Source organism: Miscanthus floridulus, chromosome 18 (genome assembly GCF_019320115.1).
Source record: "Miscanthus floridulus cultivar M001 chromosome 18, ASM1932011v1, whole genome shotgun sequence".
In the NCBI taxonomy this organism is placed as follows: domain Eukaryota; kingdom Viridiplantae; phylum Streptophyta; class Magnoliopsida; order Poales; family Poaceae; genus Miscanthus; species Miscanthus floridulus.
Window position 1 is genome coordinate 129,228,887 of NC_089597.1, and position 71,772 is coordinate 129,300,658.

At 44.0% G+C, this 71,772-nt stretch overlaps 3 protein-coding genes and 1 pseudogene across 4 annotated transcripts; 1 reads left to right on the forward strand and 3 right to left on the reverse strand.

Moving 5' to 3' along the window:
- Positions 1 to 7,245: 7,245 nt before the first annotated feature.
- LOC136520922 (PHAF1 protein At3g51130-like) lies at positions 7,246 to 11,617 on the reverse strand. Of its 2 annotated transcripts, none has more exons than XM_066514601.1 (14): positions 11,171 to 11,617; positions 10,907 to 10,989; positions 10,743 to 10,817; positions 10,284 to 10,351; positions 10,018 to 10,123; positions 9,853 to 9,913; positions 9,590 to 9,759; positions 9,100 to 9,162; positions 8,969 to 9,016; positions 8,532 to 8,645; positions 8,329 to 8,428; positions 8,171 to 8,244; positions 7,566 to 7,667; positions 7,246 to 7,483 (listed from the first exon to the last, which is right to left on the reverse strand). In XM_066514601.1, exons 1-14 carry the CDS (start codon positions 11,355 to 11,357, stop codon positions 7,436 to 7,438), a joined length of 1,299 nt encoding a protein of 432 aa, XP_066370698.1. In that variant the 5' UTR covers positions 11,358 to 11,617; the 3' UTR covers positions 7,246 to 7,435. The 2 variants fall into 2 exon arrangements, with proteins under 2 accessions (XP_066370698.1, XP_066370697.1); XM_066514600.1 differs by having other exon boundaries at positions 7,566 to 7,670; positions 11,171 to 11,615.
- A 498-nt stretch (positions 11,618 to 12,115) lies between these two features.
- LOC136522025 (NADH dehydrogenase [ubiquinone] 1 beta subcomplex subunit 9-like) lies at positions 12,116 to 14,508 on the reverse strand. The gene is made up of 5 exons (XM_066515808.1): positions 14,297 to 14,508; positions 14,145 to 14,186; positions 13,932 to 14,013; positions 13,197 to 13,252; positions 12,116 to 12,372 (listed from the first exon to the last, which is right to left on the reverse strand). The coding sequence occupies exons 1-5, from the start codon at positions 14,420 to 14,422 to the stop codon at positions 12,334 to 12,336; spliced, it is 345 nt and encodes a 114-aa protein (XP_066371905.1). The 5' UTR covers positions 14,423 to 14,508; the 3' UTR covers positions 12,116 to 12,333.
- Positions 14,509 to 30,330: 15,822 nt separating this feature from the next.
- On the forward strand, positions 30,331 to 36,013 carry LOC136519726 (CDPK-related kinase 3-like). Its single transcript, XM_066513101.1, has 11 exons — positions 30,331 to 31,081; positions 32,052 to 32,182; positions 32,473 to 32,514; positions 32,609 to 32,717; positions 32,904 to 32,982; positions 33,744 to 34,040; positions 34,209 to 34,318; positions 34,799 to 34,903; positions 35,030 to 35,092; positions 35,344 to 35,511; positions 35,649 to 36,013. Exons 1-11 carry the CDS (start codon positions 30,470 to 30,472, stop codon positions 35,784 to 35,786), a joined length of 1,854 nt encoding a protein of 617 aa, XP_066369198.1. The 5' UTR covers positions 30,331 to 30,469; the 3' UTR covers positions 35,787 to 36,013.
- Positions 36,014 to 54,814: 18,801 nt separating this feature from the next.
- On the reverse strand, positions 54,815 to 56,252 carry LOC136521387 (auxin-responsive protein SAUR32-like; annotated as a pseudogene).
- Positions 56,253 to 71,772: the final 15,520 nt, after the last annotated feature.

The following is a 71,772-nucleotide window of genomic DNA, read 5'->3' on the forward strand; positions in this document are numbered from 1 at the left end:
CACCCAAATTTTCTTAGGCCTACTCTTGTTGGGGGGACCTAAGAACATGACTTTCATCTTTCCACTCGAATCTTTTCTAAGCATGTAGTGAGCATTGAAAGCAAAGGGTCTAGCATGCTTGGGCAAGGGTTGTGGTGGTGGAGTTTGACACTCATGAGCAAAGTGACCTTCTTGTCCACACTCAAAACATCTCTTTGGCTTTGGCTTTGGCTTTGATTGTTGGTGTTGAGCTTGAGCCTTCTTCTTCTCTACACTTGCCATATATCCAATGCCACTTCTATCCATCTTCATGACGGTATTCATGAGTAGCTCACTTTGGAGATGCTTGCCTCTAGCAAACTTGCTCAATCCCACCTTGAGATGCTCTTTCTCCATCTTGAGCTTCTTGTTCTCTTCCTTGAGAATATCATTGTTCTTCTCCTCCTTGAGTTTCTTGATTTCTTCTTTTAGCTTCTCATTCTCAAGGATCACCTCTTTGTCATGATCAAGAGTTTCTAGCACAATGGTGTTGTGACTTTTCATCTTTTCAAGATCTTTCAAGAGCTTCTCATTGTCACTCTTGAGCTTGACATACTCATCATAGTCATTGCACTCAACCACTTGCTTGCCCTTGCTACTAGATCCATGCTCAATGCTTTCATCAATTAAATCATCACATGAGGTAGCTATATCAATCTTAACAACATGGTTAGTAGCATCATGTGGCTCATTTGGTAAGAATTCTTGTGCAATAATAAGGGTATCATGATTGATCTTTAGAGTTGTATATTCATCTTTTAGCTTATGGTGACTAGTGACAAGCTCATTGTGCACCCACTCAAGTTTATCATGTTTATCTTTAAGCTCTTTCTTAGAAGATTTGAGCTCCTTGAGTTTGGATGATATAGAATCATTTATTTCTTTGAGCTCATCATTAGCCTTTTCTAATGTATCACACTTAGCTAAGAGTGAATCATTTTTAGCATCAAGTTTTTCATTTGTAGCTCTACTTTTTCTAATGATCTTAGTATATTTTCTTAGTATTTTGACAAGATCATCATATGTAGGTGAGTCATCATCATTGCTATCACTATCATCATCACTAGCATGTTCATCATCACTACTATCATCACTCTTAGTTACCTTGCGTTCACCTTTAGCCATAAGGCATAGGTGTGTAGAGGATGATGGCGATGGTGGCGGTGAAGATGCAAGATCAATAGCAATGGCGGCCACCTTTTCATCGTCACTATCATCATCGGATGATCCACTTGATGAATCAATGTCCGTGAGCCAATCACCGACAATGTAGGCCTTGCCACTCTTCTTCTTCTTGTAGAAGTCCCTCTTTTTGCCATCTCTCTTCTTGTATGGCTTGTTCTTTTTCTTTTCATCTTCATCGCTTGACTCATCTTTCTTGCCCTTGTTCTTGAACTTGTCTTTCTTGGGCTTTGTGCATTGATGAGCTAGGTGGCCAAGTTCGCCACAATTGTAGCAATTCATCTTAGAGATTGGCTTTCTTCTTGAGCTAGTGAAGAACTTCTTCTTCTTGCCATCAAACTTGATGCCACTCTTATTTAGCCTTTTTAGCATCTTGGTGGTCTTCTTCACCATGAGGGCAAGGCTTTCTTCATCATCTTCATCACTTGAGCTCTCATACTCAAGTCTTGCTTTGCCCTTGTCTTGGCTAGCTTTGAATGCTAAGTCCTTCTCTTTCTTCTTTGTAGAGGATGAGCCATCTTGTGGTGTGATGTGCATGTACATCTCATGAGCATTGATCTTTCCCAAGATTTGTGTCGGTGTAGCGGCGGAAAGATCACCTTGATGTAGCACGGTCACAATGTGCCCATATTTATCAATGGGGAGGACACTCAAGATTTTTCTCACAACATCGGATGGTGACATTTGAGTAAGTCCAAGCCCATTGACTTCCTCTACAAGAACATTCAATCGAGAATACATCTCATTAGCACTTTCTTTGGGAAACATCTCAAAAGAATTTAGCTTTTTAATCACAAGATGATAGCGTTCCTCACGCTCACTCTTGGTTTCCTCATGGAGCGCACAAACGTCCGACCATAGAGCATGGGCGTCTTTGTGGTTCCTTACACGATTGAACACATCTTTGCAAAGGCCTCTAAAGATGGTGTTGCGAGCCTTTGCATTCCATTTTTCATAATTCACTTCATCGCCTTGAAGTTGTGCGGCATTCCTAGGTGCTGGGAACCCTTGAGAGGCGGCTCTAAGAATTCCAACATCTAGAGCTTCTAAGTATGCCTCCATGCAGATTTTCCAATATGGAAAATCATCTCCCTCAAAGATAGAAGGAGGTCCATCCCCGTGAGACATCTTGCTCTAAGCGATTAAGCTTAAAAACGTGAGCACGAGGCTCTGATACCAATTGAAAGGATCAAGATGCCCAAGAGAGGGGGTGAATTGGGCTAATTCGAAATTCTCTTGCAATAAACAAATCCTACGGATAGCCCAATTAACCCCTTGTGCCTAGAAAAGTGTTTCTATCAAACTAATGCACAACGAACTCACCACTTATGTTCCAACCTTACTCTAGCAAGCAATTCTATGGATGTAAAACAAGTATTGAATTGCTCAAAGTAAATACTCAAAGTAAGTGCTCAAAGTAAATAGGGAGAGAAAGGAACGCGGCGATGTTTTGCCGAGGTATCGGAGAGTCGCCACTCCCCACTAGTCCTCGTTGGAGCACCCGCGCAAGGGTGTAGCTCCCCCTTGATCCGCGCAAGGATCAAGTGCTCTCTACGGGTTGATTCTTCGACACTCCGTCATGGCGAATCACCCAAAGCCGCTCACAACTTGAGTTGGGTCACCCACAAGCTCCGCTGGGTGAACACCAAACTCCTAATCACCACCAAGCCGTCTAGGTGATGGCGATCACCAAGAGTAACAAGCACGAACTCTCACTTGACCACGCGAAGCCTAATGAGAAGATGGATGCACACTTTGCTACTCTTGATTTGCTAGTGAGGCTACTCTCTTGGATTCTCAAATCACAAACACCTCACTAGGACCTTGCTCTTCTTGGCACTCACAAACATGTTTCTCAGCTGTTGGAATGAGCAAAAGTCACTCCACTCACGAGTGGAGCTTCTATTTATAAGGCAGCCTGAAAAACGAACCGTTATGAGCTTCTGCGGGATGACCGGACGCTCTGGTCGTGATGACCGGACGCTCCGGTCAGTTCAACCCGTGAACCAGTAGTAAAGAGTCGACCGGACGCTGGCAGGGTCCGGTCAGCACTGACCGGACGCGTCCGGTCGCATAAAACCCTTACTGGAACCTTACTGGACTCGACCGGACGCTGAACCCTCAGGGTCCGGTCAGCACTGACCGGACGCGTCCGGTCACTCTTTCCCAAGTCTAGACCCTTACTGGAGTCGACCAGACGCTAGCCCTCAGCGTCCGGTCACACCAGACTTGATCACCTCAGTCAAACGAACTGACCGGACCCTGCGGCCAGCGTCCGGTCGCACCGGAGCCAGCGTCCGGTTAGTGTTTGACCCTCCATTCACTTCCAACTTTCGAACATATGTGAATGAAGTTTGCTCCAAAGGATCTTAGGCATTCATAGGAGCTACCTAGAGCTAGTTTAAACAAGTGTGCACCACACCTAACTCACTAGACTCAACTAGGTCAAGCTACCCGTTCATACCCCCCTTCATAGTACGTCCAAAGGAAAAACAAAGTCCTAAACTACTCTAAGTGTCTCTCCAACTTCAATCGACACTTAGAACTAGTTATCCTTAACCTTGTCGTCCATCCTTTGAAAACTGAAACGATTTCCATCGTAGGGGCATGACAACCTCGATTGCCCAACCGATCTCCATTACCATGACCTAACTTAATTGCCTCTGCAAAACACACGTTAGTCATAGTAATTTTGTATTGACATTAATCATCGAAATCCAACTAGGAGCCTAGATGCTTTCAATCATGCGTGCAACGTCAGCGTACATCAGCCGCGTTGCTTTTCTTCGGAGCGTCCGATCGTAAGAACGACTTAGCGTCCGATCACGCCACCGAGCACCGCCTCCTCTGGTTAGCATGACCGGACGCACAACTAGTGTCAGGTCACTGCATTCGGTCACTTCACTGCGCGCTCGGCCAGCCGCGCTGCACCTAGGGTTAGTGACCGGACGCGCAGGTCACTGTTGTGGCCTACGTCTGGTCAGGTGCCTGAGCTCCCTTTTCTTTTTCCAAGTCTAAAATGACTTTACCCTTGCTTCCAACTTGCTAACTTCAATGTGTAGAACTTGTGTGCACGTGTGTTAGTATTTTTTAAAGCATTTTACAAGGGTCAAAGTTAGCACACTAGGTTCCTAAATGCATATGCAAGAATCATGTCACCTAGTGGCACTCGATAAACCGTTTAGCCAAAGATTTCCCCTGTTTATAGTACGGCTATCAATCCTAAGTCACTCACACCCTCTATAGTGTCTTGAGTGCAAAACAAAAACCTATCATATACATTTGCCTTGATCATCTCGGTTTTTGTTTTTCTCTTTCTTCTTTTCCAAGTTGAGCACTTGATCATCATCAACACATGTCCATCTCCATCTCCATGGACCTCATCTTGCTCAATCACTTGGATTGCACCAACCTAGCTCATATCACACTCATGATAAAGGTTAGTGCTAGGTTTCATCAATTATCCAAAACCAAACTAGGGCTTTCAATCTCCTCCTTTTTGGTAATTGATGACAACCTATTTACAAAGATATTTAATGAAATCTTTTTGGATTCATGTTGCTTGCCCAAGCATATTACCATGTGTAAAGATTATGGACAAGTTTCATCAACCCAAATTGGTAGTATTAGCTCCCCCTACATATGTGCTAAGAGTTTGGATTTGAAAGCTTGCACATATGCATAGATTGGAAGTTTGGGAGAGTAATAGCTACCAAATGATGCTAAGGTGTAAAGAATGGACCTTTGAAGCGTGATACCAATCGGAGTTGCCATTTAAGCGGCGTGCAAAAAAGAGGACAATGGATGAAGAGCAACTCCAGCAATGGACCTTAAAACATGGCCCCTACTTTGGATTTGTGGGCCTCCCCTACTTTTAAGGGCCATGTTTTGTGAGCTCAACTCTAGCAATAGCCCTCAAATTAGGACTCTCAAATTCATTAAAACAGAGAATAACACGTATGACCCACTTGTCATTATCTTCTCTATCTTTATCCTTTGTCTTCTCCCCTATTGACAAACACGGCCATGGTGAGGGCGCGATTAGGAGGGTGCATGGACAGGAAGGGAAGGAGCTGTTGAGGGAGGTTATGGTTGCGTGGACAGGGGGGTGGTCGCCAAGGATGGGATTCGCTAGGAGGGGCTTCGGCTGGGAGCGGGGTGGCTCCAACGGGGAAGGCAAGGAGGGACAACGGGGAGGGGCGTCGTGGTTCGACGGGGAGGGTTGGGTGGCTCTGCCAGGAGATCATTGTGCTGGGAGAGGGGCACGCGGGCAGGCAAAGGGCGCACGCTTGAGGCACAGCTCTGGCGGGGAGGGCAACTAGGGGCATCGGGAAGGGGCAACGTGGCTCCAATGGGGACGCCCGGGAGGCTCCACCCAGGAGACCGCTGAACAGGGGAGGGCGCACGGACATGGGAGAGACCGTCGCACCGGGGAGAGGCACACAGATGTGGACGATCATCGTACCGGGGAGGGTGCGCGCGCTTGGGCGCTCAAGCGGACGAGGAAGATGTGTGGGAGGACCAACTGCCTAAAACGGTGATTTGTGGGCTTGGCCTTGGGTGCCCACTAAAATTTGAGGGCCCTAGTAGGGTCACGCTGGAACACAGTTTTTAAGCTAAGCACTCATATTTAGCTATAGGAGCTTAAGTAGGGACTCTGTTAGAGTTGCTCCTAACTGATATGGTTTGGATTTTGGATATCCAAGGTACTCTTTCGGTTGCTGCCATCTCAGATTACCTTGATCTCTGGGACCTGCTCTCAGAGGTGGTGATGCACCAAGATGTTGAGGATTCTCACATATACGACGATTCTCTAAACTGTAGTCTAGTGGTTATAAGAGCGTCAGTAGCACATCGGGTCTTGGGTTCTACTTGTCGTGGGAACGAATATTTTAGGATTTAACAACGTTGTGCTTTCAGTGGTAGATGACGTTCTTATCGACAACGAGGCGCATGTGGTGACTTTGTCAATCTCGAGGACCCAGTCTTCAAATATGCTCATAGATATAGGGTTTACGTGCGTGCGTTCATAGGAGTAAGTGTGCGTGCATTGTGAGTGCCTGAATTGTACTGTGTAATCGAAAAAAAGAAAAGAAAAATATGCTGCAAAATCCGCTTATAAAGGCTTGTTTATTGGTGTGGTGCAATTCAGACCGTGGAAAAAAATTTGCAGGACGTGGGCACCGTAGAAATGTAAATTTTTCTCTGTGGTCGGTTTGTCACAACAAATGCTAGACTGCTGATGGTCTCGCTCGTGGAGAGCTACCTCATCATGAACGCTGCATCTTATGCGATTGACCACTTGTTGGTAACTAGTGTCTTTGGAAGGCAAATGTGATTCGGCTTGCTGCATCTTCTGAGGACTAGTGGCACGAACTATAGAAAGTGTTCAAGGGTAAGTGCAAAAAGTGTCTTTGGAAGGCAAATGTGATTCGGCTTGCTGCGTCTTCTGAGGACTAGTGGCACGAACTATAGAAAGTGTTCAAGGGTAAGTGCAAAAAGTACTGACGTCGATCATAATTCTTGATGCTTGGTCAATCTAGAACCATCGGAATTCGGAACCGCTATATTATTTTTTAATTATGGAGGTCGTACAGTGGACGCTGCTCGGGAAGAGCTGCACTGCTGCAGCAATAGAGCATGGTCGGGGCTCCAGGTGTATCTCATCTAGCTTTCCTAGCGCGCGTATTGGAGGCTAGGCTGGGCTGTTGATGTCACTGGGCCAAGGTCGTGTGTATATTTAAAAGGAAAGGTGCGCGCCCCTTTGTAAAACTGTGAGTGTGTTAGATTTGTGTGTGTTCTAAAACCTTTTTTTTTAATATAGGATACGTAGCTCTTCTACATGTTCAAGGAAAAAAAATCATCAAATCAGTATTAGTCAGTATTAGGCCTCACGCAAGACGAAAGGAACTGGCTGACCTCTCGTAGCCGAGGTCCCCCAGCGTGTAGTTTAGTTGAGATACTGCACAATTCACTGATTCTGCTAACGATAGAGAAACTGGAATCACTATCAAACTACTGGAGTCTTGCGAATGACATCAGTACTCACATGAGGTACAACGTTCCATTACCTGACCATGTACAGCGTACAGCGTGTACTACTTGAGATACATGTAGCACCCTGTCAAAATGGAAAACTTCGACAGTTAACTGAAGTCCATGCTCCCCAATGATCAAACATAGCATAGCCGTGCTTCGGCGATGTGCATTATGGGCAACAGCTACATTACATACATCATGATTGGAAGAGAGTAACAGTTGCAATATATCCATTTTTCATCACCTATTAACCAATAAAATAACACGATGTCACATCTGATATACACAGGGAAAAGAGATTTGGAGTGCGATCGAATAACACCCACCTCGAAAGCAATATTCTGATATCCATATACAAAAGTCGATCCAAATGGATTGTTCATGGAGCCTTGTGTCTGGATTGCAGCTCGGCCACAATCACCGAGAATCTCCTAATACAGTAAAACCAAGGGTTGTTAAAAGGACAGAAAAATATATAACATATAAGCATGCAATAAGATAGCATATTGACACTCGAAGCGTTGCTAGATTGATAATACAGCTTAGACCAATATCTACTTAAAAGGTAAGTGCTCTAGAAAAAGCAAAAGCAAAGCTGACATTCTTAGTGCAAGAACATTAGTGTGATTATGCTAACAACCCAACTATGCAAAATAAAACCTAGTAGATCATTTTATGTCATAAGTTTACCATTCACTATTTAACAAGGATGAAAAGGACTCATGAAAGTAATCCATGAAGCCAATGAAACAAGATGCAAAAAGGGGTGTGCAGAAATTGTAACAAATGGCATTTCAAAGCAAAGATGATAACTTTAGAACTACAAGGCAAAAATCAAACGGCATTCTGAAGCCAAATAAAGACATCAAGGAGACAAGGACTACCAGTGGTACCATCAGCAGGTGTTAATAAGTTATGTAAAACACCATACCTTAACTTGTTCCCATTTTGTACTAGGCGTCATGCAATTTTTTGAGACATTACCGGGCTGACATGTACCTTCAGCTGAAAAAAGACCAGATGGATGATTGGATTGGATTATTCCATCACAATAAAACTATTTTTTTATTACAAGTACGTAGTCCAGACCTTCAGCATCATATATAACAAAGTTGCATTTCTTATATGAATTGAAATCTGAGTGGCCAGGGAAGTTTGTATGCAAAACAAACTTCTTTATCCTATGTGTCTGCAAGGACAATAAACTGTCAATATGCTATTTAAAATCCAAGCCAATAAAAAGAAGCTATTTACAGTGTTACACAATCCTAGTGTGATGAAATACTCCACACCTGTCCATCAAATAAGATATCAATTCCACGCGAGAAGTAGTTGTAGAAATAATCTCCACAAAGGGTTGTCCGAGGCCGGGGTTCTGATGCAGAGTGTATGACCATTTGGTCCACCTTACAAGATGGGAGAACAAACATAGTTAGCATTGCAGTTGAGAATGCACCAATAATTCCAGGGAGAATGTCATTCCTTTATATTGATCTTTACCAAACAAAACTTAACCATATGTCGCAGAAATACGGATTAATCTCATGCTCTCAATAGTTCTGTATAGACTAAAATGTTATCTAAATGCTTCCATGAGTAAGCAAAAAAAGTAAATTCACAAGGAAACCAGTTCAGCTTAGCTTATGTCATATGTTAAATAATGTTGGCAATTCAAAGAAATACATATATTATGTGAAATCTTTACTCTGATGCCTCAATTAAAACTGACCTGCTTCTGATGGATACCACAAGGACGACCCAAGTCAGTCCAGACATCCTGCAAAAGAAATTCAAGTAGAAGACAAATCTGGGCCAATGTAAAGTTATATTTTTACTTCAGCAAATAGATATGTGATGTACCTGTGGTGATGCACCAAAAGGAATATGTTGCCCCCCTATTGTGAACCAAAGTTCTTCACCAAGCTGAAAACAAGTATAAGAAAATGTTTACTCCACTGGTAAGACTTGGTAAGAGTCGTAAGACAAACAACATACAGAAATCATAACTTATTCATATACACGAAGAAGATACCAGTCGTTGTATGATTCTCACTCGTGCAACAAACAACAAATCAAAAAAAATTATTCAACATTAAAAAAGAGTCTAAAACAAACGTGTAATTGAAAGGCAAATCCCACGACCAGCTTTTTGTTTATTTTCTTTCGCTTGTTGGTTTCATACATTGTCTAAGAAAAGAGGTGCCTGGGTGGGTGGGGACAGGACTGGAGAGCTAAGAGGTAAAACTAGATAGTCTGGATCACTTGGATTATGAAACATCAAAATATGTTTACAGCTTCAACAAAACCAGTAAGCTGGAAACATTATCAATAAACTAAAAACATAGCATACCTTCGCGTGCACCTCCTCCATATACAGGCTGCCTGCAGGCAGTGCAGGTACAACTGCTTTGTCCATCAAAGATCCAACCCCAACCTTGCTATCTGTCGAGCTATCATATATACAAACCCGGCAAGTAACAGGGGTTGTTCCGTCTGGGAATTCCAGGGGCAAATCTGCCACTGCCATAGCAATTATAGAAGTGAGGTAGGATGTTACGTAAATATGGGTACTAATAGAACATTCACAACTGAATTGCCTCTGAGGTAGAATACCTTCCCCATTGGTGAATAGATTTGTATATTGGCTGGGAATAGGGAAAGCGAAGGATAAACCCTACAAAAGCTTACCAGTAAGACAAACCCACCAACAGACCAAGGGAAAGAAAACAAGATGAACTGCGAAAGAGGGGAAAAACAGAGCTATTTTTCATGACATACTGGGTAGAACAACGTATAAATTCCCCTCTCTTTGTCGTATATACCAGGGAAAGTTGGTCCAAAGAGTGCATACACAGCGGCAAAAGTGGCTAATGTTGACGGGCCACTGAAAGTGAAAAACAGAATGATCAGTAACACCACACAACCTTGCGCTGAAGGGTTAATGTAAATGAGCGCAACAACATATCTGAACAGGATTTATTTGAGTACTTCCACTGTTTCACACAGATTTAACAATGAAAAATCATGATCGCGAAGATCCTTACCCAATTAAAGCTGTCGCATATCGCAATTGCAATCTCTTAACATCATAAATTTCTACAAGACGGAGCCTCTGCAAGGATAATATACAAAGCATATAAGTTTAGTAATTCTGAAGCCTGAAAACAAGTTTCATTTCCACACAGCACACATTCTCAAAGATTCTTTTCCCCATATACATAAATTAGAATTATTAACCATGATGAGTTCCTTTTCTCAATTACCCACGTTATATTTCCTATATTTCAAGCATAACACACTAAAAAACAACAGCAGCTAACCCTTTTAGCCACAAGAGTTGGGGTATCCTAATGCAGAACACATTCCAGTTTGATTTTGCAAAAGTGGTCCGCTATATAGTCTTAATTAATCTCCACGAGCAACTGATTTCTCATGCATTCAATGCTGGCTGTTTCAAAATAAAAAAAAATGCCTAAAATGTAACAAATTAACCCCGAGCATACCTGCGACCAAGGATCAAAGCGTAGGTGAAATCCATGGTCCGGAAAGCTAATGACAAAGTCCAGCTTGAGAGGCTCCTGAAGACACAGAACCAACAACACCGATCAGTTAAGAATATTTTGGTAACCCTGGCATCCAACAAACTCGTGCACCTCGTCTCACAAACCTCGTCGAAGTACTTCACGTGCACAACGTCGTAGATATTCGGCTGGCGCTCTATCTGTGCAAAGGCATCGGAGATCGCCATCCCTGCACCGATTGCGACCTCCCAAGTCAGAATTGGCTCAAAGTTTGAAAATTTAGCTAACCTCTTGCTTAAAAAAACAAGTCATTTTTCCCTCCCGTCCAAACCGAGAGGAAAGCAAAGGAAGCAACCAACGACCGCCGATGCCTGACGGGGCGGCGGGCGGTGGGTGCTTAGGGTTCTCACCGAGGGTGAAGGGGCCGACGCCGAGGCCGGGGCGGAGGTCGAGCGTGATGGCTCCCATTGCTGTACCCTCGCACCGTCGCCGCACCGGCACCGTCCCCTGGGACGGCATCCCAACCGCCGTCCCCGCCGCCGCCGCCGCGGCGGCGCCGCCAACCCCCGTCATCGCCGGGGACCTCTGTGCCTGCATCCTGGTGCCCACCTCGCGGCCCCCCTCCTTCCTCCTCGACGGTTTATTCCTCGGCGTGCTGCTGGGTTCGATCCGATGGGATTCGCGTGGGATTGCGTCTACTCCACCACCATCTCGCGCGGTGCGGGCTTAGCTTAACGAGAAACCAACGCGGGAGTTGGCTTCGTATGACACGCGGGTCCGGAGCCGTCAGTGGCGGTAGCCTACAAGTGGGGCCCGGATGTCGGCGGGAGGATCGCCGTGTGCACCTGCGTCGTCGCCTCGGGCCCTTTTGCGCCGGATTACGTGCGACGGAGGAGGAACCCGTCGCGCGGCAAATAGGTGGCCGGCGGGACACGTGGCGGATTCGGAGCGGAGGGCACTGCTGTTTGCTGCGAGCGGTGAGTCGCGTAGGTTAGCTTCTGCTTCTATGGTTGCTTCTTGTTCGGAGTTCACGTTTACACGACAGGATCGGCTCCGAGTTGAGGACGCTAAGAACTCTGAATTTTTAGCTTAACACCGAAAGGGATTCAGACATCCGACTAACATTGAACGGCTGAGATCGGTTTCAAATTTCACACTGAATATGTAATCCGTGTCGATTATACAAACTTGGATCAACCCACACATCAAAATTGGATGGCAGCTTTGATGGTGCCAGCTCAATTCGTCAATTTTCAACCTGAACATCCGGATTCCAGATTCCAGGGGGGGAGTAACTAGAGAAAACTTAAAAATGCAGCAGAAAAGCCAACGAAAAACAGGGGAGGTGCGGCTCGTCAGTTTAAACTGCATGACAAAGATAGCATAGTTCCATTTTATGACAGCAAACATCACTTGAATATGCAGTAGATGAAGAGCACTGGGTTATCAGAAAAAGCAAATGAGAAGCATGGATGGAGTCCAGTAATTTTCATTCTTATTTCTCGTACAACTCAATTAAACAGGAAGTGATTTGGAACTCTGGAAGTTCTGCCCCCGCTCGCAGGACTCTTGTTTACTGGTCCTCCTTGCCATAATTGTAGATGATCTCGATCTACAAGACACAATTGCCATTAGTACAACATTTTGGTGTACAGAATCTACTACCCAAAGACAGTTTAGCAATGCTAAATGCTTGAGCCAGAATAAGATAATGTCGCCATTGAAAATGAAGTCATTTTGTAAACTCTATGCGATACATAGTAGAGGAAATCCTGTTATGAAAAACTACCTTTGCGAGCAAATCAGTATGGGAGGGTTAATGTGGCCATAGAAGATGAAGTCGTTTTGTAAAATCTAAGCCAGTAGCCCAGTAATATGATAATATGCAGCAGATGTTTGGCACGGTTCACCCCATCACGTCCAAGTAGAGAATATTCAGTTATGAAATACTCCTTCCATTCCAAAATATAAGCAATGTACTTTTCTAGATGCATAGTTTTTGCTATGCACTTAGATATACACTATGTCAAGATACGTAGTAAAAGCAATGTATCTAGAAAAGCCAAAATGTCTTATAACTTGGAACGGAGGGAGTAATTGTAAAACTAACTACCTTTGTGAGCAAATCAGTTGAAGTTCCTAACATGAATTTACAGTTTTGGCCAAAGCACTACAAATAATAATCCATTAACGATAAATAATAATTCTAGCTCTCTTATCCATTGAGAAATTACAGATGAAACCTTAAGTACTGCTGCATTTTTTGCGTTCAAATTAGGTTAGCTTAAACTATGAACAGTGTACCTTGTTTAGGCAATCACAGGAGGAAAGAAAAATCAAGTATAATATTATGAATGATAAGCATTGTGGTGAATCAAATTAGCATAATGCAAATACATTACATAGCATAAAGAGCAATGTAATCTATGATCTTACCCCTTGAGGAGGAGGGGGGTTTCTTGTGAATTTACTGCCACCTGGTGCCCATGGAACTGCAGAGATAAGAGGCATATAGAGATTATTAGGCTTTAGCATTCCCGTAGAGACTTCACCTCAAAAAATTGGTAATTCATACACATTAGCACAATCATTGTATCTAAGATTAAAACGTTGACGTCAATCAATTACAACTAACTTTTCAACTGTATCTCAGAAAAAAATGCTAGTATCTCAGAAAAAAAATGCTAGTATCTTCCAGCGTATTTGTTGTGGCCACTCATTGCTAAACAGAGGCATCAACATCAGGAACAGAAGAAATTGGTAAGTCAGACACTTAGGCTGAAGCCTTACAACAGAATTACAATACCGAATACCCACAAAAAATACAGCAGGTAGCAGCTTGCATATTTACTAATTAATCCATAACCATCGGTGTTACTAGGGCTGAACAAAGTTGTTCTTTTTTCAAACTGTTGGTACATCAAGTGTAAGCAAATGTAGCTGGGAAAGAGAAGAAGGATTGCATCCCAGTTAACTAAACTCTAGGCATTGAAAGGTCTTGACCAAAACGAAAAGTGTGGTTATCACTGCAAGAATTCTGAAAACTTCACTATGACGTTGATTACTCAATATGAAATGTTCTATCCAAACAAAATGTTAGTGCCAGCCTACATGATTTGATGCCAAACATTCAGTGCACAAAAAAGACCAGGATGACAAGAGAAAGCTTACCAATGTAGGGATCGGGGTGCTGGAAGTTCCTGTACTGAGCCTCCGCATCATCGATGAGCCTATCGATCACGTCCAGGTTATCCTGCACCACCACCCCACACAAAATCCAACATCATGGCTCACAGTCACAGCACCACACAGAAATCATCACCAAACGTAACTTGCGAGTTTCGATCGAGGTGTGAAAAAAGGGTCAGCAGGAGGAGGCCTTACCACGTGTCGGTTGGCCTCGAACTTGTCCCGGAGATCCGACGCCTGCGCGCGAGAGGGAGCACGAGGTCAGATCCGTCCGCGAGCGGGGAGGGAGATCGAGATCGAGAGGGAGAGGGAGAGGGAGGCGGAGGGGGGAAATGGGGGGGACTGACGTCCTGGTAGAAGAGGTGGCGGTGGACGGCCCAGTTGAGCGTGTCCTTGAGCGCCCTGCGGTAGAGCAGGCGCACCCGTTCCTTCTGCGCCGCCCGCCGCGCCAGGTACCCTGCCGTCGACGCCATAGACCTCGCCGCCGCCGCTCTGCTCCTTTCCTTCTCTCTCCTCTCGATGCAGTAGTCGGGTTGGGGGATTGGGGATCGGATTCGGACGGGGTCACGGTCTCGCAGGTGTGTATGGGCTGTTTGGACTGGATCGGCCACTTCTCGGACAATGGGCTGCAAGCCCACTTGGGCCCATTTTGTTGCCCATGCCTTTTCTTTTTGGTCCACTCAAAAAACTTATACTTTCCTTTCTTCCCTCTGTGGCTCTGTGCAGTGTGCACACCTCTTTTTTGGACTATTTCAATGTGCTTTTAAAAATATTTTTATTTATATCCATGTAGCGTGTGGAATATGGCAAAAATATTGTATAACTAACAGTGGTTGAACATTGGCACCAAATGACCAAATAGGGAGGAAAACGGAGTATTAAAAAATCCAAATATTTCACCTCTAGTCAAGCTGACCCTGTAACATCAATTGCTTCTTTATTTGCCAAATTGTGGCGGTGTTCTCACAGCCAGCCAGCTCGCCACACACAGTACTTAGCTTTGGTGTGTAGGTGCATATATGAAGTTCTGAAGATAGGATATTATGAGGATTGAGAGTTCAAATTTCTCAACTCATAGTCAATGGCATATGTAGTGCACTTCTTTGCAACATATGATAAACAAGAGGCGCACTACTAGCTACAGTTGACTGAAAACTCTGCATATGTCATGTAATAAAACTAGACAAGAACCATAGGCCCATCTGGAGTATCCTTCCGTTACTATTTCCACATTACCTGCTTTCAAAGAAAACCGCGGTTTGTATTCGTATGCATTGACCAAGTCAAAATTGTTGATATATTATGGGCTTGGCCTATATAATATTTAATAAATTAAATAAAATTCTATGCAGCCTGTTCAGCAGCCTGTATTCGGCTTATAAGCCTTGGCTTATCAGCCAACGAACAATATTTTTCTCTCACACCAAACCAGCCATCAGTACTTTCAGCCATGGCTTATAAGCCAATCTAGCCAAAACGATTTACTCCTGAGGAGGAGCAAAAGTTTTTGGCTGTCGATAACCTGTTTTGAGGCACCGTGATTAGTGCACTTCATAGTAAGTATAAGAAAAACTACATATCTTACACATCAGGCAAAGAATTATAGGATGCTCTTGAGGCAAAGTTTGGAGTTTCTGATGCTGGTAGAGAGTTGTACCTTATGGAGCAGTTGTATGACTACAAAATGGTTGAAAATCGTTCTGTAGTGGAACAGACTCATGAGATACAGACGCTAGCAAAGGAACTAGAACATTTTCTATGTTTGTTGCCCGACAAGTTTGTGGCCGGCGGTATAATTGCTAAGCTGCCACCTTCTTGGAGGGATTTTGCTACTTCTCTAAAATACAAGAGGCAAGAGTTTAGCGTGGCTGAGCTTATTGGATCTCTTGATGTTGAGGAGAGGGCGAGAGCAAAAGACAATCGTGAAAAAGGAGTTGAGTCTTCCGCTGCCAATATGGTGCAGAAGAAAAACTCATTTGCATCCCGTAATAAAAAGAAGAAGAACATGCAAGAGAACAACAATACAAAGCCTAAGCAAACTGCTGAGTTTAAGAAGAAAAACAACAAAAAATGTGGAGGTTGTTTTGTTTGCGGGAGTGATGAGCATTGGGCAAGTGCGTGCCCAGACCATAAATATATGCAAGAAAAAAAATCAGCAAACGTGGTGATTAGCGAGACTGGAGGAGAAACATCTGGGTATGGTAATTCTTTACCTTTTGTTCTTTCAGTTTGTCTTTCACCTGAGTGGTGGATGGATAGCGGTGCTAATATTCATATGTGTGCTAATATTTCTTTGTTTACTTTCTATCAGGCCGGCGGGACTAGAGCCTTGCTGATGGGAAACGGTTCGCATGCGCGTGTTCTTGGTGTTGGTACGATCGTTCTGAAGTTTACTTCGAGAAAGACGGTGCTATTAAAGAACGTGTAGCATGTCCCATCCATCAATAAAAATCTTGTTAGCGGTTCTCAAATGTGTCGCGATGGCTTTAAAATTGTGCTTGAGTCTAATAAGTGTGTTGTGTCGAGAGATGGAACATTTGTTGAAAAAGGTTATGATTACTGAGGCTTGTTCCGCTTATCTTTGCTTAATGATGTGTGTAATAAAGTAGTGAACAATGTTAATGTTTCGGATGAGTCAAATATATGGCATTCACGACTTTGTCACATTAATTTTGACTATCTCACGCGGCTTGCAAATCTGAATTTAATCTCGAAATTTAACTTAGTCAAAGATTCTAAGTGCCAGGTGTGTGTGCAATCGAAGGCGCAAGCCTCACAAGGCTACTGAGAAGAGGAGCTTGGCACCATTAGAACTCGTTCATTCTGATTTATGCGAAATGAATGGCGAATTGACTAAAGGCGGTAAACGATACTTCATGATATTTATAGATGATTATACTAGATCTTGCTACGTGTATTTATTAAAAGCTAAAGATGAAGCGTTGCATTATTTTAAAGTCTATAAAGCTGAGATAGAAAATCAACTTGAGAAGAAAATCAAACGTTTGTGGTCTGATCGCGGGGGAGAATATTTCTTAAATGAATTTTCTGAGTTTTGCGCGGTACATGAAATTATTCATGAGAGGACGCCACCATACTCACCATAGTCCAATGGGATTACAGAGAGAAAGAACCGCACTCTAACTGATTTGGTTAATGCCATGTTAGAGACTGCGAGACTATCTAAGGAATGGTGGGGTCAGGCTATATTGACAGCGTGTCATGTCTTGAATAGGGTGCCCATAAAGAATAAGAAATTACACCATTCGAGGAAAAAGAGATTAAATCTCTGTTACCTGTGAACTTAGGGTTGTTTGGCAAAGGTGAATGTGCCAATAAATAAAAAGCGAAAGCTTAGACCAAAGACTGTTGATTGTGTTTTTCTTGTTTATGCTATTCACAGCGTGAGTTATAGATTTTTAATTATAAATTCTAGTGTTCCTGAGATGGTTGTTGATACAATCATGGAATCTAAAGACGCTATATTTTTTAGAATGAATTTCTCATGAAAAATACACCTAACACGACTGGTCTTGAATTTATAATTCCCTATGAGCATAAAAATTTTACTCCGATAGAATAAATTGAGGAACCCTATATGTAAAATTCTGAGGAGGATGACACTATAGTCACTAGAAAAAGTAAGAGACAGATGACTGCAAAGTCTTTTGGTGATGACTATATTGTGTACCATGTGGATGACACACCAACGACCATTGAAGAGGCATATTCCTCTCCTGATGTTGACTTATGCAAGGAAACAGTACGGAGTAAGATGGATTCTATTATGTCTAATGAAACTTGAGAAATAGTTGATCGTCCTATGGGTGCAAGCCTATAGGGTGCAAATGGGTGTTCAAGAAAAAGCTTAGGCCTGATGGTGCTATCGAGAGGTACAAGGCAAGACTTATAGCCAAGGGTTATACTTAAATGGAAGGTGAGGATTTCTTTGATACTTATTCACCGGTTGCCCGATTGACTACAATTCAAGTTTTGCTTTCCCTAGCAGCCCCTTATGGCCTTATCGTTCATCAAATAGACATTAAGACATCTTTCCTAAACGAAAAGTTAGAGGAGGAGATCTATATGGATCAGCCGGATGGCTTTGTAGCAAATGGTCAAGAAGATAAGGTGTGTAAATTATTAAAGTCATTATATGGCCTAAAACAAGCTCCTAAGCAGTGGCATGAGAAGTTCGACTGAACTCTAATATCCGCTAGCTTTGTTGTGAATAAAGCTGATAAATGTGTGTACTATCGGTATGGTAGGGGTAAAGTAGTTATTTTGTGGTTATATGTTGATGACATACTGATCTTTGGATCCAGACTCAAAGTGATTGAGGAGGTGAAGAAATTTTTATCTAATAATTTTGAAATGAAAGATTTGGGAGAGGCTGATGTTATTCTTAATATCAAGTTTCTGAGAGAAGATGATGGTGGGGTAACTCTGTTACAATCCCACTATGTGGAAAAGGTGTTGAGTCGCTTTGGGTTTAGTAATTGTGAACCTGCTCCTACACCTTATAACCCTAGTATGCTATTGAGGAAATCGGAGAATAGCAAGGGATTAATTGAGATATTCCTAGATCATTAGTTCGCTCATGTATCTTGCTAGTGCAACAAGGCCTAACATCTCATTTGCTGTGTGCAAGCTGAGCCGGTTTATATCAAACCCAGGAGATAATCACTAGCGTGCTCTTGAGAGAGTGATGCGCTATCTAAAAGGCACTATGAGCTATGGTATTCGTTATACCGGACACCCGAATGTGCTGGAAGGCTATTGTGATGCTAACTGGACCTCTGATGCCGATGAGCTTTATGCCACAAGTGGATATGCGTTTTCGCTTGGAGGTGGTGCTGTTTCCTGAAAGTCTTATAAGCAGACTATCTTAACGAAGTCTACAATGAAAGCAGAACTCACAGCATTAGACACCGCTGGCTCTAAGGCCGAGTGGCTTTGTGATCTCCTTATGGATTTATCGGTTGTTGAAAAACACATACCGGCTATTTCTATGAACTGCGATAACCAGACTATGATTACGAAGCTTAACAGTTCTAAGGATACATGAAGTCCATAAGACATGTTAAGAGACGACTAAAATCTATCAAAAAATTGAGAAACTCTAGAGTAATAGCGTTGGACTATGTTCACACGTCTAACAATCTGGCAGATCCTTTCTATAAGGCAGGTTGGTTTTTACCTTAATGTGTTCAAAGTGGCTTGCTAAAGCAAAGATATTGTCTTACAGAACATATTTTAAGAAACACACCTATATAAGTCAGACTGCTGGTCATAGTCTATGAGATTTAGGTGATCTCTAAATACTCATGAAAGGCACTGAAGTATGACTTATATGCTTTAAATAGAGGGGATGTCTTTTGCAGCCTAGTATCAGCTAATGACTTTAGTGATATTCACCTCACATAAAACTATCAATTCAAGGCTTAGTCCATTGTTCAGTTGTGACTGGGTGAAACTATTGCTCTAGATGGATGTTGTGGGGGTATGGCCCCCAAGACATGGGCTGCGCTCCTAGGGGTGGCCCGACCCATAAGGTCAAGGCGTACACGACGCTGCTCGGCGTGTACCGCAAGATATTGTATAGTATCAAATAGGCTACTTTACTTGTAACCCTGTCCCTCCAGACTATATAAGGAGAGGCAGAGGTCCCCTAGCGGACAGGATACATAACGATCCATCATATCGGATCTACATACAGATCAATACAATACACCAAAGACACATGACATAGAGTATTACGTCGATCAGACGGCCCAAACCTGTCTAAATCGTTGTCTCTGCGCCCTGTGTCACCATCCGGTTCCTGATTACGCGCACCCCCACCGACAAATCTACCATCGCGGGATACCCCTCGGTGGACTGCCGAGCATATTCTGTCGACAGATGTTCAACTTAACAGTCTCCATCGAAACACTGGTATATAAAAGAAATGTGGTTCTGAGACTACTTTGTTACAAACCCTAGAGTTTGGTGGAGATTGTTGGATATATTATGGGCTTGGCCCATATAATATTTAATAAATCAAATAAAACTCTATGGTCCATAACATTAAGCGTTGTATGATTTAATATCGTATGAGATTTTGACTGAACGTTGGCTCAGCTTATTTGGTTAGAAATTATCCATCTTAATTGAGAAGCTGAGAAAAGAACACAGGAGTGCCACACGCGTGCGCGCGCCGCCACCGTCGACCGGGCGGGGCCGAGGCCGTGGGTGTGGGCGTGGTAGGTAGGCGATGAGCGAGTGGACGGGCTGGCGTGGCTTGCGTCAGTTACCATCTCTTCGTGTCTCCGTCTCCTGAGTTTCTCGACTGGCTTTCTCCCTCCCCGCCGCAGGCATAAAAGTAGAAGTCCTCCGTCAGTCCAATCTTCCCTTCGTTTTCGAGAGACCACATCTCAGCTGTCCTTTGGTTTTCCCCGTCCCGTACCTCTACGCGCACGGAGCAACGGGAGAGCAGGTGCCTCCGGAACCCTCGTCCGCCTGCGAACCTTGCACGGGGTGTGCGTCGATTAGGTTTTTTTCGGAGCGATTCCGCGACTGCTCGTCCACGTCGCAGACGTCTTCTTCCTGGTGATCGCTCGCAGAACAACAATGTGTCTTCTTCCTAGTGACCGTTCGTGGGACTGCACTGCGAACACCTTCCTGCATCAACTGTGGCCCACGACTTCGAGTAACGCACTATGTCTGGTGCGAATGGAGCCTCTGATGCCCTTGGCATGGGACCCTCTGCTGGGTACACTCTTAACTCTCTGATTACCGTACTTTGCGTACTTACTGTATCGATCGGTATGTCATAGTTGCATGTTGTAGCGTTTGTTAGTGATATACACATACACATATATGTCGTCACGAACCTGCTGATGTTTTATTTCTGGATTAAATTGACCATGAAAATACCTAATTATCTAACAAAAATACAACTATTTTTTTTAATTTAAAGCTACATTTCCACTGATGAAAAGAATATACATCCCCTCCCATGATCCTATCCCTTGTGAGCTGTGAGTTGACATTGATGATTCCTGGCAGATCAGAAAGAATGTTGGTCATCCAAAATTCCAAATCGCCTAGCAAGATGGATGTACGGCTACACCGGAAGTTGTTAGGGGTTGACATTAGCCTGCAGGTACATACACACTGGCCACTGGGTAGTTGGAACAGTAACTAGTATGATATCTCGGAATAAATACAGTTATGCACCACTGCTTGTACATAGGATATGTGTACATACATACCGGTACTGCTGTACTAGCAAGACACAGCCAGTGAGGTACAGGGTACATAGTACTATAGACAGTGCAACTTATCATTCCTCTTCTCATTGGTGCCAAGAAAAACAAAAAGAAAAGGCACCTTCCCTGATCATCAAAGTTTCTATGGGTACAAAGAAACTAGTAGCATCATTTACAGCCACAGCTAGTACAGTACCACGATGTGACGTGAGAACTAAGCAGGGTGCTGATGAGCCATGCCATTGGCATGGTATCCAAGGAGATAAAGGTTAAGTTTCAGAGTTTCAGGCGTCACCTTGCCCAGGAGCCAGGACCATGAGCCTGCCCAATGCAAGCTGATCGAAGCCGAAGAGTGAAGATGGAGAACGAGAGGCAGGTGATGGGGGGAGTGGGGACTGGACTGTGGAGGCCGTTGCTGTTTCAGCTCACAGGCAGACGACAGGCCCCAGCACCAGCGCCGGCAGCCATTGGGAAAACGAAAACTTGTCCCGTTTGCATTTACTCCCTGCACGAGAAAGACGAAGGCATCGACAGCGAGTTGGGTGAGGTGAGGCGAGCAGGGTTAATGGCGCTCGCGTCAGCGTCACTGACCTCGACCTCACTCCTCTGTCCTCTCTCTTTCTCTCTCAGCTCTGAGCTCCGTCCGAGGACGGAAGCCTGAAGAGAGAGGACACTGGAGTACGTACAGTACTGGACACTGAAGAACTCTGAAGAAAAATTACACAGGAACACAGGCGCCTCTTCTGAAACTTGCCACCTGCAGTTGGGGCGTGGTTTAATGACTTGGAACCTTCATCTGTCAGTCAGCCAGTGAGCCAGTGAGCGACGAGTCAATCCAGATGCTGCCGCTAATCAGACGCTAACCACGAGTAATACTTCGATTATTTTACGGCATCCAACAGCGTCTTGTTTTTATAGCACATCGTGATGAGGTGCAGTGTTGGATGCCAGTGCCAGCCACGGGCTCCGGCCGGTTTCTTTACTCCAGTGAAGCGCGGCAGCTAGTGGTACGCCGTTTCCTGCTGGATCTTGCCCGAACTGTTGCATGCGTGCGTACAACGTACTTGCTTCCACGGATCCGAGTTCTTTGCTCCTGATAAACTCGTCTCCGTGTGTCCAGCTCATCATAGATAGTGCTGGGACTGCTGGATCAGCTAGCTCCACGAAAACTTTCCAAATGCTGCTGCATGATTCTCAGCTTAATTGTGTGCCGCGTGACGGTGAAAATGGCAGTTGGTTGAGGATGCGATAGCTGGACTAGTTGGCAATTGTGGGGTGATAGCAACTAGCAAGACTCCTAGTAGGTAGCTGGCTGGCAGTTTAGGACAGATTAGTGCTGCTTGTACGGCAAATGGAGTATGATTTGAAGTGGTTCATCCCTGTGACCTGTTCTTTTGGGCTCCTCTTACTCGTAGGGATGCAACTAGTATGCCATTGAACGGAGGTTTAGGCTCTCTATGGTTTGCGAGAATTTTTTCTGTTTCTTGCATTTTTCTATGAACTTAATTTGATTCATGTAAAATTACTATATAATTATTGTGAAATTCATGCATTCCAAAAGGGGGGCCCTTCAAAAGAAAAGAAACCATCAAGAACTAACTAAATATAGGTTGAAAATGGTCTAAAGATTCTTGGATGTTATAGTGTTAAGAAGCCGTAGTATTAAAACACTATAGTTTTATTATAGAACCATAGATATGTAAAACCATGGTTTAGAAACAATAGGTATGCAAAATTATGCCACGTTTGGATCTAAAGTGTTTTTGAGATTTAGCCAAAAAAAATATGGTTTTCTAAAATACTTTGGTTTAAAAGTGCCGTGAAGTGTTTGGATGCAACAAACTATATGGTTTTAACAACCATAGCATTGTTAAAATTATAGAATTTTGAGGGTTTTATAAAATCCACTCTATACCTGTTTTGTGTAAACCATAATTTTGCACGTCTTTAGATTTTATAAGACTACAACATCCAGACAGAGCACTGGTCCTTTTTGAACATAGGTTTTAGAAGAAAGGGTAAAGTATAATTTACACCCTCCAACTATCGTCAAAGTATAGATTTCAACCTCGAACTTCAAAACCGGATAACTTTGGCCCTCCAACTCTTGAAAAAGTTCAACTTTCATCCTTCTGGGCGGTTTTGCGTATGAACAGTACTTTTGATATTTCTAGAAGGCGTCGAAATTTTATATTATTTTTTAAAACATCTTAACGTCCTCAAATGAAAAAACTCAAAACTACAAAGTTGTAGATTTCATTGAGAGCTACAACTTTGGTATAAAAAGTATTTTCATTTAACTCCATACAAATAATATATTAGTGCTCTAATGCGGCAAATGCTAGTTGACGATTATTATGGTGCTGAAATTTTATATTATTTTTTCGAGCATCTTACTGTTCTCAAATGAAAAAACTCAAAACTACAAAGTTGTAGATCTCATCGAGGTCTATAATTTACATATAAAAATTATCTTCATCCGCCATCGTATTGAAGGGTTTTCTATTTTTTGAAATTAGAGTCTCATCACGCGACTTGTATCGACTTGTCGCGTAATGAGACTCTAATTTCAAAAAATAGAAAACCCTTCAATACGATGGCGGATGAAGATAATTTTTATATGTAAATTGTAGACCTCGATGAGATCTACAACTTTGTAGTTTTGAGTTTTTTTATTTGAGGACAGTAAGATGCTCAAAAAAATAATATAAAATTTCAGCACCATAATAATCGTCAACTAGCGCTTGCCGCATTAGAGCACTAATATATTATTTGTATGGAGTTAAATGAAAATACTTTTTATACCAAAGTTGTAGATCTCAATGAGATCTACAACTTTGTAGTTTTGAGTTTTTTCATTTAAGGACGTTAAGATGCTTAAAAAAATAATATAAAATTTCGACGCCTCCTGGAAATATTAAAAGTACTGTTCATACGCAAAACCGCCCAGAAGGATGAAAGTTGAACTTTTTCAAGAGTTGGAGGGCCAAAGTTATCCGGTTTTGAAGTTCGAGGTTGAAATGTATACTTTGGCGATAGTTGGAGGGTGTAAATTATACTTTACCCTAGAAGAAACAGAAACATCAAACGCTTTTCTTTCAAAAAAAAAACAAGCCTTAACTAAATATAGGTTTAAAAATGATCTAATGGTTGCCAGTGGGTCATGACCGTAATTTACAGTTAGTGACGGGCCTGTTAAAGAATGATGGCACGGTCATCAGAAAGCTCTTTCGGTGCATGAAGTAAGCAGGCATTATTATACTTTTTTTCAAAAAGGCATGAGACAAAAAAAAACATAAAAAGGGAGCCAATTAACCAGGCATTGATTGAGAAACCTGGCGTCTTTTCCTGCCACGGAAAAAAGTCAACAACTAGTTTCTTCTTGTGCCGGCAACACAACTGCTACTCAGAGAAAAAAGCTGTGGCTGTTAGATGGCACAACTGTGCCACATAATTCCTGAGGATTAGGGCACGCGATTTGCTCCATGAAACAAGAACTGCCGATGAAATTGACCTCTGCTTTGTGAACAGGCACTGGTAGGTTTTACCTAACAACACGTATATAACCTAGATTAAATGCTTAATTAATGCTGCGATGAAGCTTAATCGTGCACGCATGTCGGATCGGATCCCCTGACATTACATTGCATTACATGATAATAACTCTCTTGACAGGCCTCGAATTGAAAATGCGGCGGTTATCGACAAATTTGCTGATGACACGAATTCATGGTGAGGTGGGCATTACTTGTGAGTGAAATCATCTGAAGAATTTAGAAGCCTGATGAAGCTTGTTCTGCAAATTGCAACCAAGAGCAGGTCAAAAGTTGTATATATATAATCAGGGTTTAGGGACGCAGCACACAGGCCAACCACGATATAAATAAAAGCAAAGATCTTGTGATGGAATTGGATTATTAAGAGTGGGTGTTCGTACCAAATACGCGTGCATAGATCGTGTGAATTGCATCACGGATGACATTATACATGTAATGAGGTTATACAAGTGTTGAAGCGTCGCCGTCCGACATCAACGGATCCACTGAATTCACACGTGCTCCGAGCTGGGGACTATCTGAAAAGTACTCGAGTTTGCCTAGAACACTCACACTATAATGCATGTTGGAATTGTTTATGACTGTTTGCGTTCTCTGGTGGGACATATATAAGCTGTGTTCTTGAAGAAGAAAAAAGAAAGCTTGATCTGAAAATGACACTATGTTCAGATGAGATGGGAAATGTAGTGCACTCTGTAAATTGATTGAGGAATGGCAAGAGAATATTTCCTCCTCTAGCTAGATAGAAAAGAAATGCTGTCTCTAGATTGTGTTGAATTTACCCGTTCCGTCAAGCAAAAAAAAAAAGGATCATGTACGTCTGACAGAAAAGCTACACATGTCCAATGCAACCCCAGTACACAGGATTTGAGATCACTTTCCAAAAATCCCTTGCTTGCGTACACTGATACACATATCCAGAGCCAAGACAAAAATTTCCCCTGAAAGGGATTTGCAAGGCAGAAAGCATATCCTACTTTTGCATATATTATCTAGAAGAAAAGACGTAAAAGTCCTATGGAAAAGGCACATCAGTATCCCTTTCAAGCTTTCACTGTAGTAGTTGACAGTAAGAGGATAGTAGAACTCCCTCTATCCTAAGCGCGTGTTTAGTTGCCCAAATTTTAGAATTTGGGCTACTGTAGCACTTTTGTTTTTATTTGGCAAATAATGTTTAATCGTGGACTAATTAGGCTCAAAACGTTCGTCTCGCAATTTTCAATCAAACTGTGCAATTAGTTTTTTTTTTCGTCTACATTTAATGCTCCATACACGTATCGCAAGGTTCGATGTGATAGGTACTGTAACACTTTTTGGGAATTTGGAGTGGAACTAAACACGCGCTAAAAAGATTACAATTCTACTCCAAAACTAAGTTAAAAGTATCTTAAATTTGATTATCTACATATAAAAGTATCGATATTTATGATATTAAATAAGTATAATTAGAGACGTATTTTTTCATACTATATGTATTTGTTTATATATTTAATTGAAAGTAGATTTTTTTTTAAAAAAAATGCACAATTGCATTCTTTCAGAACAGAGGCAGAAGAACCGGCCGCAGCTGCAGCTAGTCAAGCTGCCTGCCGCTGTCCATCAACGTACGGGAGCTACCATCAATTCCATCCCCAAACCGCGACCTGTTCTTGGAAGCTTGACGCATGGCCTGCCTGCTGGCTGCTGTGGATGGACACCCTTAAATCGCAGCGACAGACAGCGAAGGTGCCGGGCAATGCCATCCAGCCGTCCGAAGCCATCACGTCAGAATTCAGATATGCCATTCGCCTTGTGCAAGTACAGTACTGCTCATGAGCTCATCTCTGCATGTCTACGTGCTTATCTACTGCTAAAAGCCGCGCTCTTTTCTCTTTTCGCAAATCGCAATGGCAGTGACAACTGCCCATGCTGCCATGCAGGGGTGCCTGGGCTTCAGCCTTCAGTATTCTTTTCTTTTTTTTTACCAAGTATTCACTATTTGTTTCAACTTTGTTTTTTTATGTTTGCTCTTAATGAAATACAAAAAGGTTTGTTTTGTTTTTATGACAAGTTGCCTGGGCTTTTTGCCTTTTTTTCACACTGACATTTGATTGGGATACCACAAAGCTTCATTTTTTAAACAAAAAAGAAAAGAAAAAACCATGACTGTATTCTCTTCTTTATGTAGTCGTCAAATTGCACAACGAAGAAAAAAGTCAGTCAGATGGTAGATGAGAAGTCCTATACTATTTCTCCGCGCCTGATCTTTCAGAATTCAGACGACAGTAACTGTTAACATCATGCACGGTTCAGGTCTCGCCTGCTTTAGCTATCAAATCCTGCAGCTCTCTTTGAAGCGAACGAGTCAAGAGATGACTTTTTGACTAAGTGCTTGTTTAGTTCCCAACCAAATTCCTAAAAAGTGCTACAGTAGTCATCACATCGAATGTTGCGATATGTGCATGGAGCATTAAATGTAGACGAAAAAAAACTAATTACACAGTTTGATTGGAAATTGCGAGACGAACGTTTTGATCCTAATTAGTCCATGATTGAACACTAATTGCCAAATAAAAACGAAAGTGCTACAGTAGCCAAATTTCCAAAATTCACGAACTAAACACAGCCTAATACACACTCCAGATTATATCAGTTCTGCCAGTAATGGCAGCAGCCGGAAAATGTCAACACGGTTGCATCAAAGGCACGACACTGCAAGTAGCAACAGTAGTGTCCCATGAACAGACAGACAAACACCGAGAACAGCGGTGACCAACTATTCAGCGTCAAAAGACGAGCAATTAATCGCGCTTGGGCTGGGGTCAAGAACTTGGAGCGATTCCAAGTTGTGGAGAAGAAAGATGACGATGGGTGGTGCAGAGCGTCGCCTCGGAATAGTTCCAATCATGAGAAAAGTAAAGCTTTGTTCTTGTTCTTCAGTGGTAGACTGTAAAAGTAGCGAGAAAAGTAGTGTCCAATGAACATCCATCGAGGATGGGGTTTGACCCTGTACTGTTCCGCGTCGTCAAAAGATGAACAACCGTATGAACAGTCAAACCCCGAGAGCAAATTGCTCCCGAATTCCAAGCTGGAGTATATATTACTAAAACGAAGGGGACCAGTACAGATCATGGCCTTCAAAAAGGAAAGGAAAAACCCAACCATGTGGACAGATAAAAAGAAAAGAAAAGAAATCATTCGATGAACAGCAACAAAATACGATTTCGACAAGGTCCTGTTCGGTTTACCCCATATTTGACTTATTCGACTTCTTTTTTAAGCTGGAACCGTGTTTTTCTCTCACAACAATTCAGCTGGAACAGTGTTTTTCAGCCAAGTTTCAGACCAGCGAATGGGGCCAAAATAGAATTCAATTCAATTCATTCAATGATCCGAAATAGAAATGGGAGCACATCACGCCCCCTAAAACTAGGAAATATGTTAATGACCCAATCAAGAGCCAGATTAGCAAACTCCAACTACTCCTAGTACGTACTGAAAAAGGCTAGCGGGATTAAGGCTCGCGTCGCGCGGGCGCGCGGCCTGCAACGCGGCCGTGAAGCGTACAATGGAGGCGCCACCTGCCCCCGCCCACCCGCCGCCGCCGTGTTTCTGGACTGATTTTTTTTTTCAGTTTTTTTAAAAAGATTTTCACAAATACGTTTCTGGTAGTATCTTTTAAAAAATAGACCCTGACCTCAGCGTCGTGACAATTGGTGTCAAGCTTACATGTTTGGCGCCGAGGTCTAGGGTTATTTTCTGCGTGTCGTTGATCTAGCTGCTTGCGTGTCGCGGACGTGGCATGAGCTCGACGCTGAGCTCGGCACCGTAGATCTTGGCGTCGAGCTATGAAAATTGACAAATTTTGATTTTTATCATGACTTAGATATTGAGAAATATGGCTAACTCTAGATTTTTTACAGTGACTTGTTGTACGATCACTTAAAAAAGTATAGAAATACTTAAGATAAAAAATGATCTAGGGTTTATGTTTATGAACTAGCCTAAAAATACTTCTAAGTGTTGGATCAATAGTTAACTTCTTTTTTTATGATGCTGTTTTGATCAGGGTAAAACTATAGTTTCTATTTTATATATGAAATTTGATCTTTAATAGAAGTTGTAGTTTGAGTTGAGTACAACAAACTATGTTTTTAGACTTAAACCTAAATCAGTCTTTAACACGACCGAATTGTGATCACAAGTTTGAATACAATGCTGTTTTGACCCCTCTAAATCTTTCTAATTCCCTTATCGCTGGGAGTGAATTGACATGTTTACGATATTTTATCTTCCAAATTTGTATAGCAACTCAATTTGATACCGTACTATGAGTTTGAATACTCTCTAAAGAGATGACAACAAAAACAAGTCTCATCAAGTTTGGATTTAGCCATGTTAAAAAATCAGACTTAGCCACGATCATAAATTCTAGACTTAGCCATTTTTCCATATGCTTACAGGTGAGGTGTGTTGCGTTCGTGCTTGCATGCCTATACATGCACGTATGCATCTCCGGTTAGCAATGCAATAGACGTATAGAGCCGAGCCCTGCATCGCCCCGCCGTGCTGTAGGAGCCGAGCTTTGTACTCTGTCGCTCGGATGTGCTGTAGTTCCATTTGGTCAAGCAAATATTTTATCTTAATTATTTCTAGATTGTTTTAAATGATCAAACAGCAAGTCACTGTAAAAACTTTAGAGTTAGCCACATTTCTCAATATCCAAGTTATGGTAAAAATTAAAATTTGTCAATTTTCCATAGTTCGGTGCCGTGGATCTTAGCGCCGAGCTCAACGCCAATTACTACGACGCCGAGCTCGGCAGTAAGATCCACGGCGGCGAGCTCATGCCATGTCCGCGCTATGCAGGCAGCCACGTCAATGTCACGCAGCATTGGCGTCGAGACGTGTAAGCTCGACGACAATTGTCACGGCGCCGATGTCAGATTCTATTTTTTTGAGAGGATATTGTCAGGAACGTATTTGTAAAAATCTTTAAAACAAAGGGCTAAAAAACAAATAAATTCGGGTTTCCGGAGGAGGGAGCCAGGACCTCCCCGGCCGGCCGGCCAACCCCCCCACCCCCCCACCAGCGCGGCACAGCCAAACCGCCGACCGCGCCCCCACCCGCCTCGCCACGCGCGGTGGCCCCGCTTGTCAGCCAGCACCCCTGCCTGCTCCTCGTGCATCACTAACCTCCGCGCTGACGTCACCCGCGCCGGTTCCCCACGCACGCACGGCTGGCCTGCCCTGCCGTGTGGCGCGAGCAGGTGGGCCTGCGCCGCGCGGGGACCCCCGATCAGAAAGGCGTTTTCGGGTGAAAAAGGAAAAAGAGAAAGGGGGATTTCGCCGTACGCGCTGAGAAGCGAGAGATCTCGCTTTCTTTCTTCCTCCCGCGGGTTCTTTGGCGTCCAGACCCTCGGGGAGTGGGGGAATTCACGGTCGCCTCCCTGCCTCCCTCTCTCTCTGTCTCCCCTCCCAGCTGCTGCGCTGTAACCGAGGGAGGGGAGGAGAGAGAAATAACGGACGCCACCTCCTCCCCCTCGCTCGCTTCCTCCTCTTTCTCCCCTGCTGCTTCTTCCCCTTCCATTCCCAACGAGGCAACGACTCGCCAGCCTGCCCCGCCTCACCCTCGCACCCGCGGCGGCGCGGAGGGCCGGACCCCTAACCCTAACCCTAGCGGCCCGGGCGCCGCCTCCGGTCCCGCCCCGCCCCGCCCGGCCCCGCCGCGATGGGGCAGTGCTACGGGAAGGCGGGCGGCGGGTCGTCGCGGGCGGACCACGACGCCGACCTCGCGGGGGCGGGGGCGGTCGCGGTCGCGCCGCCGTCCCCGCTCCCGGCCAACGGCGCGCCGCAGGCGCCGCCGCCGCCCGCCACGCCCAGGCGCCGCAAGTCCGGATCGACCACGCCGGTGCACCACCAGGCGGCCACGCCCGGCGGGGGCGGCGCCTGGCCCAGCCCGCTCCCCGCGGGCGTGTCGCCGTCGCCCGCCCGGTCCACGCCCCGGAGGTTCTTCAAGCGGCCCTTCCCGCCGCCCTCCCCCGCCAAGCACATCAAGGCCACGCTCGCGAAGCGGCTCGGCGGGGGCAAGCCCAAGGAGGGCACCATACCGGAGGAGGGCGGCGTTGGCGCCGGCGCCGGTGCGGCTGTCGGCGACGCCGATTCCGCCGAGGCCGAGCGCCCGTTGGACAAGACGTTTGGCTTCGCCAAGAACTTTGGGGCCAAGTACGACCTCGGGAAGGAGGTCGGGAGGGGCCACTTTGGCCACACCTGCTCCGCCGTCGTCAAGAAGGGCGAGTTCAAGGGCCATACCGTTGCCGTCAAGATCATCTCCAAAGCTAAGGTGAGGCCGTTAGGGGATCATAGCTCTCGGGCTATGCTCATGTCAAATTCCACTTTTGGAAAATTTTAAAATTTCAAATATTAGCTCTTGCTGTTCTGTCAGGTAACTGGTATGTGTTCGCGCCAATTCTGTGCTAGTAACCGAAACTTAGGTGGTTAAGTGGTCCGAATTTTACGTACTGAAGGATACTTTAGGGATTTCCTATTTCAATTTTGGAATTTTGCTCTTAAGTTGTTTGGCATTGGCGGCTTGTTGTAAGAAGTAACTTAGGGAATTTCATGATTTAGCATGGTACTTGACTAGTTGTATTTTAGTGGTATGTTCTTTAGCGCGATATCTTCCCATTTTTTTTTGTGGTTTTAGGATTTTTTATTGCTTTTGAGACAATAGGGTTGTGCCATGAAAGCTTAGCATTTACTGTCCCATTGTTCAATCCCGTTAACATGAAGGTTCAGCTGATGCTGGAAATCATGCTAATCTTATTTTTCGTGGGGGGCAATGGGAAGGGATGCAGGTAGGAACTTTAGGATGTCAGTACAGCGATTGAAGGATACTTTAGGGATTTCCTATTTCAATTTTGGAATTTTGCTCTTAAGTTATTTGGCATTGGCGGCTTGTTGTAGGAAGTAAGATAGTTAATTTCAGGATTTTGCATGGTACCTGACTAGTTGTAGTTGTATTTTAGCGATATGTTCTCTAGCGCGATATCTCCCCATTTATTTTTAGTCTCATCCAGATCTGCATGGAAAAAGGAAATCATTTATTCTTGTCAACAATTCGCTGATATAAGCAATTTACTCTGTAAATATCTGTTGCCTTGATTATTATTTGGATATGTTTTGTGATGCTTTCTTCTCTTAAAGTTCTTTCCATCTGAATGTAGAATACTTATATTTCTTCTTTCTATGGATAATGTAAATATTGCCTCTACTTGTGACTGAAATGAAATATCATCTTTTGGTTTTGGTAGATGACAACGGCCATTTCCATTGAAGATGTTCGTAGGGAAGTCAAGATTTTGAAAGCTCTATCAGGGCACAATAATCTCGTCAAATTCTATGATGCATGTGAGGACGCCCTCAATGTCTACGTTGTCATGGAGTATGTTTTTTTGTGGCCTTTTGTATGTGACTTTATTATAATTCAGAAATACTAGATTAGGCTTCTTTAGATACAACATTTGATCTCTGGCTTCTGCTGGCATACTTTAAAAACTGATCTTCCATGCTTGTGCATTTCCTTAGATCACTACTGCTAACCATATACTTTTATGTGTACACAGTATAGTAGTATCTAGCATAGTGCATAAATGCTCTTCAACGCAACTAATGTAATAGTAATACCTATGACCTATTGGGTGGTAATTTCTTCAAATTGTTTCTTTTGGACAGATTATGTGAAGGTGGAGAGTTGCTAGATAGAATTTTAGCCAGGTACTTTTTACAACATAGTATATTCATCTCTAGTATCTGAGTAGCATTATCTCTTGTTAATGCTTACCAAGGATGCAAATTTGAACTATTGAAGAGGTGGGAGATATACAGAAGAAGATGCCAAAGCGATCGTTGTACAGATTTTGAGCGTAGTGTCCTTCTGTCATCTTCAGGGAGTAGTGCATCGTGATTTGAAGCCTGAGGTATGCTTGAACCACTTTGTGTATAGCTTGTATATATGAGCAGTCCAGTAGGTGTTAGACTGGGGTTACTTCTGCCATCTTATTTAACTGCACTTGCTGTTTTTTGTATTTAAGTGGCAGCAGCAATGCTTGTTTTGAAAGCTAGGCTGCCTTTTGTGACACGGTTGCTATATTTCATTGGCACAGAATTTTCTTTTCACAACAAGAGGTGAAAGCGCTCCTATGAAGTTGATTGACTTTGGTCTGTCTGATTTTATTAGACCAGGTAATGTACTAATATTTATCTCTTTACATGGCCCAGGAGTTTACAATTATTTCTGCTCTTGTAATTAAAAGTCATTGCTTTGTTCAAAGGTTCATTCTAGGTTTCTGATATGGAATTAGATAAGCAGCATACATTTCTCAGAAAACAGCTTAAATAATAACATTTGGAAAGTTGTCAGTCTGAACATTGATTGTTAATAAAACCTAAGTTTAGGTGAACTTCTTACAATAGAAATTGGGCAACACAGTGTTAGTTTCAGGATTTTTTGTTGTGTGCTCAGGGTCAAGGATTTCATCACGCAAGTTTGGATCGGATGTACATTATGTTATGGTTTTGCTTTTCCATACCTTTGTTCACTTTATAGTGTGTCCCAGTTAGCTCTTATGCTGAACAAACAGATGCTTGTCATATGCTGCATTTTGATGATTGGCAGGCGCAAAGTAATATGAAAAAGTTTGAAAGATCTGAACACATCTAACGAGGGAAATTGCATCTTGTTTTATTTATGCAGAAAGCATCTGCTTGTTAGTCTTGCATTTTAATTGTTTAGCTTGTGCATACATGCTAGGATCATTCTGTGTCTACATTCCAGATAAATAGTGCATACATTCGTATATGACTTCTGTTTTTGCATGTTTCTTTACGTTTGGAAGTTGGAAATTTGGAATACACTATCAATATTTACAGTTAATCATTTTTTCTGCTCACTCATTAACTCAATCTTATACTTAATTTTGTGTGTTCTGTGCTATGTAATGCAGATGAAAGGCTCAATGATATTGTTGGAAGCGCGTATTATGTCGCTCCGGAGGTTCTACACAGATCATACAGTATGGAAGCAGACATTTGGAGTATAGGTGTCATAACATACATTCTGCTCTGTGGCAGTCGGCCATTTTGGGCAAGGACAGAGTCTGGGATCTTCCGGTCCGTACTGAGGGCTGATCCCAACTTTGACGATTCACCATGGCCTTCAGTATCTGCTGAAGCTAAGGATTTTGTGAAGAGATTTCTGAACAAGGATTACCGCAAAAGAATGACTGCTGTCCAAGCACTGAGTAAGTCACTCCATATTTGTATTTTGTGTTGCCCCGTGATTGTGATATCACAATATCTCACTTCGGCTTTTTGTACTTTAAGCAGATTTTAGGAACTGCTAGTTAAACACATTATATGATATGATAATGAAAAACAGTTGAATTTACTTTTCCCTTGTCTCTTTGCAGCTCACCCTTGGTTACGAGATGAACAAAGGCAAATTCCATTGGACATACTCATTTTCAGATTAGTTAAGCAATATCTTCGTGCTACTCCTCTTAAACGTTTGGCATTAAAGGTACAGTAGACTTCATGCCCTTTTCTGTATTTGTAAACATTCTTTCTATTCTTCATCGATCTTTGTTGATACAGCAATATGAAACTGATAAATGTACATGTGCTGGATGTGCTAAAAAGGCCACATGATGGCTGTTTAACCCTCCCAACAGTAGAAGTTATAGAAGATAGGTTCATGAGCGGTGTATGTTTCTAGTTGTGCTAGATTGATAGTATGTGCCTTTGCAGTGTTTTTTTAGGTGTTTTTATTTATTTTATTTTACTTTGTGATCCTGTACCTTTTCAATTTATTATGAGGGACTGATGTTGGATGTTATTTTTACTGGTCATAATAGTGCTCCAAAACTATTATGGACTCCCTACAGAAGTCGTAGGTACAAATCTGTTCATAGTGGCAAATTGTGGTGTAACTGACAACCTGCAAAGTATCACTCATTAATGTAGTTATTGTAGTAACACTTAATATCTTTCTCTGTCACAGGCACTATCTAAGGCTTTAAGGGAGGATGAACTTTTGTATCTTAGATTGCAGTTTAAGCTGCTTGAACCCAGGGATGGGTTCGTATCACTTGACAACTTTCGAACGGTGCGTTATTTGTTGTTGCTGATTGCCTCATCATTATGAAGACATGTCAAAAGCAGAACACTTGCTCTTTCTTCCTATGCGCATTATGTTGACGTTCTAACTTCTAAACTCGCATGGTGTAACCAGGCTCTGACAAGATACTTAACTGATGCTATGAGAGAATCAAGGGTTCTTGAGTTTTTGCATGCGGTGAGGATTCATCACTATGACCCTAATCAAAGGATTATACAGTGATGATGCTTATCATATGTGTCTATGATATCGATGGGAAATTTTCATATGATTATCTTTAGTTGTAACTTGTAATGTTGAAACAATGCCCTATGCCCAATTTTGAGCTGATGCCATGATGTTTCAGACCTGTTGCATCTTGTGATTTTTATTTACCAATGTTTATTATATTGATGGTTGAAGTTACTGACCTTCTGTTTCTATTTCAGTTGGAACCACTTGCATACAGAAAGATGGACTTTGAAGAATTCTGTGCTGCAGCAATCAGCCCGTACCAGCTTGAGGCTTTGGAAAGGTGGGAAGAAATTGCTGGAACAGCTTTTCAGCACTTTGAACAAGAGGGCAACCGAGTTATATCGGTTGAGGAATTAGCACAGGTATTCAGCGGATGTGCTTATCCTTTGGGTCAACATTTTCAGCATGTGGACTTGGATCCATGTAGATCATCACCTTACTGTCTCCATCCTATGTTTAGGGCATAATTGAGTACCCTGACATCTTTTATTGTGTGTAGGAACTAAATCTCGCGCCGACCCATTACTCCATCGTGCAAGACTGGATCAGAAAGTCGGACGGCAAGCTTAACTTTCTTGGGTTTACCAAATTTTTGCATGGCGTCACAATACGGGGCTCAAATACAAGACGACACTAAACGGATGCAAATTGTATTCGCTTCTAATTTAAAGCCTCATCAATTATATGGCCCTGATTGCTGTTACCTCTGCCTCATGCTTGCCCTGCCCCTTCGTCTGGTCAATGACCATTCTTGTTTGTGATGTCGCCGGTTGTTGTCGTCATAGCTTTTGTAGAGTACATGTAAAGATCCTTGTAATGGCGAAATCATATGGTTTGCTCAAGAAATATAGTGTCATTTGTTCTTTTTTGGCTCACCAATTTTGAACCATTATCCGTGGACAGAGTCTTTTGTCGACGTGGCGCTGAAGTTGATACCGTTGCTTAGCTAAATAGCATTTCAGGCACCTGTAAGGCTGTAACTCCCCACTGTACTTGTTTTGTATGCACATACATTATTGGCGTAAATTAGGTGTACATTATCAGCTTATAACTGGGTTATAGAGAAATGTCAGATATGTTTCCACTTCAGAATTCAGTGTCAGATATGTTTCCACTTCAGAATTCAGGTCACATGTGACAAGTAGACGGTTCGGAACGAGGATCTTGCTTTATTAGCTATATCAAGAGTAAACCCAGAATGAACAAATATCTCGTTGAATTCGATTGTATTTTTTTTTGGCACATGGCCTTTCGTATACTAGTTCCTGTTTTTCTTAATATGATTTAAGTATAACGTATAAGATGCCTATAATTCTTGTACAATAATGCCTTGGGGCGTCTTTTAAAAAAATATACTACTAACATTTATAATACCGAATAAATATCATTCGGTTAATCATAAAATGTATTTAATTTTATAGTATCTTTATTTAAAGTTATAAATGTTCATAGTATTTTTTTATAAAATTAGTTAGATTTAAGAAATTTTGATTCAATCCAAATCCTTTATTTTTTTTGGCAGAGTTAGAACTATAAATGTCTTCTTTCGTTGTCTTTCTCGATGAAGAATGGGTAGAAAGAAATCTCTTCTTTTGCTGTCTTCTCGGTGAAGAATGGGGGAGAAAGAATGGGATGTAAAAAAGTCATGTCAGGTTTTTACTTTTACGATAATGCTCAAGCTCGGGAATTCGTCCGTCCGGACCCAAAAAAAATAAAAAAAACCTCCCCACTCTACGCTCGTCCGTTGTACAGTCATCCACCAATCCTGCCTCGTTGCGCCGCCACCACCATCCCCTATGGCGCCTCCATCTCACGCCATGGCCCACTCCGGCGCGCCACCGCCACCATCCCCCACGGCGCACTCCGTCCCCCGCCGCGCCAAGCCCATCCTCCGCCGCGCCCAGGCTAGGCGCCCAAGAGAGGGGGCGTCACTGGCCAGGCCCAGGTCAAGCGCAGGCGCAGCTGGCCGCTGCCATCGGTTGCCGGCTGGCCGGAACCGGCCGCTCCCCCGCTCTGCACTGTGTCGTGCGGAAGAAGGGTGAAAACGTATGTTGTAAGTCTTATGTTTCAAATATTTCAGATGTTTCATAGGTATTTTTGCAAATGTTTTATATGAATATTACAAAAGTAGATCGAGATGTTGCATATGTTGCAATGGTTGTGCACGTATATTGCAAGTTTCTGTTCCTAATGTTTCATCCGTTTTTCCAGACGTACGTTGCAAGCGTGTTTATTTGGATGTTGCATATATTTCACACGTATGTTGCAACTGTTTTAGCTGGATGTTGCGTATGTTTTACAATGGCTTTTCATGTGTTTTCGGGTGTTTTTGCAAGTGTTTCAGACGCATGTTTCAAATGTTTCATATTCTTCAGACGCATGTTTCAAATGTTGCATCTGGATGCTTCAGAAGTAGATTGGGTGTTGCACATGTTGCAATAGCGCCGGTACCTGTGGACAGTGGCCTGCCGCAAGGCTTCAGTTCCTACCCCGCGCGCCTCGCCTCGTCCTCTCCTCTCCTCTTCCTCCCCTTCCTTTCCTTCCCTCCATCTCGCCTCGGCGTTGGCGTTGGAGTGGGGGTCGTCGAGTTTGCTGCGTTCGGAGGCAGGCGCTGCCGTGGGATGGGATGTGAGGCGCGGGGGGCGTGGGATGGGATGCGATGCGGGCGCACAGGTGCTGGAGCAGCATCTAGACGAGTGCTGCGGCCGGACGTCTGGAGGCTACCCCTTCCGTTACTTTTGGCCCTGTTCGTTTGAACTTATCAGCCGTACCGTTTCAGCGAAATAATAGTATTTTTCTCTCACAACAAATCAGCATCAACCATTTTTCTAGACAGCCGAACAGGGTATCCTTCGTATAGGTGTTGTTTGTTTTTGCACAATTCCGTTTTCATAGGGACCTGTATTTATCCCGTTTTTAATTTACGTGGAATATGCCTAACAGATATATGTCATTGTGTTATGTCAATAAATCTACTAATCAAGTTCCAAAAAAAAAAAATCTACTAATCATGATATGCATGTTAATATTAAACCAATCTTCCTATGTGTATATTGTTACGTGACTTTATACATGTATACTTAATATTAGATCGTGTGTCCCAATTTAATTTTCTAGCTCTCCGTCCATATTAGTTCGGTTCCGTATATCCTGATTTCATTTCCGATCCTGTTTTTTCTAAACTGGATCTTAAAACAATATACGAACGGAAACAAGGGAGGGGTGTTTTTTCGCCCGTTTGGTTCGTTTTCATCCCCGGCTGCATTCACATCTCTCTGGTGCCGCTGCATGACACAAAATCCCGATTCATTTTTGGTCTGGCTGGCTGAATGGGCTTACTTGGAAGCAGGAAATAGCCCAGCAGGGCACGCGCGTGCTAGCCTGCATTTTACTTGCTTCGGTTCACGGGCCGAACTGGGCCCAATTTCTCACAGAAGTTAGGGATGATGGTGGCGTGTTTTTGGGAGCGTCTGCTGTGGTGTTGTCAGGCATAACAGACCCAAAGCAGCTGCAAGTCGGGAAGGCTTGTCGCTGGCCTCTGATTTGGGCATCCAGAGTTTCACACTGGCAAGCGACTGTGCCAATCTTGTTAGAAATATACGTGGAGCTGGGATATATGGGGCCTTATGGATAGGTGATCATCGACATCAAGATGACTTTGGAGAATTTTACCTCGACAGAGATTGTTCACAAGGGGCGCAGTTCCAATGGTGATGCTCACACGTTGGCAAGAAGTTGTGTTTATGAGTCCCTAGGTAGGCATGTATGGTTTCTAAACCCGCCTGTTGGTGTCTGTAGCTCTTTCTCTATGAACAATGAGTAAATGGAGGAGTTTCTAAAAAAAAGTACTAAGTACTCCTACTATAGTTTCTCAAAAAAAAAAAGAGAGGATAGATTATATAAGTACTATAGAATGGCAACAGCCAAGTAGAGTACCCAGCTAAAATCATGTGATATTTCTGCTTGACACCTCCACTTGCAGCACGCATCGTTGCCGCGCTCAGTTGTCAGCCACGTCCGTTGCCATCTTGCCATCCATCCTTCTCTGGCTCTGTTGATCCAAACCCTTGGTGATGGACGCCTAACTCCCTTGTGCTGCTGTTGCTGCTTCAGTTGCTGGCAGACACCAATATCACACCATCTTCGTTGATCATCCCACTTGTATTCACGCTTAATAAACTGCTATCGGGCTATCGCCCAACCAGGCAGACAGGGACTGACGCCATTGCTGCAAGCGCTGCCGCCACTCCCCTTGCTGCCCTGGCTCAGACGCCATGCATGGTCGCTAGCTGCATGCATATCAGGCTAGCAATTCCAGGCCCAGCTAGGAGTACGTTTCCATCCACATCCACTGACCAATGCACAGTGGAGAGGGTTTCCTTCCACATCCAGTAGGCAGTAGCTCTCTTGCTGTCAGTGTCACACCCGCTGGCTGCCGCATGCAGTTCCTGGCCGAGCGCGCGAAAAACGAACTGAACAGGGCGGGCCGGTCGGGCGTCCTGATCACGGTAACCGCGCCATGGCATTTTCACGGGCACCAGAAACCCACCGGAATCCCATTCCCATCCGTCGCCTGTAGCATTAAACAGCAAGCCCGTCCTCTGAAACCCTTGGTCCCTTTCAGGCTTTCAGCTCGTTCGATCTGATGTCTGAATCTCTTCCCCGTCGTCGTCGCCGGTGAGCCACAAACAAGACCGGCCGGCCGGCCTGCCGGCGCGGTGGACTTGTAGTTGGGCGGCAGCCAACATGTACAGTGCTGTGACGGCTGACGCTAAGCCAAACGAATCCGTCTTCCCCCTCCCGTTCGGCCGTTCGTTCCAGTAATGGCATCCAGCAGCGTGCCTGGCGCTGTCAGACTGTCTGTCAGCTAGCTCTCCTCAGGCGTCAGCTGTGGCTCCAAGAGGCGGCGCCATGCATGCATGCACGAACTGCGGCTTGTTTTCCGGTGGGTGGCCGGCTCGGTCCTCCCGGCCTTTCGCTGTCGGCTGTCGCGGAAATTAAAGGAAAACATGGCATTTGGAATGGTGCCTTTCGAGAGACACACATGCAAGTTGCTCTCCATCGTCCGGCCAGTAGCTAGCTGGGTCTGGGACGACTATGCGAGCCGGCCGTTGGGCAGCCATTGCTGTCATCTACCCCTCGCTTCATCGCTTCTTCTACCCGTCGTCCCAGTGTTTACGTACCTAAAGAGTTGGCATACCGCATATGTGGTGAGTATGCATTCATTTAGAAGAGTGCATTTGTTAAGGGGCGGTGCATTCAAGACTAAATTTGATCACTTTGCTAGTTGTGCTGAGTCTTTGCCTTTTGTGGAGGGAATAGGACTTATTTCTGGAAGCTGAGTTGCTTTGGTCTTGTGGTAGTGGTGTTGAACCTCTTTGTCTCTTCTTCCGGAGGACTAGAACTTTTGTTTCTTCTGCGTGGAGCCTTGCCCATGTTTTTGGGGACCGACCGGAATTTATGAACTCAACCGGGAAACCTCGATCCTCTCAATCATTCATAACACATAGACATAGATGAGACGAAGTCACTTGAGATATTTTTTGGCTCGCCCTAATCGGTGCACGCTGGCAACTCGCCGGTGGACATCCGAGGGGCTGTAAATTTTATTTCTTTCTCTTAATGAAAAACAGATTTCTTCTGATTAACAGATGGGTTCCACTTAATAAAGGGGTGAGCTATTCTCGATCTGCTGCAGCAACACTCTCTTATAAGTCATAACACAAAACTCTCGCTCCGAAAAAGAAAGAAGAATAAGAGACCCAATATAATGGAGATGCTTCTCTGTCCATTTGACTTGAGGCACACACGTAGCAGTCCAACAGATTAGCCTTCCTGGTCCCGGCCGATCTCCATGGATAAAGCCATGCTATCGGTTTGTAGCTAGAATGCAGTATGTCTGCATCTCGCTCTGACACACCGATAGGAGTGGTGTCTGTCTCTGTTGTTATCTTTGAGCCATCATGGAAGCAAGATCTGCATGTGAGCAGAGCTGGTCCTGGACAAGAACAGCACGGACGACGGAGTACCGTACGTGCAACACCGTCGTTCACGGAAACCAAATATATACATATACATGTTTCCAGTTTCCCAACACACAAAGAAACACCGCCGTGGCACAGACGCATTATATTTCGGGCCAGAAATGTTCCAGAATCCCAGGAGCAGAAGCAATGCAAGTAGAGATGCATATATATGCCATATACGCATACGCTTTGCCATGCCAAGGCATATCCAGATATCCATCCACATTCCAAAGCGGCTAAGCCTGGCATCGATGCTAATTGCAAAGTCTGAAATGGAGATGGCAATTGTATGAAAGTTCAGTCGTCTGGTCTTTATCTCCTAGAGCGAGCACCAAAGTCAGCAGCAGAACAGAACAGAACAGCATGCAAATGCAAAGAATCTCTGAATGTCTTGGCATGTTTCCAGTTTCCAAATACACACAAGCAAACGCCGCCGTGTTACAGACACATTATATTTCTTTTTTTTGAAGGTCAACACATTATATTTCAGGCCAGAATGTTCTTCCAGAATCCCAGAAGCAGAAGCAAGGCAAGTAGAGATGCATATATATAGACGCATATATACGCTTGCCAAGCCAAGGCATATCCGGATATCCATCCATCCCAAATAAAGCGGCTAAGCCTGGCATCGATGCGCTAATTGCAGAGTCTGAAAGTCTGAAACGGAAACGGCTAGCTCGAGGACCAAAAGAAACCAGTGGAAGGCAATGGTATGAAAGTTCAGTTGTCTGGTCTTTATATCTCTCTTGCTAGAGTCAGCAGCAGAACAGAACAGCATGCGTGCAAATGCAAAGCATCTGAATTCTGAATGTCAAATTCGAAAGCGAAAATTTATCGGCTCGCATGCATGCGGTTCTGAATTGTTCTAATATGAGAGACCAAGTTGTTCTTGCCAATAAGAAAGAATCATGCTTCAACTTCCATACGCCATACATGCCAAACGGCGACCCTAGAATTAGAAAGCAGCCTGCCTAGCACATCCAAGATGTCTGTATCAATGTATGTCTGTATGAACACTGATCCTATGGGTTATGGATGTGGTCATTCAGTCCATGTCCATGACGAAGACATCTGTTGCGATTTCAACTCTGGAATAATCCAGTTTCGCTCCTGCTTGTCAACTCTACCTTATTATATTTATCCCAAAATAAAGAAATGGAAACCCCTGTTCTATCAGCAGCTTCGATCTGCAATTGCAAGTCTGCAACCGAAATATATAATACTACCACAAGACAAAAGCAAGTTTACATGTAGGATAACAATATATAATCCGTGCATTTCATTATTGGATTGGTCCTTCAACTTCAAGTGGCTCCTGGCTGACATGCGTGCGTTAAAAAGATCCATTCAGTCTTATGGTTGCTACCTCTGACGGATGCAGATGCAGAAACTTGTATTGTATTGTATCAGGAAAAAAGAAAAGCCATGATGTGGATCGAGTGAACCGGATTGTTTGATGAGAAATTGAGAAGGTGACAGGATCATGGAGAGGTCATCGACGATAGCCCGTCCTAGTCACGCCCACGTGGCAACGCTGACTGGAGCCGGCGTTTAGTTAGTCTGTTCCTTTCCCCTGTCCTCCTAATGCCATTGCGATGCCATCATGACAGTTGACATCCCATTCCCATTTCCCAATTGATCATGGCATGCATGTTGCTTACTTAGGCATCCAACAGTGTTGATTGGGTATTGTGAAAGCTTAGGACCATCTAGGTGTAGATCAGAGAGTGATGTCTATTCTTTTCGGGATAAATAAGTGGATGATCTTGGAACACGAACTAGAAAGAGAGACTAGAGGAAGAGAGAGAGAGATGCAGAGGTATCTGACCGTCAGTCTTGGAGGAGGAGTCCGCCGTGGTTCCCACCGTGGTGCTGGTGGTGAAGTCGTAGACGTCCAGTGGTGGTGAAGAGATAGCAGTGACGTCTCGGCAGCGGCGTGGACGTCGGGGTGGTGCAGGGGCGATGGTGAAGATGTTGGCGGCGCTTCCCATCGCTGGTAGTGCCTTGCTCTGGATCGGATTAGGGTTAGGACAGTGGGGCTGTTACTGTAGCAGTGAACCTCGTATCTAGAGCCGTTTGCCCCACCTCCTCTTTATAGACACTGTGCGACGGGGGCCCACCAGCCACTAGATGGCTGAACGTCTCCGATCAGGACGTGGTCAAAGGGTCTGTCTCAACCGTTGGGTCAAGACGGATGAGATCAATTCTAACATTCTCCCCCTTTATCTCAACTCATACTTTAACTTTAAACTTTGACTTCAATCCCTTTCACTTTTATTTGTTCCATCACAGATTAGTGCATAGAGCATGCTTCATCGTCACGGTCAATCGCCGATAGACTTAACAACTACAATACACATCTATGTTCTAAAACAGATTCTTTAACTTTTGGGCCCTTTATTGTCCGAAAATCATAGACTTTCCCTTAAACCCATGTCGACTGTATGTTCTCTGAACACACTGGGTGGTAAGCCTTTTGTACGCAGATCCGCAAGCACTTACTTGTTACTTATATGTTCAATACTTTTAGTATGATTCCGGACTTTCTCCTTCACAACATATAACTTTAACGTCAATGTGTTTGGCAGCACACTTGACCGTTGTTATAGGAGCGAACTACTTAAATGGTTATTGCTGTTGAATACCATTATCAATTTCGGGTGTAAGTTCTTTTAACCATTTCGCCTGTCCTTAAGCCTCATAACAAGCTATACTGTGGGTATGCATCTTTGATGACACCACAACTGTTTCTTTGGAGCTTTTCCACAATAAAACTCCAACTACGAGTGTTAGCTACTATGTGGGTTTCACTAAATATCTCGTCAAAATTTAACATTTGTACCCACAACTATTTGAGAGTACTTATTCTTTTTTACTCACCATGAGGCCTATAAATCTTTGCACAATTGCAAAACATTCTCAACTCTATTCCAGTGATCTATATCTAGACTGGACTTCTGCCAAAACATCCCGGATACATGAACTATGTCAAGGTAAGTTCTTACTTATAAGCATTCATTAAGCTTCCAACAGCTGAAGCATGTAGGACGTCCTTTTTATCGATCTTACATTGGTTCTTGGAACACTGAAAGTTCCTAAAACTATTACCATTTACTATAGGAACAGGCGCAGGTTTACTCACATATATACTTTATTTCTTTAGAATCTTCTCTAAGTATACATTTGAGATAGTTCTAATACCCCTTTTCTTTTTGTCTCGATAAGTTCCAATTTCTGGAACGAATGACGCTTTACCAAGACCATTCTCATTGAAACTTGGAGGACAAGAACTGTTTCTTCTCCAACAGTAGATTAACACCACTACTAGCGAGTAAGGTGCTACCCACATGCAGGATTAGGAAAATAAATTTCCCATGTTTAAACTTTGCATAAATACAATTATCCTCTATATTTCCTTTAAACCTAAACTTTCTTATTGTACTGTCAAACTTCAAGTACTAATGTCTTGAAGCTTGCTTTAATCCATAAATGGATTTCTTTAGGCAACATCCCTTACGTTCTTTTCCTTTCACAACAAAACCTTTTGAGTTATGCCATGTAAACTTTTCCATACAAATCCCCGTTGATGAATGTGTCTTTACATCCTTCTGATGTTACTGTAAATCGTAATGTGCCACTAACACTATTATGATTCTAAAAGAATCTTTGCATGCTCATTATAATCTATTCCTTCTCTTTGTGTAAATCATTTCGCCATAAGTGGTCCTTTATAGCTTTCAATATACCCTTTGGATATCTTTCTATATTCCCTTTGGAGTCACCTTTTTCTTGTAGACCCATTACAACCTACTGTTTTGGCTCCATTAGGAATTTCTTCTAAGTCCCAAACATCGTTGGTATTTATCGATTTCATTTCATCTTCCTTTGCTTCCTGCCATTTAGACGAGTGAACGCCACTCATGGCTTTTTCAAATGAGGTGGAATTACCCTCCATTTGAATTTCTTTCTTAACATTAACTCCTTAATCACCAGAAATATCTGATTTTCTTATTCTTTGAGACCTTCTGGGGCCTCGTGGCACTTCTTTCATATGGGGCTATTGTTACTCTTCATTGCCAAAAGGCAATTGTTCTATAGCCTCCTGTATCACAAGATCCTTATTTACTTATTCATCTTCTTTAAGAGCTAACATCAGGTGTTGTATATGTCATACAACATCAATATGTATTAAGCAATTTGTTACTCTAAAACACTGTAGTGGATATGTAATCCCACTTCTATTCAAGCCTTAGGTATGTACATACCATGCTCCCCCAGATTACTCTATCTTCTGTAAAGATGGTGTATCTTCAAATTTTTTATTTTGGGTTTAATCTGCTAAAAACTCATATGGCGCGTTTAGCACCGCCTTGATAACTTTGAACTCGTCCAGTATGAATACTAGCTGACTATGCTATCTTCCTATTGGAACTGTAAAAGGTCCAGGAATTTAGCTATTTTTTTACTTTAGGGGTATCGTTATTATGACTGTCTTACTCCCTCAACGACCACATTCATCTTTTATAGATCACTTTTACCTTCAATGCATAGTATGCATTGCATTATCTGAAGTATGGGGAAGTATCTTTCTTAATTGTCTTTCTTAATTAATCTCACATTTCTCCCCCTCGAAATGTGGTATGAACTTTTCTACCACAATTTCGAAAAACATTCAGAACTCTTGTTAATGAGGAAACTTTGATTACTTACTTCATCTACATGATTACATCATGCAAATAAAATTCGTATGGGAGTACATTTTCCTCATTTCACTTCAAAACTCAACATAGTCTATTATTTTCAATACTTCTGCAAGTCACGCTTGCATATCATTCTTATCTTTTGATTCACATGCAACTTTTTTTTGTTCTTAAACTCATTGAGTACTTAATGACCATGACACAATCAGAGTGTACGGTCAATTCTAGGATAGCATAAGAGCTACCCCAAACTTCTCTCCATGTGCGGAATACACTTAGAGCACATGAGTCATCATATCCTTCTCCCGTCATGCGGGATAAGTACTATGCCAACTTCACCCCGCCATGCGGGTATTTTCTCAAACTTTTCCCGCCATGCGGGTACTATCACAAACTTTTTCCTTGAACGGACATAATTGCCAGGATTGGCTCGTGTTCAATCATCAAATTCAGAAATAAATCCGAATATTCTTTTAACACACATGTTTAATCCAATGTTAGTCAAATTAAACATGTAGATGACTTTTACAACTTTCATAAGTGAAACTGAATATAAATTCTTCTTCACAGAGAGTACATAAAAGATATTTCTCAATGAAGACTCTCATTGATCTATCTCTTTTCTTGGATCAATATCCTAGAATTCTTTTCTTTTGAAGCCATTCTTTAAAGAGAACACAGTCCCTTAAGCAATGTCATTCTTTCATACATAACTTGCCCTTAGGCATTTCATCATCTGAGTCACAAGTACCCAGTTCATTTCTCTTACTGCCTTCAAGAATGAAAGCATGGAAGTCTTTTGTCTGAAAAAATATTCAACAATAATGCTCATTAAACTTTGAAATCTTTATGTTCTATTCTATATCACCGTTGGACAGAAATAGAATAAAACATCATTCTTCTACATTAATTCCACATCACCGTTGGGCAGAAATGGAATTAACGTATAGAAATTCAATAATCTTGAAAACATAGAACTGCTCCTCAGAATTAAATTATCCCATTGGTTCAAATTTAATTAGAAGACAATCAACTTCATTGCAGCGGAAACATGAAAATACATTTCTCTAGTTTAAGAGCATTCCTTGATCTTTATCTTTTCTCTAAAAAATTGGTCACTTTGATGCAAAATTCATCAGAGATTTAAACTTTAAACATAGAACTCATAGAATTATAATATTGTTATCATCAACGTTGGTCAGAAAATAACAATACCATAATTTAACTTTAACTATCAACCGACTATTCCTCTAATTAAAATTTTCCCGTTGGTTCTAATTTTAACTGGAGGATTAACTTTTCATCATTTACTGAATAACTACAACTGCTCTTCAAATTAAATTCTCCTGTTGGTTCGAATTTAATGAAAAGATAATAAACTTTAATTTTGCAGAGGAAACATGTAAATCTTAAACTAGTGAATTTTGCCCACAGAAAAATTCTCTTTTCCAATTTTCTTTTGAGCCAATTTCTATTTTTCAATTTTCTGGAAAAAGAAAAATGCGAAAATCGGCTCGCGGGCTCATTGTGACTATCTTGGCCCAAAAACCAGCAAAAGCCGGCTCGGCCCATTGCAGCACGCGCCCTTCCCGTGCGCTCCCCCGCGCCCAGGCCGCAACCTGGGCCTGGGCCGGGAATTCGGCCTCTCGCCCTCGCCGCCTGGGCCGAAAGACAGCCCAATCATCTATCACCGTCAGATCTCATCCGACGGTCGTCCGATCATTTCGGCCGAAACAAAACCTTCTCCGGCCGCTGTCCCCGAACCCTAGAGGCCATTCGGCCTTCTCTTCTCTCTCTCTTCGCCGCTCTCTGCCTTCTTTCCTCAGCGCAGCAATAGCAGCCACCGAGTGACTCGAGCGGGCGAAACGGCGGAGAGGGCAGCCAAGGCGCTGTCGCTGGCCCCCTCGCCGGCGTGCGCGCTCCCCAGCGGGTGAGCACGCCGCCGTCGAGCGGCCTGGCCGCGACGCTTCTTTGGTCGAGCCCGGGCGGACAGCTCCCCTGGTTCGGTCTTCTTCTCCCGCGCCGGCAAAGGGTCTCCCCGGCGCACGGCGAGATAGACTACCCCTTCCCCTTCTTCCCCATCAGATTTGGTTCTCTTTTGTGTTCGGATTGAACCGATTTGGGGATGGGGATTGGATCTAGGGTTAGGGTTTCGTGAAATTTCGAATCGATTTGAATCACCTTCTACTATCTTTTTCTTTCTATTTCTTTCCCCGAGATCTGGTCGCGGGTTTAGGGTTCGGATCAAGCGGTCTTGAAGCCGAGCCCCTTCCGTCTTCACCCAGTTAGGGTTAGAGACTGTTCTTCTTCCCCACACGCTTCTTCGTAGGGTTAGGGTTCGGCTGACCCCTTCTCTGTCTAGATCCGAACGGATCTAGTCTATCTTTTCTTTTCTAATCGGTTTCTTGCCCCTGACAAGATCCACGCCTAGGGAAACCTGGCTCTGATACCATTGTGAAAGCTTAGGACCATCTAGGTGTAGATCAGAGGGTGTTGTCTATTCTTTTCAGGATAAATAAGTGAATGATCTTGGGACACGAACTAGAAAGGGAGACTAGAGGAAGAGAGAGAGAGAGAGATGCAGAGGTATCTGACCGTCAGTCTTGGAGGAGGAGTCCGCCGTGGTTCCCACCGTGGTGCTGGTGGTGAAGTCGTAGACGTCCAGTGGTGGTGAAGAGATAGCAGTGACGTCCTGGCAGCGGCGTGGACGTCGGGGTGGTGCAGGGGCGATGGTGAAGATGTTGGCGGCGCTTCCCGTCGTTGGCAGTGCCTCCCTCTGGATCGGATTAGGGTTAGGACAGTGGGGCTGTTACTGTAGTAGTGAACCTGTTACTGTAGCAGTGAACCTCGTATCTAGAGCCGTTTGCCCCACCTCCTCTTTATAGGCACTGTGTGACGGGGGCCCACCAGCCACTAGATGGCTGAACGTCCCCGATCAAGATGTGGTCAAAGGTTCCGTCTCAACCGTTGGGTCAAGACAGATGAGATCAATTCTAACACCTTTCACTCTTCATCATTAATTCATTCCTGCAAGGCTCCATTGTCCATGCATGTCCTGATGAGCTGAGCTGAGCTGAGCAACGACAGCGCCTTCACACTGGCCATTGCATGCATCAGACATTCAGACTCCTCTCTCTCCATACAATTCTGAATATGACTGACAGGCTGAGAGACATTGCTGGCTGGAGAAGCGAGGGAAGGAGAGAGGAGGAAGAAGGCCATGCATGCCAGGCTGCTAGAGCTAGAGAGAGAGAGTAGTAGAAGAAGAGTCCAGAGCAGAATCCGTAGCAGTTAGCTTAGCAATGTCACAAGAAATATGTGAGGCTGATCACTGATGGTGTGCCTTTGTCTTGTTGCAGGGATGGAGGAATATATGGAGCAACAGCGAACGGCTCAGCAGCTGTCACCGCCGAAAAAATGGTGGTCTCCATCGGCTGCAATCGCATGCATGTCCATCTTGCACGATCTGTCCGTACGAAAAAAGGACGCCATCCGTATACATGTATCTTCCTTTCTTGATATGTATGCCGGCCGAAAAGTAGAGTCTAATAATGCTTCTTGTTCTTGTTCATTCCTCATCTCTTTATTTGTTTATTATCTGACAGATATATGCCAATGTAAACAATGTGTGTTCTCCAAATTAAGCCTAGTAGTGTATTGCTCCTTCTCATGTCACGAATAGTAAGTGACGTTTCCAGGTTCTTTTTTAAACCAATGGCTATAAATTTCGACTACGGTATACTATCTACATTTTCAGTTCTGAATGTTTACAAGTGGTACAGAGATTTGTGTCGAAAAATATTTTGACTACATGTATCACTGACATTGATCGAAAAAAATGTATCTCCGATATATGATTCCCATTAGGCCTTGTTTGGCTGCATTTGTATCCACTTCAACACACATGTGTTGGAGGGAATTGAGTTGAAAATTAGACTAATTTTCACTCCAATCCATCTCCAACATATGTGGAGTTAGGTAGATATGAGTATAGCCAAATAAAGCCTTATGTGGGTGGTATTTGTATATGGTAGTTACAACTTGTAACAGAATAGGTGTGGTCTGGTATATTTGTTAGAGTACTATAGGCTCTTCTTTTACACTCTATGTGTTTTTATTACTCGCAAAAAAAAAACACTATGTGTTTTATGTAGAGGTCAGAAGTAAGTTCACGATTATTATTATATTAACTCGTTGTAATGATAGTGAATTAATAAATGAATCTTTGACTTTATAAACAAATATAACTTCAACATGGAAAAAATCATGCAAGACACGTCGGAAACACCTCTCTGGAATACATTTTTCTTTTCTATCAGACCAGGATAAAGTCTTTGACGCCAAGAATGTTGGAAAGTCATCTGAAGGGATCAATCAATACAGAGTGAATATTTGGAGAGAGCTATCACTGGTCCCAGAAGATTCTTTCTGTCGAATTTGTTCACCTGAAAGGGTGTTTGGCTACACTCGTATGCATCTCAATTCTCAACCCACATGAGTTGAAGTAAATTTAGGTGAAAATCAAATTAATTTCTACTTCAATCTATCCAAACACATGTGAATGAGGTAGATATAAGTGTAGCCAAACAAGACATTATGTGTGTAGCTACAACTTCAAATAGGTGTGGTATGGTATATTCATTGGACCAGTCTTAGTGGGGGGTTTCGTGTCTCAGTTTCTGAGACTCCAATGTGTTGAAAATAATATAAACAAGTTTTATCCTCGTGAAACTTATTTTATCCAATTGAACTTTTATTATTTCTTTCTTTATTTATACTTTGATATATCAACTTATTTAATACCCATATAACTCTCATGAAACCTCCACTAAGACTGGCCTTAGAGTACCGGGCTACTCTATTATTGTGTGTAGACTATGTGTTTTTATGCAGAGGTCGAAAATGACTTTATGATTATTGTACGAACTCGATGTAATGATAGTGAATTAATAAATGAATCTTCCTTTATAAAAAAATTATAACTTCTTCCAATTGAAACATGGAAATCATGCAAGACCTTTTCACGTCACAAACACACCTATCTGGAATACGTTTTTTTTTTCTTCTATCAGACCAGGATAAACTCCATGACGCCAAGAGTGTTGGAAAGTCATCTGAATGCATGGATCAATCAACACAGAGTGAATATTTGGAGGATAGAGCTATCACTGGTCCTAGAAGATTCTTTACTTCTGTCGAATTTGTTCACCTGAAAGGGTGTTTAGCCTGCTTAAACGTCGTTTCAATCTACACAATGGCCGGCCATCCCCTTGAAAATGACAGTTTATCCTAATTAAAGCGGCCGTTTTACTTGATAATTCGTTAAATGATACGTAGGTGCCAACTGTGATAAATTCCATGCTACAACAAACTCAAAAAAAAAAATCTTGATATATAAAAGACATGGTGCTCGATGCCCGTGTGTCTCGGTGACGACCAACCCCTTGCTCTGTTCTGCTTCTACCAAGTTGCATACTTTCAAAAAGAAACATTCCGTGTATATATGCTTTTATAGGAGTATTTCATATACTCCTACATACATAGGAACATGGAAAACATGAAAGGCCCTTACACGTCACAAGCACCTGCTCCTACTACCTGCTATGAATTCGATCACACACCCTGCAGGATAAACTCGACGACCAAGAGTGATGGAAAGTCATGGAGGGACCGATCAATACAATCTACGTCTACGTACATTGAATAATTGGAGAGCGCTATATATCACCCGTGCTAGCTAGAAGGTTCTTCCTATATTGAATCCTGAATCTTTTAGCATGGATGTAGGGAGAATAAAGGAGTGCTATATCTCGTTACAAGAAATGTTAGTCCACTAAAATCTGTTTTAAGTCAAACAATTATAACTTTAGCCAAAGATATCTGAAATTTTATAGAATATGATCGACTGTACTTAATCACTAATGAATTTATTATGAAAAGTGCTATTATCATATAATATATTTTTATTATATTATATTATAATACTGGTAAAAAAAGTGTACATTATCGATATCCTGATGGAGGGATGAAAAGTACATCCTGAGTCCAAACATAATACTCCTTCCATCTGAAAGGAGTGTAACACTAAATTAGATCAACCTCAAACTATTTTAAATTAATCTAAGTTTATAGAAAATGGTACCATGCAACAACTACGATTCTAAATATGTATACTATAAAATATATTCCACGAAAAATCTAACAAATGTTATCTGATATCATAAGTATCACTGTATTTTTATTACAAATTTTGGTCAAATTGTAGATAATTTATTTGACTTGTAATCACAGATAGATAGAACTGTACTTTTTGGACGGACTAGAACTAGCACCTTTATTCTTCCCCACACGTGAAAACTTGTTTTACAATATTCTATATACACGGGTTGGGAGACGAAAACATGAAGAAGCCAGTCCACATCATTCGCCTTCCTTTTTGTCATGCATGTTCATCAACAGGGAGGGGCATCGTTTTCACCCGCCGAGAGAAGATTTGTTTTCATCCGCTGAGAGAAGATGGTAACGAGAGCGATTCACCGGCAAAACTGCTCCACTGGACACAGCTGTTTTGTTAGATAACAAGGAGGCACAGCTGTTTTGTTTACCGAGGACGAGGAGGAGATTTAAATAAAAAAAATAGCTCATCGATCGGATAATCCACATGCGTGTGCCCATTGCCTTCTGCAGCAGCTACTGCTCTGGAGAAATCTCCATCTCTGATTTCTACGCCCTGTTGCTTTGGTCTTGTTTGGCTGATAAGTCATGATTGAAAATGTGTCTACCCAACAACCATGTGTTTTATGCAGTTTTAACTAGGGATGAAAATGGATCGGATACGAACGGATATCACCGATATTATATTTGTTTTCATATTTCTGTCCAGATTCGGATTCGAATACGGATAGTGTCAACTATGTCGGATAGGATACGATTGGATATCGACATCATAAATATGCGATTTGAGTATTCGGATATGGATACGGTATCGGATGTTGGATATCCGGACTCGGATACGGACAGATCTGAACCCCTCTAAACGGATTCTGTTTCAAATACGGTCGGAAAATATCCGTACCGTTTTCATCCCTAGTTTTAACACATGAATTTTTTTACACCATAGAATTAAGATCCAACAATCTACATCCTCCTCCTACCTCCAGCCTTCTTCTACCTCTAGACAATCACAAATTATAAGATCATAGATCAATCCACATATCACAATAAACAATTTTTTTCTATGCGAGGACAAGAGGACAAATCCAGTCTCGGGTGGCCGAGGACTACGACTCCGACCAGCGCCTCTGTGTGCTGACGATGACATCCTTTGGTCTCAAGTACGGTAAGGTCGGTGAACTGGTGACCTCCAAGTATCGGTCTTACGCATCAATGTCGTACCAGACCATGCATATACAGCTGGGCTTACGCACAGACAGTTAAAAAGAGAGAGAGAAAATCCATGTGTTTTTATGTTAAAATACATGTGTGTTGTATAACATTTTTGTTGAAAATATTATTAGTTGATTTAATGTAAGTGAAAAATACTATTCATTAACTAAAAAAACCCATATAAGCCAGCGCCGCCCCAGAACATACCTGACCGTTACAGACAGAGCCCCTGCAGGTCTCTCTGACACTAGAATGTCGTAGGAGTAGTAGAGTTCTCTCTCTTTCTCTTTCTCCGAGGGCATGTTTAGATGCCGAAATTTTTGGTAAAATGGCACTGTAGCATTTTCGTTGTTATTTGATAATTAGTGTCTAATCATAGTCTAATTAGGCTTAAAAGATTCGTCTCGTGAATTTCGTCTAAACTGTGTAATTAGTTTTATTTTTTATTTATATTTAATACTTCATGTATGCATCCAAATATTCGATGTGACGGGAAATCTTGAAAAATTTGGCATTTTGAGAGGAAACTAAACTGGACCTGAGATCTGGCCAAGGCAGGCATGAAGCAGCCAGCAGGTGCAGGTCGGAGTAGGCTCTAGCACTAGAATCCGAGTGAACGGTTGCAGTAGCAGTAGCAGTAAATGGTTTACCGCTAGGTGGTCTGGTAAAAAAAAATATTATTTTAATTTATAATTCATGATCGTATAAGCTCAGCCGAGCTGGCTGCTCTGTGCACACATGTTCTTCCATAGCATAATAAGAAAATGTATATATGACGCCATAATCTTCACAAGAATATTGTCGTGTTGCATTGCATGCCACCTAGTAGCTGTCTCTTGGACGGCAAAGCAAAGCATGCATGCTACTCACTGATTACACTTAGCACCACATAGTACTAGTACTTGTAGTGGTAGTAGCCATTATCAAAAAAAAAAAAAAAAAGTAGTGGTAGTAGCCTAGCGGTCCGGAAAGTCCAAGAGAATAATGATTAGGCGGCACCTAATGCATCACTAAACCCATGCTTGATTGGTGGAGAACTAGAGATGTGATAAAAGGAGGGAATGAAAAGGAGCTTTCTTCTACCATATATGCTGTGGCACAGTCTCTTACGTTTCTTTTTTTCGTGGATACTAATCTTCTGCTTAAATTGCTTGGTACAACTACAGAGGAGCAAATCCCTCATGCATGGAAACAAACTAAGCTTTGTAGAAACTAGATTGTTTGCAGGAGGACTGCGGAATTTTTTTAGAATGGTGGATGAACTAACCCAATAATAACAACCTTTGAAGATGAGGAGGAGAGACACACATCTCTTTCGGACAATCGTAAGAGAATAGTGGCAGCAGGAAGAATCCGAGAAATTATACCAGAAAGATATAGTACATGACAACATATGCCTAGTAGCTAGCAACAACTGGTACTAGCTAGCATTCACAAAAGAGAAGAAAGAGCATTCACAAAAGAGAAGCAAGAAAGTGAAAGAACAGGGAAAGAGAGAAGCGAGGAGGACAGAGCATATAAAGTCTAACTAGCACTGAAACACGCATGCATCATACTTTAATTTTCCTCCTCTTCTTTGTTTTCTTCATCATCATAATAATCATCATCAGAAACCTAAGATATAAAGAGGGAGAGAGAGAGAGAGATTTAAAACTCCAAAAACAGTATCATCATCGACCGATCGATCCGTATGTCCAAACGACCAATCCTGCAGATAGATCCACCACTGACTGATGATTACGCTAATACTCGATCGCAGGCAGGAGGCGACCATGATCCTTCGATCATGGATCAATCCCCGGCGGCCTGCATCTAAATCCTAACCAAGAAGAAAACCCTAGATAATAATTAAGCTCTGTAAATATTATTATTGTTCTTCGATCCGTCGTCCCGTCCCGTCCACTAGAGACGAAGCGAGGATGGATCGATCAATCGATCGATCGATCGGTCTCCCTTTCCATCCATGTGGTGGATGGATCGGAGTGGACCGACCGATCGATCAGGCGCGGAAGCAGCCGGCGATGTGGAAGTGGTTGCTGCTGTGGTGGCCATGGTGTCCTCCTCCTCCGCCGCCGCTGGAGCCGTGGTGGTGGTGGTTGTGCCGCTGGTGGTGGATGATGCCCTGGACGCGGCGGAAGTGGTCGACGCCGCAGGGGATGGTGATGGCGCCCTTCTGCTCGAAGCCGTACTCCTCCTCCGCCGCCTTGAGCAGCGCCACGAACAGCGGGTGCTTCAGGTACCCCACAGGCACCACGAACCGCTCCTCCTCCTCCTCTTGCCGGTCCGCCTTTGCCGCCGCCGCCGCCCGCGGGCCCCACCACGCGCACCGCCATGCACCCCTTGGGCGGCATCGACGCCGACCCGGACCCGGACCCGCTGCCGCCCAGCGACGGCGCCGAGTGCTGCTTCTTCAGCCGGTGAACCCCCATGGATCGGAATCGGATCGACCGATGACCGATCCCTGCTGCGGTCGTCGGCTGCTATCGACGGCGTGCGCCCGCCGATGTACCGGCTGTTCGCTGTCGCACTGAGTGGCACAGGCCGGGAGAGACGAGACGACGGTCTACCTGTATAGCTCTAGCCCCCAGCCCCCACAACGTCAGAGCGACGCGGCGGCGGCGGCGGCGGCCGGGGAGGACGACGCTGGGTGGTGCATGGCGACCGGCAAGTGGTGGTTGGTTATGGTGTCTGGGGGGCGAGCAGGCGAGGCGTGCAGTGTGCGCGGCGTGGCTGGAGTCGCGCTGGCCGGAGGCGTCGTGTACTCCTGTGGGATGTGGGGAGGGAGGGAGAGGAGGAGGCGAGGTGCCCGTGTATATGAGGCAGCAGCAGCACCGCCCGTGCGGCCGTGCCTGCGCCTAGCCGCCTACTACCCTGTGGGCTGTGGGACTAGGCAGCCAAGGACGACCTGCCGCATTTTGTTTCCTTGTGCCTGCGCTGAGATTATTTGTTATTAATTTCCCCTGCTAATTAATCCAATTTTGTTGGTGTAAATAAAGCAATCTGTTGGGGGAGTCTCCCCCGGGTCCAGCTCCTTCCTTGGCCTTCGGCTCAATGCTGTCTCAACTAACTACCTCGCGACGGCCGTCGACCCTCGCCGGCGAGGGTATGTTCCAACCGTCGAGCTGTGTCTTCATGCTTGGGCAGGTACCTCGAGGTCCACCGTACCCGTGGAGCGGGGGAGAGGGGAGCCTCGACGACGACGACGAGCAGACCCTCGCCGTGAGTACGCGGAGGTCTGGCGCCCGCCGGGGAGGGGGACCACGCCGGTAGAGGAGACGCCCCGACCAGAGAGGCGGGCCCGGGGAGTTGGTGGCCAGAGGATGAAGATTATGACCGTACCCTTCCTCACTACGTTATGTTTTTTCTTTTGGGGCCTTACCCTACTGTAATTTCACCGTGCACCCGAGTGTGACCTATAAATACCCGGGTGGCTCATGTAAGACAGGGGGATCTTTTTGGATGAATTAAGGGGCATTTAATCCGCATTTTCATTGCTCGCCTACCTTCGCTACCCGTCGCAAGTTATCCCACTCTCATCACTGCAGGAAACCCTTGGTCTCTCCCCGCGTGCTCAAGCGAGGGTGAGAGACCAGGAGTGACCCTACAGTTGGCGCCGTCCATGGGGACCCCAGTCTGCCACTTTCCAAAACCATGGCGACAACAAGAAGAAACACTCACCGGGATCCGCAACCGCCGCGAGGGTCCGAAACGGCCGTGGGGACCTCCGCAGCTGGAGGAAGTGCAGCCCCGGTACTCCAACCTACCGCCCAACTAGCGGGGGACCAACACGGTCCAGATGAAACTCCGCCGGCCGGGGCCTGGGTCGGCTATCAACCCAGCCCATCTAGGATGGACGGAGCCGACTATGTACCGCAGGAAGACGACGAGGACACGGAGGCTAGGGGCCTCGAGGTCCTTAACCAGATGCACGAAGAACTCCAAGAGAAAAGGCGTAGGGTCGAAGCTCACCAGAGGCAAGCACGCCTGCAAGTGATCAGGCAAAAGGCAGACGAAGCCAGGGAACAACTCAGACGAATGGATGAGTACCTGGCCACAATCGAAGTTGACCCAAACTACCTACCCGAGCAGCACAACTTGCCACCCCCGCTTCAGCCAAACCCACCCCCGCTTCATCCCAATCTGCCACCCCCCACCTCCATCACCACCCCCTCGCCTCCACCAAATCTACCCAGAATATATTCCCCCAGTCCTACAACCACACCGTAGAAATCAACCCCCACCAATGTCTCACGATCCAAAATCCCCGTTAACCCAAATTTTGTAAACCAAAAGCTGGCCACTCGAATACAAACCACAAAAATTACCAAGGTACGATGGGAGTGTGGGCCCTCGCCAGTTCGTAATTTGTTACGAAGTAGCAGCGGCAGGGGGGACGAATACACCATGGCAAAATCCTTCGTCATCATAGTGCGAGACATCGCCCAAAGCTGGTACAACAATCTTCCCCCAGGATCGATAGACTCCTAGGGCAGTCTGCGTGAAAAATTGTGCAACCACTTCAAAGGTGTTAGCTCCTCCGCAAACAACCCAATGGAACTATTCGCTTGCACTCAAGCCTGAGCGAGAACCTCTACGGGATTTCTAGCAAAGATTCGTTCAACTCAGAGCCAGAACCCCAGATATAACAAATGACACAGTGATCCTCGCAGCAGTCAATGGGGTAAGGCTAGGGTCATGATCCTCTAGGCTCGCTAGAAAGCCACCGAAAATCATTGCACAACTGCACGAAGTCATGGAGAAGTACATCAGATCAGACACAGTACATCGCACAAAAATTGACGCTCTCCGACCTCAGGTGCGCCCACCCCCGAGTCCGCCACAGCACAATCAATACCCTCGCAATGAGGCAATCAAAACTGAATGCAATAGAATCCGCACCTTCGCAACAGCAAAACAACAACAGATCAAAGACCTCAATCAACCCCCACTGCTAGTCAAAATGATAACAGAACCAACGTGCAGAACATACCCAACCAAAGAGACCTGGCGAAGGTTTATTGCCACTTTTGCGGGCCAGGAAAGGGACACACGACCAAATAGTGCATTTGTTTTACGGAGGGAAAGAATACCAAGAGGCCCATCAAGCTACAGCCTCAGGCCCGCCGAAGCCCGTCAACTACACAAGAAGACAGCCAACCCCCGTATCCAGCACATACCATTACACACCTATAAACTACGGCATACCCTCGCAACAACACCCCCAACAATACCAAACCTTCACAAGCTACAACCCTCCTTAACACCACTACAGCACCTACGACAACCCCAACCATCTTACAGCTACAACAATCGTACTAACAACCATCCATACACAGTACCCCACCCTCCCACTCTACCACAAATGCATGCCTAGCATCCAGCCTTACCACCACCAACCCCACCACCTCCAACCCAGCCGCAGCAACAACAAGTAAAAACAGAGCCCACGAACCAGACCAACCAAACCACAATAAACAATCCAACCGCAACCTTCGGCGTGATACTCACAATCACCGAAGGATCCAATGAGGACCGCAACAACAAGAGGCAACGCAAAGAGCATATGAGGCGGGTGCACCACCTCGCTGCCGAAGGGCCCCACAAGAATTCGTAATGGTCAAATCCCAATAACCTTCGACGGCGCCAAACTGAAAGATTACCCTCACACTGACGCAATGGTCATCGAGACAAACCTAGCCGGTTGGGCAGTAACAAGAATCCTAGTCGATAGAGGCAGCTCCGCCAACATCCTATTCGCATCAACCTTTGACAACATGAAGCTCGACATAAATCTCCTACAACCGGTAGGACACCCATTATACGGGTTCAGAGGCAAGCAAGTGAAGGCCATAGGCAAAATCACACTCCTGGTAACCTTCGGCGATCAATACAACAACGGAACAGAACACATAACCTTCGATGTGGTTGACATGCTCTACAACTACACCGCAATATTTGGTCGAGGGGTCACAAACGTATTCAGTGCAGTCCTTCACCTAGGTTATCTCTGTATGAAGCTACCCTCCGCCAAAGGCGTCATCGCCGTATACGGCGATCAAGACCTCGCCAGAATAGCAGAAGAAATAGCTACACTAGGATAGAAAAATGTGCACAACATCGACAAAGAAAAGCCAAAAGAGAAGGAACCCTTGTCAGATGAACCAGAACAACAAGCCCGAGCGAAGCCAGCAGAAGGAACCAAGAAAGTTACACTGTTCGAGGGTAACACCAGCAAGCAGGTTATCATCTTCGATAAACTAGATAGTAAAATTGAGAGCGAACTCATTCAGTTCCTGCGCAACAACAATGACATCTTCGCTCGGTCCACTGAAGACCTGTGAGGGGTCGACAGATCAATTATTGAACACATCTTGGACATGAACAAAAACCACCCCCCGGTCAAACAAAAACTCTGCAAAATGTCTGAAGAAAGAAAGCAAGCAGCCAAGGCGGAGGTCCAGCGCCTGCTCGATGTGGGGGTCATCCGACCAGTCAAATACCCAACTTGGTTATCAAATGTCATGTTAGTCCAAAAGAAAAATAGCAACTAGAGAATGTGCGTCGATTTCATGAGCCTAAACAAAGCATGCCCAAAAGATGATTTTGCTCTACCAAGAATGAGTACCCTCGTCGACTCAGTAGCCGGCTGTGAGCTCCTATCACTTCTTGATTGTTTCTCAGGCTATCACCAGATCTAGATGAACCCAGAAGACGAGGAAAAGACAAGTTTCATCACACCCTTCGGAACATACTGCTTTAGAAGAATTGCAGAGGGGCTTTGGAACGTAGGGTCAACCTTTGCCTGCATGACCGCCAAAGTGTTCAAGCAATCTCTGCATATGTGGATGACATTGTCATGGAGAGCAAGCTCAAATAAAATCACATCAAAGACCTCGAAATTGCATTCACCAACCTCCGCAACACAGGGCTCAAATTAAACCCCAAAAAGTGCATATTTGGTGTAAGCAAGGGTAAACTGCTCGGTTGCCTCGTCTCAGTAAGAGGAATCAAAGCCAATCTAGAAAAAATGATGCAATCCTCAATATAGACCCTCTGACTTCATGGAAGCTAGCAGAAAGGCTCACAGGAAGACTTGCAGCACTGAACAGATTCATTTCAAGGTTAGTCGAGCGAGGGCTACCTTTCTTTGAAGTACTAAAGAACACAAATCCGTTCAGCTGGGGACCCATTCAACAAAAGGCCTTCGATGACCTAAAAGCCTACCTACATAACTTGACAACCCTCGCTAGCCCCCAGTCCGGAGAACCATTACTGCTATACGTCGTAGCCTCGCCGCACACTGTTAGCGCAGTATTAGTAAGAGAAAAGCAAGAATAGCACCAGAAGAAACAACGAGCAGTGTACTATGTATACGAAACCCTCGATGGTCCAAAAAAGTTCTATACATAAATGGAGAAGGTAGCATACGCAATCGTCATGGCCTCTAGAAAACTAAAGCACTATTTCCAAGCGTATAAGATCATCATACCCTCAAGCTTCCTGCTCGACAACATCCTCAAAAATCCATAAGCCATAGGACAAATTAAAAAATGGGCCACCGAAATCAACGACTTCACAATAGAGTTCATCGGGAGAAACACAATCAAATCACAAGCCCTTGCAGATTTCATGGCCGATTGGACCCCAGACACTCATAATATAGCGGAGGTCACAGAGCCAGTCTAGACTGTGCACACAGACAGAGCATGGGGATTAGTACGAGCTGGAATAGCGGCAATCTTAACCTCGCCGTCTGGCATCAAGCTCAGATATGCAGCGAGGCTCGAATTCCAATGTACAAACAACAGTGCAGAATATGAAGCAATCATATTGGCCCTATCAAAGCTTTGCGCGCTCTCAGCAAGGAGGACTGTCATCAAAACAGACTCCCAGGTCATCTTCGGCCATATTGAAAAAAGCTTCAAAGCTAGGGAACTAGAGCTACAGAAGTACCTACACACAGTCTATAAAATCGAAGGTTTCTTCCTAGGAATCACAACCAAACCAATCCCGAGGTCAGAGAATAGTGGGGCAGATGTGGCAGAACCACCCAAAATAATACGCTTTCAGAGGCGCTCGTCTTCCACTAGACACTAAGCACACCGAAAGTTAGCTACATCGGACAGCTCCGTCGAGCACACCCCACGGAGAACTCGAATCAATCCACGTTTTACCTCTAGAATCCAATAATGAATATGAGCTTATAATACTTAGTTCATTTTATACAATAAGAATTCTTAGAAATTATTTATTATAATACCAGAGTTTAGAGTGCGATAATTAAACAGCGGAATAAAAATAAACATCTAACAGAAATGATACAAGGATCCGTCTATGCCCACCAAAAGAATCCCCCACACAAGAGCTACTCCTCAAGCTGCACCTACAATAGGGTAAAATAAACCCTGAGTACACAATGTACTCGCAAGACTTACCCGACTAGTGGGAATAGTTTCCCGACTCCAAGGGGTATGATAGGCAATATGGGTTTGCTGTTTTTTTTGTTTGCAAAAAGCATTACTAGATGTACGTTCTTAAGATCAAGTTTAATTAGCAGTCATGATTACTTCATTAGCTAACCATTCTAGGTAAGCACCTGTTCTACTTTCAAGCAAGGGTTGAGCAATCAAAACCAATTTACCATCTTTCATATTCTAGTTCTTACTACGGTGCTAGACCATAGCCAAGTCATACCATCTCACAAAAATAGTGATTCATGAAACAATGTATCCCAGTTGGGTACCCCGAAACACACGCCCCGTTTGTACCCCAGGCACAAACAAGACCAACCCATTCCACTCTTGTCACGGGGTACAGGTCCCTGTCCAAACTTGGACTCCAAGCCCCCACACTTGAGACCCAGTCTCAATATGGTGCTTAGACCTCCACCTTTCCCCGCCTCCAATCAGTCGGTCCGAAAAGAGCTAGAACCCACGACAAGAGTGTAATGAGTCTTCCTGCTCCCATAAGTAAGTATGTGCTTAGGATAATAAGTCTGTGACTAGACTACGATCCACAACAACGAACGGTCCTCAATCGACACAGACAGGAAAAACAGTGTAACCAAGTTAAGCCCCGTTGGCCGCGGGACACAACTCGTCACACCCACCATAACCCATACCATATCCTTGCCCGGTCTCCATTTTTCCTTTCATCATTTTATCATGAGAGCAATTATAATAATCACCTATTGTGAGTAATGATAGGTTACTCATGCTACTGAAAATCTAAGCATAGCAGCTACTCCAACCTATACTAGTAGGACTCATAGGACAAATATATCTATGCATGTCGTTTCCATAAAATTCCTATAACGTAAATGCACATCATATATATACTCAGTGATTATAAAAAATAAAGGTTATGCATCGGGGCTTGCCTTGGGTAGGCACGGTGTCAGCCGAGTTAGTCGGTGGTGGCTACGGGACCTCCTCCTGCACGAGAATCTCCTCCTTATACTCCTCAAAATTGTGATCGCCGGTGGTCATGATATCCATCGACTCATTCTCTATATGCATACGATGATGATGATGCAACAATTCAGTATTTAGGCAACAACAACTCTTAAAATAAGAATACACATGTTAAGCTACTAAGCTAGCTCTAATGGCTAAGATACTAAGCTAACTATCACCTCTATCAAATCAAGTGTCAAGCTCACCCTAACAAGTGCTTAATTTCCTAAGTCAATATCATGCTCTTATTAACAAGTGTTGAATCCCTCACGCCCTAGCGCTTTTGCAAAATAGACCTCGCACTTCTCCCGCATTACAACTAAGTCCTAATGCTATTTCCCCCTCTCTCAAACCTTCTCACTTAACCCCCTAACTTTCCTGGAATTCCCCCACGTGCACCTCCTAATGGGTCGGTCACCATCTCTGACCCGAGTGGCTACACTAAGCAGCAACACAGGGCGGCAAGACACGTTGGAGCTAGCTGCGGTGACGTGCGGCCATCCATGATGGTGGCACGGCTGCCCCGGTGAACCAGAGAACCTAAGAACCTAACTGGCCAGCGACAGAGCATCAGTAGACTACCGTGGACCTAGTCGAGGTGACGGTTGGAGCAGAGGATGATGGAGAAGGGCTGGCCATGTGCGGCCGAGCCATGTAGCAGTGCACTACGGTGGCACGGTCACGTCAACGATGATGGGGATGCGGTAGAGGTTTGGGTATGGCACGTAGGGCAAAGAGGGGATGAAGAAGAATCTAGTGGTGCATAGGAATTGGCTCGTGGTGAAGTGATGGAGGGTTGCCCTCGACCATGGTCGAGCACGACCTTATTGGCATGGCGGTGGGGAAAGTTCCAAATTGGAGCTTGGCCATGCATGGTTCAAGGCTAGGTGGGGTCAGGCAGCTAGAGGACTTGATGATGAAGCCACAGATGTGCTGAATTGAATGGAGGTGATCGCTCGATGCTTAATTTGATGGCACGGCTCAATGGCGGCAGCAGATAGATTGAGAGAGATGGGGCGTGATAGGTGGGCTTAGCTCAGGCTTGCCTTGGTGGGACACGGTCGGTGTGATCGTGGAGGCACGCGTGTAGACACTATGGATAAGCGCACACATGCATGACCGGCCTGGCCTACGTGGCGCAGCGCCATAAATGGTAGGGCAACGGCGAGCTTGACCACATGTGTGTGGCATCTAACTGGGCTAGCGGTGGGGTAAGGGTACAATGGATAGGTGCAGACAAGACGGCGATGCGACAGTAGTGGTAGCGGCTGCGTCGTGGCACGAGGTGGGTCGGTAGTGCGGTAGGGCAGGCAACAGCGCCGCTCAGCCGTGCGAGCAGTAGCAGCGCAGCATGGCGCCACGGTGAAGGGTCGAGATGGCGGACTAGAGAGGGGTGAATAGTCTTTTCTAAAACTTAATCGCGTCGGCTAACTGATACAAGTGCGGAATTAAAACTATCGGTCTAGCCAAGACTATACCCCACTATATATGTTCACTAGCACCTTGCAAAGATAACAATTATGCAACAAAGGTGCCGGGCTAGCTAGAGCTCTCCTAAACAATTCTAGGAGCAAGGTTACACAAACCTATGCCACTAGTACTTTGAGCAACAAGGGAGCTCCTACACATGCTAGTAAGCAAAAGCACAAAGCTAACTAAGCTCACTAGCAATGCTCAATAACAAGGCAACCAATGCCCAATTAGAGAGCGCAAATACTTAGCTACATAAACTAAGCAATGTGACTAACAAGGTTACTAAAACCAAATTAGCCACGCAATGGAGCTACTTCTATGCTACACAAGCAAGAAGGTAATTAGCAAGCTACACAAGCTATCTAATTACAAGAGCAACTACACAAGCTTAATATGTATAAAAGTAATTGCAAGCTTGTGTAATGGGGATGCAAACCAATGGGAAGAACAAAGTTGACATGATGATTTTTCTCCCGAGGTTCATGTGTTTGCCAACATGCTAGTCCCTGTTGTGTCGACCGCTCACTTGGTGGTTCGGCGGCTAATTAGCATCACCCGCTAAGCCCGCACTTCGGGCGCCGCAAGAACCTACCCCGGAAGTGAGGGTAGCTCAATGACACGCTTTACTAGAGTTACTCTTCATGGCTCCCACGGGGTGAGCACAATGCCCCTCACAAGCACTTCTCCGGAGCGCCGCACAAGCTTCTTGCGGGCTTCCACGGAGACCACCACCAAGCCGTCTAGGAGGTGGCAACCTCCAAGAGTAACAAGCACCATCGGCTTGCAACTCGATCACCTAGTGCCACTCGATGCAACCTCATGATGCAATCGCACTAGAATCGCTCACTCACACAATCGAATGATCACTATCAAGTATATGTGTGATGGAGGGCTCCCAAGCACTCACAAGCATGGACACTAAGTCCCTTGAGGTGCTCAACCCCAGCCATGGCCGAAGGCCACTTCTATTTATAGCCCCAAGGGCTAAACTAGCCGTTACCCCTTCACTGGGCAACGGTCGGGCCGACCGGACGCTCCGGTCGTGTTGACCAGATGCTGGACCTCAGCGTCCAGTCGCCCGCAGACGGCCACGTGTCCCGGTTCCAATGGTCACTTGACCAGACGCAGTAGCTTTCAACTGATCGGACGCTGAACCCCCAGCGTCCGGTCATTTCCAGTAAGGTACCGACCTCGACCGGACGCATCCGGTCACACTTGATCGGACGCAGCCAGCATCCGGTCACACTCCAGCTTCTGCGTCGTCGTACGTCAGCCTGACCGGACGCAGCCTGCCAGCGTTCGGTGCATTCAGATCTAGCGTTCGGTCAGTTGACCGATGCCAGCATCTTCGCGACCAACTTGTTTTCACTTCTAACTTCTTTACCCTTGCTCCAATATGCTAACCACCAAGAATTTACATCCGGTGTAATAGAAAATAGGCATTCCATTTTCCCAAAAGCGCCTGCAAACACCATCTCCTTTGTAAATGTGCCAACACCACCATGTGTATGTGTGTTAGCATTTTCACAATCATTTTCCAAAGGATGTTAGCCACTCAACTTGCCACGCCACTCGATCCTAGCGACAATGCAAAGTTAGATCACTCGAGTGGCACTAGATGACCGATATGCAAACAAGTTTGCCCCTCTTAATAGTACGACCATCTATCCTAAACCCAGTCATAAACTTCTCTACACACCTATGACCGGTGAAATGAAATGCCCTAGGTTATACCTTTGCCTTGCGCATTCCATTCCATCTCCTCCAATGTTGATGCAACACATGCACCAACACGATCAACAATGATATGATCCACTTCATATCATCATATGATCATATTGGTTCATCGATCTTGACTTTACTTGCTCTTTATCATTGCCATCGTCCATCGGCGCCAAGTCTTGCTCAAGCTTCACCGCCACGTGGTCCATCACTCCAAAGCCTTCGACATGCCCTTCACGCTTGCAACCGGTTCATCAAGCCAAGTCTTGTCTTGATCTTCTCCACCTTGATCACATGACTCAATGTCATGTCTCATGTGCATTTAAGCTCCTTCATCATCACATGTGTGAGCTTTGCAACATTTCCAAGCCATTTTCACCTTCATGGCATATGTTGCTCACACACATGTACCTGTGGACTAATCACCTATGTATCTCACATAAACACAATTAGTCCACCTAAGTTGTCACTCAATTACCAAAACCAAACAAGGACCTTTCACACGGTGACAGCAACCTCACATAACAGCGTGCGTGCATGCATGGGGCGAGCCAGTGAGGTGATGTCACACTCCCGAGACATGGTGATCGTGCCCACTTGGCCAACCAACCCAAGAACGTGTCGCGCACGAAATTTAAAGCACCTATAACAACTAAACGGTTGCTCTTGAGCCTAAACCATCTTCACCATGCTCAAGAGAGCATATCGGGCTACCAACCCGAGCTAAAACACAACACCACTTCCTTAACTTGATTTCACAAAATAAATTCCCAAACATGGCATTGTCTTGCTGTCTTGAATTTTGATTCCAAGTTCCATTTCTAGGCTAGCTGACATATTAGCTAGCAATGTTATTTTTCTACAGCAAGGATTTCATTGTCATCTACATAGTTCATATTCGAGACTCTATTTAAGTGCCACATATGTGTTCTATAGTATATTTGTTCAATAAAAATTGGTTTTTAACCCTACTTGATATACATGAGTTATTGAATGATTTCTCGTTTAACATTTTTAGTGGTCATTTTAGATTGCAAAAAATTTATCTACACGTTCCATCACATGCATTATCACATAAACATGATGCTCATGACATGGTTTAGTAATTTGTTTAGGGTGTAACACCGAGGGTGTTACAGCTCTCCCCCCTTAAACATAATCTCGTCCCGAGATTTCATGTGAGTGCCTAGTGTAGGAAAAGGGATAAGAAGTATACTTTTATCTTAAACCATTACCTTGATACTTCGGGGAGAAGATGGGGATAATGGTCTAGAATACAACTCTCCTATTCCCAAGTGGCTTCATCCTCTGAATAATTTTGCCACTGGACTTTATAGAATTTTACCACTTTGTTCCTAGTGACTCTCTCTTTTTCATCCAAGATTTTGACGGGATGCTCAATATAAGAAAGATCAGGTTGGAGAGGGAGTCCTTCAATTTCCACCACTTCATCGGGAACCCGCAGACACTTCTTTAACTGAGAAACATGGAAGACATTATGTACTGCTGACAAAATATCTAAAAGTTGAAGACGATAAGCAACAGAACCACACCGCTCCAAAATCTTATAAGGTCCAACATAACGAGGAGCTAACTTTCCATGGACTCCAAACCGATGCACACCTCTCAATGGGGATACCTTTAGGTACACATGGTCACCAACTTCACACTACAAAGGTCTTCTCCTCTTGTCCGCATAAGCTTTATGATGGTTCTGAGCCGTTTTCAAATGACTCTGAATAACACTAACTTGCTCTCTTGCTTCTTTGATAAAATTAGGTCCAATGTAACCACGGTCACCCACTTCCACAAATGTCACATTCTGAGATTATTTAGCAATGTCCTGTTTTATATTTGGCCACCAATACAAGTGACACAAATCATGATACATCTTGTTACTTCCTGGATGAATGGACAATTTGGAGTTGTGAGCTTCATCCAAAATTTTTCTCCTAAGCTCATCACTTGTGGGAACCACCAATCGGTTCTTGAACTTCACCACACCTCGATCATCAATACTAAAATGAGGACCATGCCCTTCAATGATTAGCTTCTTGATATGCAGAATTCCCAAAGCATCTTGCCTTTGCTCTATACTAATTTGCTCAAGTAGATCCGAGACTAGAGCAATATGGGCTAACACCTCAAAATGGTTGAGAGACAAAGATTCTTCTTCAACTTGATATGACTTCTAACTTAAGGCATCAACTACCACATTAGCTTTTTAGGGTGATAATGAACTTCTAAGTTATAATCTTTGATTAACTCAAGCCACCTCTGTTATCTCATGTTCAGCTCGGATTGAGTGAAAATATATTTGAGACTCTTGTGATTCATGTAGATATGCACTTTATTTCCCAACAGGTAATGCCTCCAAATTTTTAGAGTGTTCACAACCGCAGCCAACTCTAAATCATGGGTGGGATAATTCAACTCTTGCTTTTTCAGCTATCGTGAAGCATAAGCTATTACACGTCCATCTTGCATAAGCACACAACCCAATCTAGTCCTAGAGGCATCATAATACACATCAAATGGATTATCAATATGTGGTTGGGCAAGAACAGGAGCAGAGGTAAGAATCTTCTTCAGGGCTTGGAAAGCTTCTTCATAAGCCGGACTCCATATAAACTTGACATCCTTCTGCAGCAACTTGCTCATTGGTTGAGCTATTTTAGAGAACTTAGGGATGAAGCGTCGGTAATAACCAGTAAGACCAAGGAACTAACGAATCTGATACACTGACTTTGGAGATTTCCAATTTAACACATCCTACGCCTTGCTAGGATCTACAGAGAAGCCTCCAGGTGTCAGGACATGTCCCAAAAACTGCACTCGATCCAACCAAAACCCACACTTGCTGAATTTGGCATACAGTTTGTGTTCACGCAGTCGAGTCAAGACTATACAAAGATGTTGTGCATGTTCTTCGTTGTTCTTAGAATATATCAATATGTCATCAATGAACACTACCACAAACTTATCTAACTCTGGCATGAAGACTGAATTCATGAGATACATGAGGAATACAGGAGCATTGGTGAGACCAAAAGATATGATTAGGTATTCATAGAGGCCATACCTAGTTGAGAAAGCTATCTTTGGTATATCTTGTGTCTGGATCTTAATTTGGTGATACCCAGAACGAAGATCAATATTTGAAAACACCTTGGCATCAGCCAACTGATCGAACAAAGTATTAATACGAGGTAAAGGATGCTTGTTCTTAATGGTTACCACGTTGAGAGGGCGATAATCCACACACATCTGAAGAGTGTCGTCCTTCTTCTTCACAAAATAGCTAGACAACCCCATGGTAAAGAACTTGAACAAATGAATCCCTTCTCTAACAATTCCTCTACCTATTTGTTTATCTTAGCCAATTCCTATGGATCCATGTGGTAAGGATGCCATGAAATAGGAGCAGTACCAGGTTCTAACTCAATGGCAAACTCCACATCTCGGTCCTAGTGGTAACCCCGGTAGGTCCTCGAGGAAAGACATCCAGAAACTCAGACCACAGGAATAGAAGAAAGGTCCGAAGAAGCTTCAGCATGAACAACAACTGGCAGGGTAGGGGACTAAGACATAAGGAGAGACATTCTATCGTCAGAAGAAGGAAGCTTCAACTCAATAATTCTTTGCCTAAGGTTCAAGACTACCCCATAGTTTCTTAACCAGTTCATTCCCAGAATTACATCTATGCCTTGCCTAGGCAACACTATGAACTAGAGATGATAAGAGTGAGTGGTGAGCACTAGTCTCACTGTGTTCATTTGAGTTTTAATACACAACTGTGCACCTGGGTTCTGATTCTATAGGCAATAGAAATAGCCATAGTAGATATATTGTGCCTTTGTGTAAACCCCATACTCAAGAATGAATGTGATGCACCAGAATCAAATAATACATATGCTGGGTGTGAATCAATGGTGAACATACCAGCCATCACAGGCTCTCCCTATGATATCTCCTCAGCCTCAGTGAAGTTAACCTATCTCGAGCGGCTCACAAACACCTTCTTCCTGATGATAGTCCTCTTGACCAAATGAGAGTTGGCTGAAGGCTGAGAAGACTAAGTAAGCTGGTTCTGGGGGCACTCACGAGCATAGTGGCCTTTCTTGCCACACTTGAAATAAGCACCCGGCTTGTTCTCCTATCCCTAACGAGGCAGAACCTGCTGGCCCTGAGGCTGCTGCATCTACTGAGTAGGTGCATGGTACTGAGTGGGAGGTGCCTGGTAAGTCTACTGAGTCTAATGAGACAACTATCCACCTAGAGAGTGATAAGACACCCTCCTCATAACCTATACCTTCTATGACTATGGGTGACTAGAAGACCCAGTGATCACCCTCTTGCGCTTCCACTCAGCCTGAGAGTCACGCTGAAGTCCCTCCATAGCAATAACATCATTCATCAAAGCACCAAAAGTCTAATAGTCCCCTGTATACAACTTCTCTTGCAATATACAAGAGAGACCACAATTGAAACAGTCCATCTTCTTCTCATCAGTATCCACATGAGTCCCAACATATTGTGCAAGGTGGTTGAACTTGTTCCCATACTCCATCACAGTCATGTTTCCTTGCTTCAGCTCTAGAAACTTGGATAGCCTCCTGTTCAACAAACCGGTAGGAATATAGTATTGATGGAAAGTAGTGGTAAACTCCCACCAAATCACATGGTGGTCCACAGGTTGCATGGTGTTGAAAGTGTCCCACCAAGCATTAGCAGATCCCAGAAGGTACTATGCGGCAAAGCACACCTTCTGCTCATCCGTCACATTGGGTAGCTAAAACTTCTGCTCTAGAATACAAAGCCAATGCTTCGCGTCCAGAGGCTCAGTAGTTGGTGTGAATGTGGGTGGGTGCGTCCCCAAGAAGTCCTGATAGGAATAGGGCCTCTTAGGACCATGGGCATGACCCTGGTTCCTGCCGTTGTCACCGGGGCCTCCATGGATGAAGCCACCAATAGCCTATGCCAACATCTCCAGGGCATGGGCTGACTCACAACGAGCAGCCAACATCTCAACATGGGTCATCGAAGGCGGTGGTGGTGGCGGAGGAGGAGGACCAAGGAGTGGGGCCTTGTGGCTCTCCTCGTTGGTATTGCCATGATCATCGCCATGACCATTTTCGCCTTGGTCTTCAACAAGACCATGGCCCGTCCCAGCACTGGTGCTTCTACGACCAGACCTTAGGTTCATCTATCAATAGATAGGAACCCACCATTGGGGACCAGGCCTCCATACTTAGAAATAAACGGCTAGAGAGATGACAAGGCCTAATAAATGGTTACAAGCGAGAACTTTTCCTTAAAGGGTAAACCATTTCTCTTATTTATTCACCTATCATATTAACTACCCAAAAATTATATGTGAAGGGGAGTTTAGCATAAACAAGATTCTCTTTTCATGATGCATGGATCGACCTATTCGTTCGCTCAAGCTAGAATATAGCGACATTCACATAATTTTTGGCACAGCGCGCACTCACTTCCCGTATGCTAAACGATTCTTACACAACGTAAGTTAGTGTACCTGTAGAAGATTGATTAGATAAAACCAGTGCCACTATCCTAGATAGACCATATTACTTGGGCTTATACTTATTTACGTAATTTATCGCATCCTACTTTTCGCAAAGCTTTTGTTGGTCAAATTTTAGGTTTTAAGAAGAGTTTTTAAACTCATAGACTCATTATTGGCTTTGATACCACCTGTGGCAGAACCATCCGAAATAACATGCTTTCAGAGGCGCTCGTCTTCCACTAGACACTAAGCATCCTGAAAGTTAGCTACATCGGACAGTTCTATCGAGCACACCCCATGGAAGAACTCAAATCAATCCATGTTTTACCTC

Bases quoted from the DNA above. Each gene is read 5' to 3' on its own strand.
- LOC136520922 (XM_066514600.1), bottom strand. From the start codon at position 11,357: ATGCAGGCACAGAGGTCCCCGGCGATGACGGGGGTTGGCGGCGCCGCC. The intron at 10,990-11,170 runs GTGAGAACCCTA...CAATCGGTGCAG, and splicing joins CGTCGGCCCCTTCACCCTCG to GGATGGCGATCTCCGATGCC. The intron at 7,484-7,565 runs GTGGGTGTTATT...ATTGGTTAATAG, and splicing joins ATCAGAATATTGCTTTCGAG to GTGATGAAAAATGGATATAT.
- LOC136522025 (XM_066515808.1), bottom strand. From the start codon at position 14,422: ATGGCGTCGACGGCAGGGTACCTGGCGCGGCGGGCGGCGCAGAAGGAA. The intron at 14,014-14,144 runs GTAAGGCCTCCT...GTGGTGGTGCAG, and splicing joins TCGAGGCCAACCGACACGTG to GATAACCTGGACGTGATCGA. The intron at 12,373-13,196 runs GTAAGATCATAG...TGTGTCTTGTAG, and splicing joins ACCCCCCTCCTCCTCAAGGG to ATCGAGATCATCTACAATTA.
- LOC136519726 (XM_066513101.1), top strand. From the start codon at position 30,470: ATGGGGCAGTGCTACGGGAAGGCGGGCGGCGGGTCGTCGCGGGCGGAC. The intron at 32,183-32,472 runs GTATGTTTTTTT...TCTTTTGGACAG, and splicing joins AATGTCTACGTTGTCATGGA to ATTATGTGAAGGTGGAGAGT. The intron at 35,512-35,648 runs GTATTCAGCGGA...TATTGTGTGTAG, and splicing joins CGGTTGAGGAATTAGCACAG to GAACTAAATCTCGCGCCGAC.